Below are 72,089 nucleotides of genomic sequence, written 5' to 3' on the forward strand. Positions count from 1 at the left end.
TAGATGAAAATGGAGTCAAGAGTAGCTAATTTTCTATAAAAAGAAGCAAAGTTGTTTCTTTGAGCCCAGGAAAAAAAGACCATGAATATGATTAGGTATTGACAGTGATAAATTGAGTGTCTGAGTCATCTTCCTTTGAGGAGGCCTTTTCTCTTTTACATTTTAGAAACTAAGAATAAGAGTATGAAAATTTTGCCCTGAGAATAACGTCATCTACTTTTTAACATTTGTGTGTATATGTGGCATTCATGTGTTTTTGTGTGTATTTTGCAAGTCCCAGATACAAACTTTGAAGAAAAATGGTAATGCAAATATGTCAGTAGTGCTGTTACCCAAAAGGTTAACCTTTTTGCAAAAATCTTTGGTACCCAGTGTTCACTGAACCAAGTTTAGAAAACTCCCGTGATGATGACTACTTAGGCCTACAGTCTGCAGGGAGGGATTCTGTGCTATGCCCGAATGAAGGGCTACAGACAAAGCCATTCGTCTCCGCTGCGCTCCTAGATAAAGAGAAGAGACTAATACTCACTCTGTTATTCATCTTTACTCATGAAGGTTCTTTGAGGACACTTGCCAGCAGTGAGGAATGCCACCGTCTACATTAACGATCTTTTATAAAGCACTGCTTCAAGGCCATAGTAATCATCAGTAAATGATGATCAAAATCTTCCAACTCTATTGAGGTAAAAACCCATTAGATACATTTTATGAAAGAACTGCAGCTGGTTCTCCCTGTGTAAAATGATTAAATATGATTCTTTCATTTTTTAACTGTTTTAATTTGAAGTTCAACAAATATGCAACAATAGCTGGATATTGCGCGTACAGACCATTCCACATCTCTATTAGTTGGGAACTTTATATTATATAGAACTTATATTTTGTTGTTAAACTCCTTTCGTTACTTAATTCCATTAAGTAAATTTAACAGAGTTTGCAATTTCACTTGTCACGTTAATGTTTTATATTCTTTACAAGACACCTATAAAATATGACTAGGGCATATAAAATCTTACCATTTTTCTTACTTTTGTTTACTATTGCTGAATTTTAGCTCATATTTTATGGAATGATGAATTACCAAGTGACTAGAAAAGAATAATGGTTTGAAGAATCATAGATTTAAGCAAGTATACCATTTCTCACTTTCTCTTCAGACATCCAACTCCTTTATTCTTAATCCACCAGTCAAATAATATCTATTATATATTATGTACATTATCAGATCACACACCCAATCCATAGTCTCCTTGCCTTGAGAGTGTGTGTTAAGACCCTCTTTTCCTTTTTACCTATTCAGATCCTCCCCTTTTCTCCTGGATCACAGCTTCAATCACAACTGTCTTTCCTCTTCCACTCCCCAGACTTTGCTTTGTCCTAGATTATATACATTTGATGACCTTTATTATGCCAGGGGAAAAACAAAACAAAGTTATGTCTTCTACATAAAAATTAATTTTCACATTCATCTCCTGAATCCAGAGAACCCAGTATCTCAACGGTTATGTTTGAATCACCAGTTTCATTTCTTCTTTGACTCTGTTAAGTTTCTCTACACAGAGATACCACACAAAGAATAGAAGAACATTCCACAAGCACAAACATATCTAAGGCAATAAAGGTGTAATGCAATATGTGAGCGTAATATTAATAGATGCTTATATTTGAGTCATTGTAACTCAACTATGTTTAAATCATTGTGGTAAGATAAAGAGACATGAAATAGTTCTTTGTTTATCTTCTGGAATTTTTACATCTCATCAGAAATAATTATCTCATTTTCTTCCTGCTATCTGTCTCTTATATTCAATTTGCTTCCTTGTTTTAAATGCTCCTGTTTATTCATACCACATCATGTAAATATACATGTATGTTGCCGTCTCTGTGGTTTCACATGCTCATGCTACAATGGATGTGCATTGTCTTAATCATTGTAACCCAATCCCACCCACCCTTATTCTAATCTAGCATTTAGATATCTGATCTCTCCAATTTAGAATGAACTAATTTTTCTTATTTCCAGAAAATTTTATCACTTTTTCCCTTTTTTATAGGATTCTCACGTTGACAAGTGTGTTTTAATTTTTGAGGTGGTCACTCATACTGATTTTAGTTTTTCAAAGTTTGTGCAGGTTATTCTAAGTTAAAATGACCTGTAGCTATAGCTTTTTGTTATATTGTATATTTGCTCCTTTATATTTTAAGACTTCAGGAAGTTCTGTGTACTCTGAAATGAGTCCTTGAGGAGAAGAGCTCTGTCTATCTAGATTACCGTATACATAAGAATCTACTAGTTTTTGGTGATGATTAATTGCAAACAATTAAAAGCCAGGAAACTGTGACCAATTTAGAGAATACAGTCTTTATAAAAATTGAGTAACATTAACATATTGTTGGTTTAAAAACTCCAGAACATCTAAAATATAGTCAGAAATCCAAAGGTGAATGAACAATAAATTAGGATTCATAATTTTATATCAAAGGAATAGAAAGGAATCATTTTTATTAGAATTCCAATAAAACCTGAAGCCTTCAAGATTTCTGCATAGTGTTTTGTAGAGATAAGTGCTTAACTTCTTCCTGTTGAATGAGCAATTGCATTCCTCATAAATGCCTTGTGATCTTTTGATAATTGTCCTCATATAAAGGATGATTTCACTAATCACACATTTCATCATTTGAATTGCTCCTTCTTTGCATCTTATAGCTTATTTTTCATGACTATATATTTATATTTAATTATCTCTCATATAAGCACTATTCCATCCATGATAAGGGACTTTGCACAAATAATAAACAAATACATCAACATACAAAACATTTGCTTAATCTCAAACAGATTCTGAAAGAGAGTTCACACGTTTATAGTGTTTTCTTCCTAGCATTCACTAGGCTCATTTTCAGATTTTATCTCCTTGGCAATACACAAAGTTCCCTGTTAATATGCAATTGTTCTTATTATCTGATTTTCTAGGTGTATCAACTACTGGGAATTGTGGAGAAAGTCCAGAAACTTTTAGAACAAAATGTTGTTTCAACTGATCCTAGCATATGCGCTGACAGGGCTTAGGTCTACTGCTTTGAAACTTATGCAGATCTATGTCTAATAGCTCTGAGAAATACTTTGTCATTCCATCCAATGGGTTGTAACAGCGATGTGTCTAGAACCCTTTGCCTAGCATTTAGTCCTTCCAAGTCGTTCTGTTTCTAGTTCCTGATCTGAATAAAAAAAAAGATCGTTGCTTTATTCTGCCTTTTGTCTTGTGTAACTGTGTTAGCCTTCTATTGTTGCAATAACAAATGACCAAATTTAGCAGCTTAAAAAAACACTCATTTATAATCCTACAGTTCCATAGGTCCGAAGTTCAGCCTGAGTCTTACAAGGCTGAAATTAATTTGTTGGCAGGGCTGTTTTTCTTACTGGAGGCTCTGGGAATCTATCCCCCGCTCAGGCAGATTGTTAGCAGAATCCACTTCTTTGAGTTTAAGAGCCCAGGTCCCTGTTTCCTTACTAATTTTCAGCTGAGGACCACTCTCAGCTCCGTGAGGGTCCTCTCTGTTTTTTCCACGTGGGAGCCTGCGTCTAAGGGCCCATGATGACATTTTGAGTTCACAAGCTGGAACTTTCTCCAACTTTGTCTTCTGTGCATCTCACTGACTTCCCTCTGTTATCATATCTCTCTGGTTTTAAAGGGTCATGTAACTAGATTGGGACCTCCTGGATAATCCCATGCAATCTTCCTGTTATAAGATCTGTAACCTTAATGGCATCTGTAAAGTATCTTTTGCCGTGAAATGTTACATTTTCACAAATTCCAAGGATTAAGTTATGGACATCTTTTGGGGACTCATTCTGCCTACCACAATTATATAAGGTCTCAGCATACATTACAATTTTTCTCTTTAGTATGGGGAAATAAGAAGATACATTATTAGTAACATAGAAATTATAAAATTATATTTTATGTATTTATTTAACACGGTTTTATGAACATGTAATTATGGATAGATTTCTTACTTTACCTAAAAGTATATTTCTTTAAGTGAATATAAATCATCTGAAAGGCTTCCCTTACTGCCCAAAAGATTTTCTTCTTTTGAAATTCAAATAAAGAAATGCAAAGGGGAGAATTTCTGCCATTGTTACTGCAACTATTCTATAACATAAATTTGAAGTTTTTCAGTTTTTAAAAGCTTACTATGTGAAATATCACAAAATGTTATGCATTGATGTCATAATGTTAAATTTGATTGCCTCAGTTAAAAGTAAAATTTCACCCTGCCCTTATTTATCTGATCTAAATATTCTGTACCCCCAGTATAGAGACAAAGCAAGCCTAGAAAATACAGAAGCAATAAAATTGCAAGGAGATTTAGTGTTATGAAAAGAGAGAGGAATAGGAAAGTAAAAAGCTTACTATAGGAAGAAAAACACTACAGTAATAAGTTGGTCAAATCAAACAATGGAGGGGCCGGCATGGTGGTGCAGTGGTTAAGTTCACATGTTCCGCTTCTGTGGCCTGGGGTCCAGTGGTTCTGATCCTGACTTTGGACCTACACATCGCTTGTCAAGCCATGCTGTGGCAGGCATCCCATGTAAAATAGAGAAAGACAGACATGGACGTTAGCTCAGGATCATTCTTCCTTAGCAAAACAAGAGGATGATTGGCAGCATATGTTAGCTCAGGGCTAATCTTCCTCAAAAAAAACCCACAAAGAATTATGGCAAAGGATGATGCTTAACTCCTCTTTTGGTAATCTACTCAACAAGTATAGATTTTAAGAATTACTCTGAGTATGCTTTCTATCTTCCACTATTTATTCATTCAGTCAACCATTATATGCTGCTTTTTATATTTTACGCCTGTACTGTGCTAGATACTGTGATAGCCTTTGAGGAAAAAACTGGGGAAAAAGACAATCTTCCTCCTGTAATTATGGAGCATGCATCCAGGTGAGGGCCTGTCAATTAGGGGCTATCTAGTTAGAGATAGCGGTAGCTATTTAGGCAAAGGGATTTTGTATAATGAAAGTTATTGACATGCTGTACAGTGCAGAGTAACAAAACAACAGCACCACGGATAAATCCTTGAGGAAAACACCCTATCTAAAAGACACTCAGAAGAAAAGAAAACTGTAGAAAACAAAGAAAACATAGCTAAATAGGAAGAGAATCGGGGGAGAGAATTGCAAGAACTAAGTTTGGAAAGCAGTTTACTGAGTAGAAGTGAACATGAGATTTAATAAAAGAAAATATTTTAAAACTCAAATATCAGAGAGGTTAAATGGATAAACTCATATATTTTTGGTTGCATAGCCTGTTTGAAAGGCAATTTGCCAATATTTATCATTAAAATTTTTAAATAATCTCTTATGAATCTGTTTTACTTTTGGTGTGTGCTCTGGTGAAATGCTCACACATGTGTACAAATTTTTGTACAAAGATGATTCTTCTAGTAGTTTTTGTCATAGTTGTTGCTCAATGAAAAGACTTAATTCCCCAGCAAAAAGAGAATATTAGATCGATACTATCCAATAAAACTTTCTGTGCTAATGAATCTATTCTATATCTGCTATCCACTAGGTAAACCTATTGTGCAGCAATATTTTGAATATGAGTAGGTTAAAATATGACTTAAAAATATATACATTTAATCTATACGTACATATATTATTGATTTGAAACTCCAAGTGCAGAAAATTGCACACATTACCATATTGCGTATAGTATATTTCTATATGTGTGTACACACATGTAAAGTTTAAAAATACATTCTTAATAAATCAAATTAACTTTTTTATTAAAGCAATTAATGGATAGAAACATTTTTTAGTCAATCTTTCATGCATGACTTTAGATTTTAAAAAAATCACACAAGTAAAACTTTGTAAGTTGATATAGCTTTCCAAATATTCTCATAGCTCAGTACAAACAGGATTTAAAATTATACTATAATTATTGTGGTTTTTATGACTATTCCAACCTTTATTGCTTTTGAGAATGATAAACCCTGTTTCTATACTTATCTTGTAAACCAATTTTATTGGAATTTATACTTTTCCATTGATGAGAGAGTCGATCTTAAATAATCTCACCACAAAAAAGAAATGGTAATTATGTGACGTGATGGAGGTGTTTCTACTGCTACTGTGGTAGTCATATTGCAGTATATGTGTATCAAATCAACTCGTTGTACACTTTAAACTTACACAATGTTTTGTGTCAATTATGTCTCTATACAGCTGGAGAAAAAACGAAGTTATGCTTTTCCTCCTTCCTATGTTCTTGTCTTAATTCATTTTGAGGTAGTCACTTCATGTATTTCACATTTCATCATTCTTACATACCAAACTCAGGCCATTCAGAGCCAATGCACATTTCTTCCAGGTAGTACAGTAATTCTGTAATAAACTTCAGCATAACTTTCATTGGATGAATTTTCAGAATTTTTCTCTAAAATAACTTATGATTTCAGAATATTTTTCATTTTTCAGACTAATCAGTCACTAAATAAAAACAGTTTGTATTTTAATTATGTTCCTTAATAGTTGAGTTATATTCTCTGATTAAATAGCACTACCCATGAAAATCCTTATATTCACATTATTTGCTGGAAAGTATTTTTATATTTATTGAACATCTTCCAAGTGGTTAAATCTATAAGACAAATTTTAATTTAAACAGAAACTTAAAATCAAGACAATTTTGAGCATCATTTGTCATTTTGAAAATTCTTATCATATGTATTTTACTCAGATCTTATCCTAGGACTGAGGAGGATTGAAAAATTACAGGTTATCTTGTTGACTATTATATATTATAAGAAATATTGTTTTGTAAATATTTGAAAGTACTCTCTTATGAGTAAATTTGGTCTATTAAGTGGTACATAAATCACCCCAAATTATTATGCTCTCTGTTAATACTTGAATATATTGCTTTAATTAAAACTCAAAAGGCACAAAATTACCTAAATTCTCAATAAAGAATAGATGTTTATGCTATTAACCCAAATTTTCAAAGAAGCATATAAGACACTGTCTTAAGTATATTTTATTAGATTTTAACTGCACAGCTAAAAATTAAGGGTGAAATCACCTTTTAAAAAATATTAAAACAAAGAGGTCAATACATCAGGAAGATATGAAAATAATAAATATTTATACTCCTAACATCTAAGCACCAAAGGATATTAAGCAAATACTAACAGATCTTAAGGGAGAAATAGACAACAATACAATAAGAGTAGGGGACTTCGATACCCCACTATCAGCAATAGATAGATCATCCAGACAGAAAAACAACAAGAAAATGTTGGAATTTAGACACACTTTAAAACAAATGGACTTAACATGCAACTGTGGAACATTCCATCCAACAGCAACAACAATATACATTCTTCTCAAGTGTGTGTGGAACATTCTCCAGGATAGATCATATGATAGACCACAAAGCTAATCTTAGCAAATTTAAGAAGATGAAATCATACTATCTTCTCTGACAATGATGGCATTAAATTAAAAATGAACAACAGGAAAAAAAGATAGTAGATCATCAAATATGTTGAAACTAAACACACTTCTAAACAAGAGATGGATCGAAGAAGAAATCAAAAGGGAAATAAAAATTTATCTCAAAACAAATGAAAATGGAAATACAACATAGCAAATTTTGTGGGATGCAGAAAAAGTAAGTTCTGAGAAGGTGTACAGAAATAAATACATATATTAAGAAATTAGAAAGATCTCAAATAAACAACCTAACTTTACACCTCGAGGGACTAGAAAAAGGGGAGCAAATTAAGCCCAAAGTTAGAAGAAGGAAGGAAATAATAAAAATCACAGCAGAAATATATGAAATAGAGACCATAAAAACAATACAAGGATCAATGAAACTAAAAGCTGGTTCTTCGAAAAGATAAACAAAATTTACAAACTTTACCTAGACTAACAAAGGAAAAAGGAAGACTCAAATAAATAAAATTAGAAATGAAATAGGAGACATCACAACTGATACTGCAGAAATATGAGAATTATAAGAGATTACTACAAGCAATTATATGCCACAAAATTACATAACCTAGAAGAATTGGATACATTTCTAGAAACACACAATCTACCAAGATGGAATCAGGAAGAAATAGAAAATCTAACCAGACCAATAACGAATCAAGATATTGAGTCAGTAATCAAAAAACTCCCAACAGAAAACTCCAGGGCCAGACAGCTTCACTGCTGAGTTCTACCAAACATTTAAAGAAAAATTAACAGCAATCCTCCTCAAATTCTTCCAAAATATCAAGGAAGAGGGAACACTTCCAAACGCATTATATTAAGCCAACATTACTTTGATATCAAAACCAGATAAGAATACCACAAGAAAAGAAAACCACAGACCAAAATCCTTGATGAAAATAGTGCAAATATTCTTAACAAAATATTAGCAAACTGAATTTGAGAATACATGAAAAGGATTATGCAGCATGACCAAGTGGGATTTATCCCTGGGATGCAAAAGTGATTCAACAAACACAAATCATTAAATGTAATTCATAACAAAAAGGAAATGAAAGATAAAAATCAAATGATCATCTCAATAGATTCAGGAAAAGCATTTGGTAAAATACAATATCCTTTCATGACAAAAACCCTTAACAGATTGGGTATAGAAGGAACATATCTCAACATAGTAAAAGCCATAAATGACAAATTGACAGCTAACGTTATACTCAATGGAGAAAAATGGAAAAGATTTCCTCTGAGGTCATGAACAAGACAAGGTTGCCCACTCTCACCACTTGTATTCAATATAGCACTGGACATACTAGCTAGAGAAATTAGGCAAGACAGAGAAATGAAAAGCATCAAAATCAGGAAAGAAGAAGTAAAATTGTCACTATTTGCTGACAACATGATCTTATATACAGAAAATCCCAAAAAGTCAATTAAAAACCTGTTGAAATTAATCAATCATTCAGTAAAGTGGCAGGTTACAAAACCAACTTACAGAAATCAGTGACATTGCTTTACACTGATAATTAAGCATCAGAAAAATAAATTTAAAAAAATCTAACCCAATCATAATGGCATCAAAAAACAATAAAATACTTAGGAATAAACTTAACCAAGGAAGTCAAAGATCTGTGCAATGAAAACCACAAGACGTTGCTGAAAGAAATCGAAGAAGACACAGATGGAAAAACATCTCATGTTCATGGATCAGAAGAATAAATATTGTTAAAATGTCCCTACTACACAAAGCCGTCTACAGATTCAATGCAATCCCCATCAAAATACCAAAGGTTTTCTTCACAGAAATAGAAGAAACAATTCTAAAATTTGTGTGTAAACACGAAAGACCCCAAATAGCCAAAGTAATCCTGAGAAAAACGAACAAAGCCAGAGGTATCACACTACCTGATTTCAAACTGTACTACAAAGCCATAGTAATAAAAAACAGTATGGTGCTGGCATAAAAATTTACACATAGACCAATCGAACAGAATAGAGAGCCAGAATTAAATCCTTGACTATGTGGTCAACCAATATTTGACAAGGCAGACAGGAACATCCAATGGAGGAAGGATAGTCTCTTCAACAAATGGTGCTGAGAAAACTGGAGAAACACACACAGAACAATGAAATTGGAAATGCATCAAAGACTTAAACATCAGACCTGATACCATAAAACTCCTAGTAGAAAACATAGGGAAGAAGCTCATCAATATTGGTCTTGGCAATGATTTTTTTTGGACATGATGCCAAAAACACAAACAACAAAAGCAAATATTGACAAATGGGACTACATCAAACTCAAAATGTCTGCACAACAAAAGACACAATAGGCAAAGCGGCAGCCTACAACATGAGAGAAAATGTTTGCAAACCGTACAGCAGATAAGGGGTTAATATCCAAACTATATAAAGAACTTAAACAACAAAAAAGCCAAGTTGGATAAAAAAATGGGCAGAAGAACTAAATAGACATTTTCCCAAAAAGGATATCAAAATGGCCAACATGCACATGAAAAGATGCTCAATATCGCTGACCACTAAGGAGATGCAAATAAAAATCATATTAAATATCACCTCACACGTGTTAGAAGGGCTATCATCAAGAAGACAAGAGACAGCAAGTGCTGGTGAGGATGTGATGAAAAGGAAACCCTTATACACTGTTGGTAGGAATGTAAATTAGTCCAACCACTGGAAAATAATATAGAGGTTCCTCAAAAAATTAAAAAGATAGCTACCATATGATCCAGCAATTTCACTTCTGAGTGTATACCCAAATGAAATGAAAATAGGATTTTGATGAGATACATATGCACACCCATGTTTATCACAGCATTATCCACATTAGCCAAGGTATGGAGTCAACCGAAATTCCCATCAACATATGAATGAATAAAAAAAGATGTGGTGTGTATATATATGTATATATACAATGTAGAATTCAGCCATGAGAAAGGAAGATATATTGCCATCTGTGACAGCATGGATGCACCTTGAGGACATTATGCTAAGCTAGATAAGTCAGACAGAGAAAGATAAGTACTGTATGATATCATTTATATGTGGAATCTAAAAAAGTCAAACCTGTAAAATAACAGAGTAAAATGGTGGTTACCAGGGGAGGGGAGTGAGGGGATAAGATTGATGGTGTTTAAGGGTAGAAACTTGTAACAAGTAGTAAATAAGCAGTAGAGATCTAATACACAGTACAATAAATATAGACAATAATATTGTACTATAATGATGCGATGCGATAGATATTGCTTCCGAGGCAATTATATTATAATATATAAATGTATCAAAGTAACATATTGTACACCTTAAATTTACAAAATGTAACATCAAATTTATAAAATAAAAATACATTAAAACATTACAGATATATAGCAAAGATATAACAAAAAAGAACAAAAATTCCTTCCCAATCCTAATCTTAAAAATAATTTTAATTCTATTATTCAAAGAAAATGTAAACCTTTCAGCATAATTATATTTTCTTAATTGTCTTGGAGCTCTTATTGCAAATTTTATAATGCAAGTATAAAACGTTTAATATACTGATTTGATTCATAAGCGACAGAAATGTTTATACCAGAGTGATTAACCAATACATGTTCATTTCTTTTCGTATTGCATTCCATACATTGAATTCAAAGAATATTAGTTTATGGATTCTTTTTAATTTAGAAATTTTCTATGTATAACAAGCTTAATCAAAAGAAATAAGAAAAGCAATAAATACCATAAATGTGGTTTTTACTCCTTCATATACATACAAGTGGGCAAAACCACTCTTTTAATTCTCTATATATCTAATCTTCTGCACCAGGCCCTGTAGTCTCCCCTCAAAGAAAGACAACCAAAAAAGACACCAAATAAACAAAAACAACTTTGTAATTCCTTATCTAAAGTATTATATTTAACAGGTTATCTTTTGGTTGACTACTTCTCCAGGCCAAAGAGACAAACACAAGGACGTCAGCTCTCACCACTTATTTAAACAATGTAGACATTAATAAAAAGTGCAAAAAAAATTCAGTTCATATTAAAAGGAAGAAACAAAACTATCTTCTTTTGTAGCTGATATTGTCATGCATTTATAAAATCCCAAGGGGGAAAAAGCTACTGAGTAAGATTAGTAAGATCACACACATAGACAAAACACACACACACTCAAAAGTATCAGTTGTCAACCTACATTTAAATGCATGGAAGATTCTTGGTCTTGTTGTTTGATTTTTTATGTAGTTGAGGAGAAATAGTTTGTGTGGCATAAAAAAAACCTGTAAGGCCAAAACTACAGATAAGAAGGATGGAGAAGATAGATATATTCTATCTTCTGTTGGCCCCATGGGCTGGGTGAAAGCCCCTATTGATAGGCAATGAGACACGGTAAATGTCTTAAGATCTCTTTCCTAGAGATAGTGTGATACATGGAGCAGGAGCAGAAAATAAGTTTCTGCTGCTATCTTGTTCAGGGTCTTTATATGTCTTATATCTCAAATAGACTTTGATCAAATTATACTTAGAATTGTGTCATGATCAAAAGATGTTGAATTAACTAGAATTTGTGTATAAGAAGGGATATCATCCATTCTTCAATCCTTTCTTAATCTACATCCTTGATTATAAGCAGTACTGTTCGGAAACCTCTCTCTCTCTCTCTCTCTTTCTCTTTCTCTTCCTAGGTTCATAATTTCCATAAACCTATCGCCGAAGCTCTGAGACTACTAATCCAGTCAATATGCCTATTTTGGAAATTGGAAAATGAGAGTACAGATTGCACTTGATTACTAAGATAGATGAATCTTTAGCTCTTTTAGGTAGCCTCAATAATTTCTTTTTTCATTTTTTTTTTCACTTGACTACACTCATCACCTGGCTTAGGTGGTCTGGAAGGTCCTTGAAGACTTCATTTGAGTGTCTGGCACCTTGGTGCTCCTCCATTCAGTAGTCTAGCCTATGTGTATTTGCAACATAGCAGCAGCCTTCCCCAAAGAGAAAGTGGAAGCTGCCAGGTCTCTTGGTGTCTAGGTCCATACCAATCACAGTATCATTTCCACTGTATTTTACATTTTATGAACTATAGGACTGTACTGTGTGATTAAATTGAAAAGTCATGCTAAACATCATTCATTTAGCTCTCTGGATGTTTTCTCTATTGCTTAAATTTGAGTCAGAGAATCAGTACTTGAGAGCACACATAGTACTGTGTTTTAATTCAGTTATGTGGGTAAACATGCGTGTCTCATATATATATAAAAATTGAGACATTTCATATTGTGCTTCTGACATTCTATGCATTCACCCTTAAATGTTTCAGAGTACATTTCCCAAGAATCTTCACCAAGGTACAATTATCAAAATGATTAATGAGAACATTGACATAGTATTTTATTGAATCAGTTGTATACATTCAAATTTCACTAATTTCTCCATTAATATACTTATTAGCTACGTTTTCCCCAGTGCTGTTTCCAAATTAGGCCATCTATATTTATTTGCTATATTTCTTTAGTCTCCTTTAATCTGTAAGATCTCACTGGGTTTTCTTTAGCTTTCCTGAATTTGACAACTAAAAAAAAGTTACAGACCAGTTATTTTGCAGAATGTCCCTCAATTTGGTTTTGATTCATACTTACTAATGACGCCATTCAAATGATGAATTTTTGACAGCAATAGCATAGAAGTGATGCTGTGCCCTTCTCAATGACTGACTGATGGGGGAGCACATGCTGTCAGCTTGTCCCATTACTGGTGATGTCAACTTTGATGATTTGCCTAAGGTGATATCAGCTAGGTTAATCCACTGTAAAATTATTAGTTCCTTCTGGTGGAAAAAAAAAAAAAGGTAATTTGGGGGGAACTACTTTGAGAATATGTAAATATCCTGCACCTCATTAAACTTTTACCCATGAGATTAACTCCCACTCATGATTTTGTCCGATTTAATTATTTTGATAGTTGCTAAATTGTGTTATTTTTAACTCTATCATTCTTTCTCTATGTCATTACTTGTTTAAATGATTTTCAGCTGGACTAGGACAGCTCAGGGCTCATCTCCAGGGATGCCAAAAAGTTTGGAACTGACTGTTGGCCAAGAGAAAGTGAGAGTGCTCACTAATGATTTATAGTGTGCTATTTACAGCGTGAAACTTTCCTGCCAGTGTGCATATTGATCACTTACACCTGGTGTAACCAGTTACTCAGCTTGCCTTGGCCGTGTGACTAGAAGGGCATAAAAGATCCCCCTGGGAACGTTTGGGAAGGTCTTCTAAAGCTAAGATGCTTCACGCAGTCGTGGAGGTTCATACTCCAGGGATAAAGTACATTGTGTGTGAACAAGAATAATTCTGGGGAACTGTGCTTGGAAGTCTGTCAGGCCATTGATACTCACCTACACACTCTTTCTGTTTCCTTTGACCTTATGAAGACTTTTGTGAATATGCTCTCTGAAGTCTTGTGGGTCTTTTTAATTATCTGGTCTTGAGAAATAATTATAGCACTGTACGGTGAGGGAGATCGTTCCCTTTTCTCTCATTCATTCATTCTTATCAGTATGCATTCATAGATTCTTGCTTTTTTCACAAAAGTTCTGTTATTATTATTTATTTTGATGTTCAAATTTTCTATGATTTGACTATGGGGAATTCCTTCAAGTTGGTTCCATTGTCTTATTGACATATTATTTTTATGTACATTTCCTTGCTTCTTTTGTTTTGCATGGTAGCAAGATGCCCATGTTTATATGTGTATGTAAATATATGCAAATAGTGTATGTATACATATGTGTATATGTGTATACATAGGTTCTTAATATCCAAAGGCAACACAAAAGAGTTTCATTCTAGTCTTCCTTCTTTCTAATATTCTCTCTTTTCCACAGTGAGAAACCAGTTTCCTATTATCCTCAATACATTTATTTAATAGCTCAGTCCTTAAATACACAGAAAGTAGTTACCTGATTGCTATCCTATTCGATTGTGAAAACAGAATTTTAACTAGACTTCTATGTTTACTTATAGACATTTTTGTCTTTGGCCTGAGGATGTATGGAAAAGTACTATGTTTAAAACTTAGGCCTTTTTCCCCTTTAGTGTGCTTATTATATTTTTGTTTTTGTTTGTAGTCTATATTAGTATTTATTTCCTTATTTTTTTTTAAAGATTTTATTTTTTGTTTTTCCTTTTTCTCCCCAAAGCACCCCTGGTACATAGTTGTATATTTTTATTTGTGAGTCCTTCTAGTTGTGGCATGTGGGACACTGCCTCAGCATGGCTTGATGAGCGGTGCCATGTCCATACCCAGGATCTGAATTGGTGGAACCCTGGGCCACGGAAGCGGAGCGCACGAACTTAATCACTCAGCCATGGGCCAAGCCCCCCCTTTTTTTTAAAGTTATTTTTTAAGATTAATAATCACATTGTTCCAAAAGTCAAATATATATATATGTATATAAATGATATGTATATATAAAGATATATTGAGAGAAATGTCACTCTCGCTTCAATCTCTTCCATCCTGTTGACACCGAATCCTCTAAGTGTTGTACCATTTTGAATTCCAATCAGCCTATTTTCCCACAGCCTTGCCAATAGTTTATTGTCAGGTTTTGCAAATTTTGCCAATCTAATAGGTGAAAAATAATAGTTCTTTTAGTTTCAATTTCCATTTCTTTCATTCTTAGCAAAGTTGAACATTTTTAAATTACTAAATGATCTTAATATAATGTTTGCTTTGTCTATTATGGATTGTTGACTGTATTTTCTCAGTGTTTTTGCTCTTTTTTCCCAAAATTTTTAGCAGTTCCTCGCATATTAAAGATATGTTTTTGTTTTTTTTTTAAGATTTTATTTTTTCCTTTTTCTCCCCAAAGCCCCCCAGTACATAGTTGTATATTCTTCGTTGTGGGTTCTTCCAGTTGTGGCATGTGGGACGCTGCCTCAGCGTGGTCCTGATGAGCAGTGCCATGTCCGCGCCCAGGATTCGAACCAACGAAACACTGGGCCGCCTGCAGCCGAGCGCGCGAACTTAACAGCTCGGCCACGGGGCCAGCCCCAAAGATATGTTTTATCTGTGGTTTATGTTGCAAATATCTTCTACAATTGTCAGTTGTCTTTGGAATTATCTCATGGTGTTAAAATAGTTTTATTCTTTGTTATGTAAACGTTTTAAGTGTATGTGAATGTATTAATTTTTCCTTCCATTCCTTCTGGATTTGAAGTAGTGCAAAGTCTTCCCCTACACCTGGAATATGGGCTTTACCTACGTTTCCTTCTTCTACTTGCGTTGTTTGTATTTTTAGATCTCAATAATAATTCTCGTGCCTTGTAATGTGTACTATCTTTTCTCAACTGGCTATGTGGTCATCTGAACATCATCTGTTAAAAAGTCAACCTATGCCTTAGTAATTTCAGATGTAGTCTTTGTGATATATCAGATGATCTTTGACAACTCAGATCTATTTCTGGACGTTCCATAGTATCTCATTGGTCTGTCTGTTTATGAACCAGTACTACACTACTTTGAATAGCATGGATTCAGAGAGCACTTTACATTGTGTAAGTCTTGCCCCCATGTTGCTAGTTATACTGGCTATTTTTAGAAAATTGTAATCAGTTGGTCTATATCCATAAGAGTTTATAGGCACATTTATCCAGATTGTCTTAAATTCATAAAGTTACTTAGGGCGAAGAGTCACCTTTATGATATTGAGTCATTCTGTTAAAGCATAACGTCTTTCTTTCCATTTATTCAAGTCTAATCTGTGTCTTTCAGAAGTATTTTAAAATTTTCTTCATAAACAGTGTTCATGTTTAGGTATATTTCTAAGTTTTTTTATATTTAGTGTTGCAAATAGAGTTTTCTCTACTATTATGCCTTTGAACTGGTTGTTGTTTATGAGTAAGAAGGCACTTGAATTCTGTATGTTAATGTTATTCTGCTACTTTAGAAAGTTATTTTATGTTTGAGTTAAATTTGTTAGGATTCTTTGACCTTTCCAAGTATACTATCCTATCAAGTACAAATAGAGTTGTACTTCGAATTTTACAATTTGGGGTGCTAATTTATTTATTGTTTCTAATTGAATTGGCAGGTAATTTCAATAGTGTTAAATACTAGAGGTCTTAGGTGGCATATTTAACTTGTGTCTGGTCCAAGTGGAAATGCCACTGTTTCCCTACTAAGTAAAGTGCTGGTTTTACAACTAATTTGTTTTTTTTTACCATGTTAAAGAAGTATGTATCAATTTGTATCTTAGCTATATTTTTATGAGTATTTAATTTTGTCAAAGACTTCATCATCTTTAGAGATAATCATATGATTTCCCCCCCATTTAATGCAGTAATGGTATATTATCTTAGTAGATTTCCACATATTGAACCAAGCTTGTGTTACTGGAATAAATGCCAATTGCTCGTGGTGTATTACCTCCTTAAAGGGATTTTGAATACAGTTTGCTAAAAGTTCCTTTAGGATTTTAAATTAATATTGTACTGGTTAATTTTAAGTGTCGGTTTGACTGGGCTAAGAGATGTCCAGATAGCTGGTAAACGTTATTTCTGGGTGTATTTGTGTGGGTGTTTCTGGAAGAGGTTAACATTTCAATTAGTGAACTGAATAAAGAAGGTTCACCCTTACCAATATGGGGAGTCATCATCCAATCTGTTGAGTGCCCACATAGAACAAGAAGTTAGAGAAAAAGTAAATTCTTTCGTCTCATCTTGAGCTGAGACATCCATCTTCTCCTGCTCTCTCATATCAGGGCTCTTGTTTCCCAAGCCTGCAGACTCTGGCACTTATACCAGCGACCCCCAGTGTCTTAGGTCTTTGGCCTTGGACAGGAGTTACACCAGTAGATCCCCCGGTTCTCAGACCTTCGGACTCAGACTGAATTATAGCACCTGCTTTCCTGTGCTCTAGCTTGCAGACAGCATACCAAGTCATATGTCAGCTTTCAGAATTGTGTGAGCTAATTCTCATTATAAATCTCTTTATCTGTCTATCTACCATCCGTATTCCATTGGTTCTGTTTCTCTGGAGAACCCTAAATAATACAAATATTAAATCTTTCATTGTAATGTTCTTTTTTGTGCTTATTTTGATATTTAGAGGAGGGATTGTGTCAACTCCTAGGATTTTTTTTCTTTGCTCTCTTTTTTTCCTGCAGAACCTTGAACTTCCCACTTTTGTCTCTTATTCCCATTGTCACTGAATATGGAAACAGATGGCTCTCCTTTTCTTGTACCTTTCTTCCCCAGCCATGATGACTTTCAAAGCTTACAGCCAAGAATCATGGCCATTTTTAATTCCATCCTCTGTATTCAGTCCTCTGAAAAAACACCTTCCTTTTCCACAATTTTCACACTCAGGGGACAATTCTTTTTCTCACTGTGATTTTAGGTCAATCTTCTGCTTGCTGTCCTCTTTTCTCTTCTGAGACATTTTTCTGGATAGCACTGCTTTACATACAGGTGTTACCACGGAATGTGAGAAATGGCTGCACTAAGATTTGGCCTGTCCTTTATTTCTTTTTTTAAACTTACAGATATTTTGATTGTTTGTGGTTTTCTTGTCTTCTAGATGTTTTGAGCAAGTGCGAGGGTTTTGTGTAGTTGTCTGGATTCTAATGGAGCATCTGAGAATGTATAGAGATGAACATATCGGTAGCCACCATTCTCCATGGCCACCAACATTCTCCTGAGTATATTTCCATGAGTAACTTTTGTACTAAAGTTGAAAAACACATAAAAGAAATATATATTTAAAAAAATTTACTCAGAAAAATACTCAGCAGTAGATTTATATGTGGTATAAAATAAAGTTTGTGAAATGTTTTTTAGAAATTTCATCATCTTACTATGTAAGTTTCTTATCCATTTGTTCATTGACTTCATTGGTAGGAATAGAAGATTCAGCCCAGCCTTCATGAGAATGGTAGCAAAGAGAATTATTTACTTTTTCTAAAGCCATCCCAGCTAACATGTTCTCATGACCACTGAATTACTACCATATAACCTAAAAGCGTTCCAAAACATAGGTTCCGAGAACAATTATAACTGTACTCTTAAAGGGTGAACATTTTTACTGTGGCATTGAAATAAAGGGTGGAAAATTAAATTACTAGAACATCAGCTTGATTCTTTCTTAGAAAAAAGTTCCAAAGCATGTTTACTGAGGTTGCCTCTGGGACTTCTCTCAGATGTGCACAAAAATGGTGTTTACTGAGGAAATATGTTCCATGAAATCAGTTTCTCCTCCCTAAATTTTATGTTTTTGTTAGGATGACTACTACAATGAATGTAGACATCAAATTTTCTGAGCCTTGTACATTTGTTTATTTTTATTTCTCATTTGAACCATTCTTCTGCCTCATCTACCCACTTATTCATACATGGCACTCAAATGTTGAGAGCAATGACAACTATACTCACGAACTGCATCTATGTATAAATGTGTAAATAACCGCTTAACCTTTAAATATCATGGTAATCATTCAGCAATCCAAAGGCATAGATGTCACCAGTTTTAATGCACACACTCATTTGCTCTTGGATTTTATCACTTACAACCATTAAGAATTGAAAGGATAATTTATCTTGAAGGTTGAAGCATGTGTCTTTTAACTAAGTGTTATCTAGGGACAAAAAAAGGAACCATCAACAGATGGATTAGTTCTCTGTGCACTAAATCTAAAGGGTACTGAGCTGCATGATATGTTCTCTTTTGTTTTTGTCCCTAGCTCAAGGTCACAAATGGAAAATAGTAATTCTTCACTGAAAGCCTCATACTCTAGGAAGGTAAATTTTATTAGGACTATGCTATCTTTACATTAAGTGTTTTGCTTTTCTGCAATTATGCAGAAAATTGAATATATTATATTTATGTTAGTTTATTGCTTTTTTCATGCTTTGTGTATCTGTAAAGGGTTACTTTATTGAAATAATATTCAATAAAACTAGGCAAATGCATAGTGCGAGGTAGAATAAAAAACAAAAAGAAATAACATTTATTGAGAACATATATTAAATGTTATTTACTTTAAATAAGCTAGCTCATTTAATACCTACATCACTCCTATAATTTGGATAACTTACGGCAATTTTAGTGATGAGGAAATGGGGGTTATATCCTCTATATAACTTTTACAAAGTCATATTTTCTCTGTTAAGTAGAATAGCCCAGATGGCCAGGTTTGTGTGATGTTTTCTATAACTTGATATCTAGAAGAATATTAAGATCTACACAAAATATATCCACAATCCCAGTTTTTATATAAATACAGTTATCATGCAATATAAACTATTATGAGTGTGCTATTGGTGTAGGGATAGATAGATAGATCGATGAAACAAAATAGAGAATCTGGAAATAGACCCACATACATATGACCAATAAATTTTGATAAAGAGTTGAAGACACTTCAGTGGATAAAGGATATCTTTTCAACTATTGATGCTAGAAAGAGTGGACAGCCAAAAGCTAAAAATTAAACTCAACCTAAACCTGACATCTCATACAGTAAGTCAAAGGGATTATAATTTAAAAGTAAAATGTAAAATTATAAAACACTGGAAGAAAAAATAGGAGAAAATCTTTATTACCTGGTGTTAGACGGTGAGTTCTTTTTTTTTTATTGAGGTCATATTTAGTTATAATATTGTGTAAATTTCTGGTGTAGATTATCATATTTCAGTTTCTATATAGCCTGCATTGTGTTCACCACCAATAGTCCGGTTTTTATCTGTCATCGTACATATGTGCCCTTTTACCCCTTTTGCTCTCCCCTTACCCCCTTCCCCTCTGGTAACCACTAATCTTTTCTCCTTATCCATGTGTTTATTTATCTTCCACATGTGAGTGAAATCATATGGTGTTTGTCTTTCTCTGTCTGGCTTATTTCACTTAACTTAATGCCCTCACGGTCCATCCACATTATCACAAATGGCATGATTTTGTCCTTTTTATAGCTGAATAGCATTTCATTGTGTGTGTGTGTGTGCATATATACACATAACACACACACACATATATATATATACCACATCTTCTTTATCCATTCATTCGTTGATGGGCACTTGGGTTGCCTCCACATCTTGGCAATTGTGAATAATGCTACAATGAACACAGGTGTGCATGAGTCTCCTTTAATTGTTGATTTCATCTTCTTTGGATAAATACTCAGTAGTGGGATAGCTCAATCATATGGTATTTCTATTTTTAATTTTTTGAGAGATCTCCATACTCTTTAGCATGTTGTTGTACCAGTTTGCATTCCCACTAGCAGTGTATGAGGGTTCCCTTTTCTCCACATCTTATCCAACATTTGTTATTTCTTGTGTTAATTATAGCCATTCTGACAGGTGTGAGATGATATCTCGTTGTAGTTTTGATGTGCATTTCCCTAGTAATTAGTAATATTGAACTTCTTTTCGTGTGCTTGTTGGCCATCTGTATATTTTCTTTGGGAAAATGTCTGTTCATATCCTCTGCCTATTTTTTGATTTTGTTTTTTATTATTGCTGAGTTGTCTGAGTTCTTTATACATTTTGGAAATTAACTCCTTGTCAGATATATGATTGGCAAATATTTTCTCCCAGTTGGTGAGTTGTCATTTCCTTTTGTTCCACAATGAGTTCTTAAATGTGACAAAAAGCAACAGAGTGGGAAAGAATATTTGTAAATGACATATCTGACAAAAGAATTATATCTGGAATATATAAAGAACTCTCAATACTCAACAGAAGTAAAACAAATACCCCAATTAATAATAATGAGTATAAGACTTGAACAGAAATTTCATCAACGAGGGTATATAAAAGTTAAAAAGAACATAAAAAGTTGTTCAACGTTATCAGTGAATAGGGAAATGCAAATTAAACCATAATGAGATAGCATTATAAGAATTTACGATGGCTAACGTTAAAATTATTGACAATATCAAAAGATAACAATGAATCAGAACAACTGGAACTCTCATGGATTACCAGTGGTTATGGAAACCATTATGGAAAATGGTACAGCTACTCTGAAAATAGTTTGCCAGTTCTTCATAAAGATAAACACATAGTTACCATGTGGCTCAGTAAGCACACTCTTATGTATTTATTCTAAAGTAAGAAAAACTTATCTTCAGACAAAATCCTGTACATGAGTATTCACATAATTCATAATTCCACAAAAACTAGAAACAACCTAAATATTCTTCAGCTTGGCTGAATCTCAAAAGCATCATGCAAGTGAAAGAAGTCGATCTCAAAAGTTCACATACCATTTGATTCCATTTATATGACATTCTCAAGAGGACAAATCTGTAGTGACAGAGAAGAAATCAATAGTTTTCCGGGACTGGTGAGAGGAGGATGGTGTGACTTTAAAAGGGACATCACAAAGTAGTGTTTGGGGCAACGGATCTGTTCTGTACCCAGATTGTTGTCTGGTTACGTGTATCTATACATATTTTAAAACTCATAGAATTTTACACCAAAAAATATAAAAAATCCTCTTGCAGCCATCAGAAAAGTCACTAATAATGTCAGTTGTTTCAAATTTATTAACCATAAAATGCAATTTTGGATAATATTGCATGTTATTATATGAAAACATAATTCCAAAAAGAAAAAAATTTTATCCTCTGAAAAAGATCAACAGTAATACACTGGGGACACATGACACTAAGAAACTGATTAAGTATGTAAACCTAAACCAATAGTAATTATTCTGCAAATGTTAGTTTTTAATATCTAGACAATCAAAATAAAGATTATTTCAAGTTTCCTCTAATGTATTCAATTTTCCCATATATTGTTGATATTCAATCTTTTTAAACTTACCAATGCCGGCTATTCATATGTTTCACTTGAATACACTGATACGTGTTTTTTTAATTGTTGTTTTTTCAAGGAAATTAATTTTTGAAAATAATTTTAAATATATCCTAAGTTTTTTAATAAGTCCAATATCAGAATAAAATCAATTTGTTGGACAATTACAAAAACCTTAAAATTAATATATTAATTTAACTTCTTAGCACCTTCTTTTACTTTCAAATGAATCTTGGTTTGAACAGCATATTGTTTGTTTAATCTGTGTTTGAAGAAGTTAGTAGTGACCTCATTGTCTTACTATGACACAGAACATTAATTCATTTTTTCCCACTTTATGCAAGATTTCCTTTCTTTCCTCCAACTAAAACTCTCTCTTCATTTGGTTAAAATCCAGCTTTATTTTCTCCTTTACTTTCTTTTTTCTTTGCTCTGATGCCCTAGCGATCTTGTTACTTCCCCAGGATCTCTCCCTTCCCCTCTTCATACTCTGAGAGAACAAGGGCCCATGCATGCAAAGGAGATCCCTCTGAGCTTTCTGATCCCTCAGTAGTCCCCGGGTCAGTCCCCTCTACCTGATGATGTCCAGAGGGAGGGCAGAGGTGGAACTGTGGGGCCCAGGGAGCGGTGGAGGTCACAGCTATGAACCCTGAGTAGAGGGAACCAGGCAATTCTAGGCAGCTGGACCAAGCTCTGATCATCCCCAGACCCCTGAGAAATGGACCCTGAGTGCCCCCTGGTGCCCAAGCTCAGACACACTATTGTGTGACAGTGGCCAGAGCCCATCAGAAACAGCTCCTGCCTCCCAACTGGTCTATACACTGCCCTTTGCTTAGGGCCAGGACAGGTGTCCCCTTATGTGTCTTCCTCATTACCTCGCGGTAGTCTTTTTTCTTTTTTTCCCAGCATTTATTTATTTATTTTTATTTAAACTAAAACAAAAAGAAGTTTATCCATTTCTCCCAGCTCCCACACCCAAGCTTGGGCAACCACCAGTCTGTTCTCTGTATCTATGAGATTGTTTTTCTTTAGAATCCACATATAAGAGATCATACAGTATTTGTCTTTTTCTGTCTATCTTATTTAATTTAACATAATGCCCTCAAGTTTCATCCATGCTGGGACAAATGGCAAGATTTCATTCTTCTTTTGTGGCTCAATAATATACAATTGTCTATTTATATACCACAATTTCTTTACCCATTCATCCATAGATGGACACTTAGGTTGTTTTCATATCTTGGCTATTGTAAATAATGCTGTAGTGAATATGAGGGGTGCATAGATCTTTTTGGGTTAGTGTTTTCATTTTCTTCAGATAAATACCCAGAAGTGGAATTGCTGGATCATATAGTAGTTTTATTTTTAATTTTTGGAGGACCCTCCATACCATTTTCTATAGCGGCTGCACCAATTAAATTCCCACCAACAATGCACAGAGTTTTCCTTTTCTCCACGTCCTTGCCAACGCTTATCTCCTGTCTTTTTGATAACACCCATTCTAAGAAGTATGAAGTGATATCTCATTGTGGTTTTGATATACCTTTCTCAGATGATTAATGATGTTGAGCACCTTTTCATGCACCTGTTGGCCATCTGTATGTCTTCTCTGGAAAAATGTCTATTCAGATCTTCTGCCTATTTTTTTTTCTTTTGGTGAGGATATTGGCCCTGAGCTAACATCCACACCAATCTTCCTCTATTTCGTATGTGGGACACTGCTACAGCATAACTTGATGAGCGGTGTGTAGATCCGTGCCCAGGATCTGAATCCGCAAACCCCAGGCCAGCAAAGTGTAGCTTGCAAACTTAACCACTACACCACCAGGCAGGCCCCTTCTGCACATTTTTCAGTTGAATTGTTTGATATTTTTTTGATATTGAATTGTACGAGTTCTTTATATAGATATTAGCCCTTTATCAGATAATTGATTTGTAAATATTCTTTCCCATTCAGTATGCTGACTTTTCATTTTGTTGATGGTTTCCTTTGCTGTACAGAAGCTTTTTAGCCTGATGTAGTCCCACTTACTAATTTTTACTTTTGTTGCTTTTGCTTTTTGTGTCAGATTAAAAAAGTCATAGCTAAGATGTATGTCAAGGAGCTCACTACCTGTTTTATTCTGGGAGTTTCATGGTTTCAGGTCACATGTTCAAGTCTTTGATTCATTTTGAGTTAATTTTTGTGTAGGTGTAAGATAGTAGATGAGTTTCACCCTTTTGCATATGGCTGTCCAGGGTTCCCAGCACCATTGATTGAAGAGACAGTCCTTTCCCTATTTCATATTGTCCACTTCTTTGTAGTAAATTAATTAATTGTTTCCCATTAAATTCAGAAGTTTCTTCAGATCAAGAAAACTTCTTTTGTACAGAGGTACAGCATGTTTTCTAGCATATTACCGTGGTCTACACAATGTTTGATGAACTTATGATGATTCACTAATTACTGGTAGAATAATTAGATGAACTTTTCTTCCCTTGGGATGCTACTTAGTAAATTAGAAAAAAATACAGGAAGTTGTATAGAAAATACTGCTGTACTGATCTTCAAAATGTGGGTATCTCTCCTAAAATAGTTTGAGATTTTTAAAAGAAACAGATTAGCTTAGAAGCTTGAGAGCTGACAGCTGCCCTGTCCTATTGTGGAGAGATTTTCTTGCTAGAAAATCTGAGAGTCATTGGACTGACTTGTTCTTGTCACACAGTGATTGAGCAAGCTCTAGTTAGAAGACATCTGTCAAATTACAAGAGAATGCACATAGCACCCACGTGCCAAGTTTCCCATTGTAGGATGACAAAATACCAAGGGAACTGATGAGGAGTGGGCCATTTCTATACACATATATGAGTTTTAGTTTGATATGAACAAAGAAGAGAATCTTGGAGTGGGCCATTTCTATACACATATATGAGTTTTAGTTTGATATGAACGAAGAAGAGAATCTTGGGTGTCAGGGGGAAGACTTGAGTTTTCACATACAGTTAAGAAATCCCATAAATCCATAAAGTTTAAACACTTTCTGAAGATAAACTAATAACTGTCTTGCCTAAGATATTCAACTCCATCCATGGTTGTAAATCTGCACCTTCCATTAGTAAGGAACTGACTTAGCGGTAATTAGAGTTTACTGAGGAGAGCTAGGACAGGCCTCCAGATGGTTGAGATTGCCCTTTAGTATATACATATAAATTGAAATGCAATGTTAGTTCTTTTAAAAGTTCTAAGTTCCTTGAAAGTGGTATTTATCTTCGAGTCTTCCAATATCTTACAACATTATATGCATAGTAGATACTAGAGTTGTGTTGAATGGATGTTAAATATATTAGTTTAATCTCCAGGAGTTGAATATTAAGATAAAAAGCATCTTAAATATATAAATAAGTTTTAAATATTGCTTTTCACATCAAAGTGTAAGCATACTCTGAGTTATTTACTAATCTAAAGTAGGTCTTGAAAGGTGGCAAATTAGCTGGGATTATGCAGAGTTTATGATGTAATAGTTTGCATTGGTGGACACAGTAGGATAAGAGTTTTGAAAGGAGACTTGAATAGGAAGCTGTTAGGCTTGATTCAAGCCTATATTTTAGTTGGTTTGTGGTCATATTTTCCAGGTACAGCTATTTCCTGGAGCAAGTAGTTACGTTGCCTGTAATAAGATTATTCAGTACAGACATGTTTTCCGAAGCATGCCCTGTCACAGTATTGTTTAACCCAAAGACAGGAAAATATGTTTGGTCCCAGTATTGGTTTGGATAGGGACAGAGAATTATGTTTGAGAATTATGTTGGTTTCAGTTTTCATTCTTGTTTTTACGATGTTTCTTCTTATTCCTCTGCTCAGCACTCATATTTTGAGTCTCCATTATGCTTGTATTGAATTTCTTCTACCCATTCCCCTGTGCCTAACCTTTCACTTATCTGTGACTCATTCTTGTGTTCAGAAAGGATTTATTGGGCTAATGCTCTCAATTAGTAAACCCATTTTCTACAGAATTCAATCTGGTATCTACTATCTCTGGTATTTTTAAACCCTATAATTATGTTTTTATTTTGTATTTTTATTTTTCAAGAATAAAGCAATATTTCCTGATCTTAGACATTCTAACATTTTATATAACAGGATCATTTACTTAATGAGCCAAATGGTATACTTTGTGTAATGTTAAGACTATCTTCTTAAGATAATAATGTTGATATAAAATCATACCTGAATTTGTAAGGAAAAAAAAATTTGTTTTATAAAAATATTCCATTTTCACATGTATTAATATTTACATTGCCATTTTTGAAATATCGGAGTTGTAAAATTAAGAGCTATTGTTTCCAAATTGTGTTTATATTATCCCTGTCCAAATGAAGACTTGAAGGTTAACTTTTTCTTTTTTCAGTAAAAATGTTTATTTTTCCCCAGGTAGAAAACTGAAAAAGAGGATGAACATCATGCTAGAGAATAAACTACTTCTCCAAAATGTTCTAGAGGAAAAGAAAACAATAGTAATTTGAGTTCATTTTAATATTTCACAAATAAATATTATATTTAACAAAATATTATGCTAATTTTTTAAATATTTTATGAAACAAGCTAATAGTGTTCTACAGAACTAATAATTAAATTTCAAATAAGTTTCAAATATATCTTCCCAACATCACTGTTTTGAATTTTTTAATGAACTCTTTCTCTTTAAGTTTTGTGGGGAAAATAATATTGCTTAATCTGGCATCATTACATTTCTGTTGCACTGCATGGTACTGCTTTCCAGCTTTGTTTAGTCCCAACAGAGCATTTCGTTTAATGGTAGGTGAAACTTGTGTCACTGTTTCTTTCTGCCCCTGAAGCTGACTAGCTTTGTAATGCAGCATGTTCGTTCTCATGGGAAAGAGGACACTTCTTAATTGCTTTGCTTCTAGGGAAAGCAAACAAGATCTGCTTATTGAACTTACTCAATTGTTTATAAAATCAGAACAAAAGCAACGATATCTTGAATTATAATATCATATTCTCAAAATTATCAGATCACTTGTGCAACTTTGCTCAGCTAGAAAGTTTCTGACATAAAAGAATTAGAGTGTTTCTTTATTGTAAAATCTACAATATCTGAATCTAATTTAAAAAATCACCAGCCATGTGAAAAAGCAGGAAAATATGACTTAAAATGAGCAGAAAAAGTCATTTGCAGTTGACCCAGAACTGAATACTTACTGAGTGTGTTACTGAAAGTTCGATCTCTGATCTCAATGCCAATGCAAATAATGAGAACAGAGTCTTGGGAGAAAAAGGAAAGCTTTACTTTGCCAGGCAGAGGAAGCAAAACAAGGGCCAGTGCCCCAAAATTTGCTTGCTCCACATACAGAAACGGGTAGGGGTTTTTATTTGGGGTTTTAGATAGAGGAGGGTGGCCATGGATTTCTTGATCAGGATTTTCCCATTGACCTGTGTCTGGCACTGCTTCCAGCAGAGGAGACAAAGGATTCCTCAGATGAGTGTCCTTGGCTGTTTATATCCACAGTGAAAGGTAGACTCTGATATCAGGAAGATGAGGAGTTGGGCCTGGGAAGCTTCAGTTGTTGATATTTTCTGGACATTAGTTTCTCTGTAAAAAAACTTGAAGATCCTGGGATTAGCTGCAACTTTAGTGGGAGCCCAGCAGGAAGTCATCTGGACTTTAACAATTTGTAAATTCTATTTGGTTGTAAAGCTGAGGGAGTCAGAGGTTAAAGAAATAAGCATTGCATATGAGTGTAAAAAACGACCCAGGGAACTGGGAATGCAGGCTTTTAGTTTTAACCCCATACATGCTAGGTTCACTGTAGGGGGACCAATATCAAGGCTGATCTTAACTAAGAGACGGTAATGAGTGGTTATTCAAAAACAGAGAGGGCTAGAATTGCTGGGGCATGAGAAACGAAAAATAATTCTTTCATCTGAGGCATATTTCGAATGTAGGGTCAGGAATATCCACTGAGACATATTGAGTATCAATTTATAAAAGAAAAGTATACCAGAGTTTCCCAAAGGTGTGTAAAACCTGAAGTCATGCATCTGGGATCCAGGTGCTGAATATTAGAATTACTCTTACAGAAAAACTCGGGATGAGTGGAGTCCATATCTGGAATCCAAAAAGAGACAACTATACCCTTTCACACCTTCAGCAATACAAAGAGTGGCCTGAGCAATAGTGTGAGGTCAAAGATGTGGTGCAAACAGAGTTAGATATAAGCCCAAAGATATGTTTTTCCAAGGTATGAGTTAGAACAGAAGAGACCTACAAGGGAAGTCGTGTCAACATCAAGGCACAAAACAATTATCTGACTTGAGTGGAGTGTGTTATACAATGCCAAAGATACAAAGTTCAACAAATAAAATCATTTACTTCATCATTATCAGGAATATATTAAACATGCTGACTACAATGATGCTTCTTAAGCTTAGTAGATAATACTAACAAATTTTTTTAACCAAAGGAGCAAATATAATTTTGATCTTATAAAAATTGCAAATTTTCATCTAATACAGAATTAATGTTAAATTCCTATTTAATGAAAATCATCAAGAGAAAGGTATTGTATTCAATAGAAAGAAAAATAAAATAAACCAAGCACATGGTTTGAAGAAGTAATATATAAAATAGGAAACCAAAGTGCCATTAAATATTTGAAGAGACCCTCAACCTCACTAGAAATCAGAGAAATAAAAATTAAAATTCTATACTTAATCAGATGGTAAAAATCAGAACTTTCTAGGATTTGGGGAAAAGACGACTTTCATACAGTGCAGAAGGTAGTCTAAATTGATAGAGCCATTCTGGAGAGCAATTTGGAAGGATTATTGAAATTTGATAAGCATGTAACCTCTGGATCAGCTATACCACTCTATGGCACACTTAATTTATGGCAGAAGTAATCTATCACATGGGTCCATCAACAGATATCTAGCCATCACTCCAATCTTTTCTGTAATGAAATATAATTTGAAATTAAATACATTTAGCACAATATTGTATGATGCTAAAAAGTAATAAACTGAAAAGAATTTGGAAGTAAAACATATGAATAAATAGTCAGATATAACAAAATATGATTTTGTATTTTCCAAGAATATGCATATGTTTAAGCAAAATCTGATAGAACTGATTAGACACATATAAATTAAATACACTAAAACTGGGTATCTAATATGTTAAGATGGGAAGAAATGAAGCATGGAGGATGAAGTGAAGAAAACTGAAAGAAAATGAATTTTAAAAAATAAATGGTCTTGTAAACACAAATGATGACAGGGTTCTGTGGATTGAAAAGTCAGATCAGTTTAACTTGGGGCATATCAGAGTATTGGTGAAGCGTCTAAGAAGAGGATAATATAAACTTTTAGTACTTTTATATAGACAGCATATATATTGAAAGTGGATATAGTCTGTGCAGCTGAGACACGAGATTTTGAAGCAGCCAACAAAAATATTTGTGGATTTCTTAGAAACTTATTCTGTAATTTGAAAACTCAGAAGAGACTATAAGTATTTCTAATCTAATGAAATGATCTAATTTTCTGTATTGAGTGATCACTCTGACAAGGAGAACAGATTAAAATTGGGCAAGAATAGACTTAAGGACACCGGTATAGAGTCTGTTTCAGTAACTCATACAGAATACAATCAAGTCATTCACTAAGGTATGCATTAGAAAGAGAGGGACTTGATTATATTTAAGATAGATAAAAACTTTAAAATCACTAGAATTTCATGAAATTTTTGTTTGCTATGTAGAGATAAGTAAGAGAAAGTGGTAAAAGATGACTTGGTATTATAAATCGAAGAATTGGTGTTATTCTTGAAGATGGTGAGCAGATGAGCAAATGGGAGATAATATATTGAGTGTGCAGTCTGTGTGTCCTATACAAAGTGAAGATATCCAGTAGACAATTGGATATATGGTTCTTGAGAAAGCTGAAATTTAATTAGATGTATTTTACTTTCCTAAACTAGGAAGACCTTTCCCGGACTCCATTGAACAGATAACATTTGTGCATGAAATTAATTTACTGATTTGGCAGAAGTTGATGCTTCTGTTGTTTATAATTATACAGAGATAGCAAAACATTATGGTTAAGAAGATGGGATTTGGACCTAGATTATTAGGGCCCTACTTTTCCCTTGAGCAAGTTAAATAATGCCTTTGACTCTCATTTCCTCCGTTAAAAAATGCAGCTAATGTGTTACTTTTTGGTAGCTTATCTCCAAGATGGTCACCACTGATGCCTTCCGTCTCAATATCTGCTTTCCATTCTCTCAAAAGAGAGTGGAGCATATTATTCCATCCCTTTGAACTTGAAATGGCCTATGACGGCTTTCAACATAAAATTCTGAAGAAGTGAGATAATACCACTTCTAAGCTTAGTCTTTAAGGGGACTGGTAGCTTCCACCTATCTTTCTTGGCACTTGCCTGAAGAAAGGCAGTTTCAATGAAGAAATTTGTTTTGAGACTGCTCCTGGGAGGAAGTCTAATGTAGCCACTTAGGGCACATAAAGGAAGAAATACTGGAAAAGCCCCAGCTGTTCATTCATTTCAGGCTAGACTACAGACAGGTGAGTGAAGATGTGTTCAGATAATTGCAGTTTCATCTGTCATCAGACTGTAATATAAGACTGTAATATAAGACTGTAACATAATATATATATAATATAAGAAATATAATATAAGACTGTAATATAAGAAAGATCCTGATAAACATTGTCAACCTCCAAACTCCATATAAGTTATAATAAAATGGTTTGAATAGCAGTGGTGAAAGTGGACATCTTTGTCTTGTTCCTGATCTTAGAGGAAAAGCATTCAGGTTTTCAGCATTGAGTATATTGTTAATTGTGGGCTTCTTGTATATCACTTTTATTATGTTGAGGTACATTTCTTCTACACCTTCTTTGTTGAACTTTTATATTAAAAAAACTGTGGTGAATTTTGTCAAATTCCTTTTCTGCATCTATTGAGATGATCACATGATTTTTATCCTTCCTTCTCTTAATGTGTTTTATCACATTTATTGATTTGTGTATGTTGAACCATCCTTGTATCCCACAGATAAATCCCACTTGATCCTAGTCTATGATCCTCTTAATGTTAAATTTAGTTTGGTAGAATTTTGTTGAGAGTTTTTGCATCTATGTTCATCAGGAATATTGGACTGTAATTTTATTTTTTTGCAGTATCTTTGGCTTTCACATCAAGGTAATGGTGACATTATAAAATAATTTGAAATTGGTCTGGCTTCAATTTTTTGGAAGAGTTTGAGAAACATTGGTGTTAATTCTATAAATGTTTGGTAGAATTTACCAGTGATGCTATCTGGACTGGGCTTTTCCTTTTTGGGATGTTTTCGATTACTGATTCAATCTCCTTATTCATTATTGGTGTGGCCAGATTTTCTATTTCTATTTAATAATTCAGACTTGGTAGTTTATAAGTTTCTGGGAATTTATTTCTTCCAGATTATCCAGCATGTTGGTGCGTGATTGTTCATAGTTGTCTCTCATGATCCTTTTTGTGTCTGTAGCATCAACTGTAATGTCTACTCTTTCATTGCTTTACTCTTTCATCTTATTTTAGTCTTCTTTCATTTTTCATACGTTAACGTAATGTTTGTCAGTTTTGTTTATCTTTTCAAATGCCAGCTCTTAGTTTTATTAAACTTTCATATTGTTTCTCTAGTCTCTATTTCACTTATTTCTGCTCTAATGTTATTATTTCCTTCCTTCTGCTCTCTCTAGGCTTAGTTTGTTCTTTTTACCTAGTTCATTGAAGTGTATAATTAAGTTGTTTGAGATCTTTCTTCTTTCTTAGTGTAGATGTGTATTGCTATACGTGTTCCTCACAACACTGCTTTTGCTGCATCCCATAAGTTTTGGTGTGTTGTGTTTGCATTTTCATTCATCTCAATATATGTTTTTAATCCCCCTTTTGATTTTTTTCTTAGAACTATTGATTGCTCAGAAGTGTATTGCTTCATTCCACACACTTGTGAATTTTTCAATTTTTTTCCTGTTATTCAATTCCATCTTCAGACTATTGTGTTCAGAAAAGATACTTGATATGATTTCAATCTTCTTGAATTTGTTTAGACTTGTTTTTTGGTCTAGCATTTGATCTATCCTGGACAATGTTTGGTGTGTGCTTGAGAAGCATGAGTATTCTGCTGCCTTTGGAAGGAACATTCTGTACATGTCATCTGTTAAGTCCATTTGGTGTAAATGTTGTTTAAGTCTGCTGTTCCTTTATTGATTTCCTATCTGGATGATCTTTCCATTTTTGAGAGTGGAGAACTGAAGTTTTCTACTATTATTGTATTGCTGTCTCTTTTTCCTTTGAGTCTGTTAATATTTTCTTTATATATTTAGGTGTTCTGATCTTGGGTGAATATATATTTATATTTTTATATATTTTTGAAAAAATTGAGACATATCTTTATATAATGCCTTTTGTCTCTTGTAACAGTTTTTTTTTTTTTTTTAAATAGCAGAAAGGATTATGTGGACCAGTATGTTTATATCACTATGGAAAGAGTATATGGCCCTTTTAAGGGCTGTACTTTATACTTATTTATGCTTTATGCTTATTTTCTTATTTTATACTTGTTACTTACTTTATTCTTATTTTCTTATTTTACTTTCTTTATATTTCTTTTTTTTTGTCCCAGTTATTTTATTGAGGTCATAATGGTTTATAACATTGTGTAATTTCAGGTGTACATTATTATTAATCAGTTTCTATATAGACTGCATGGTGCTCATGACCAATAGTCTAATTTTTATCCATCCCCATATATATATACCCCATACCCCTTTTTCTTAGCCCCCAACCCACTTCCCCTCTCATAACCATAAATCTGTTCTCTTTATCCACGTTTCTTTATCTTCCATATATGAGTGAAATCATATGGTGTTTGTCTTTCTCTGTCTGGCTTATTTTGCTTAATATAACCCTCAAGGTGGAAACCATGTTGTTGCAAATGGGACAATTCTGATTTTTTTTAATGACTGAGTAGTATTCCATTGTATATATATACCACATCTTCTTTATCCACTCATCAATTGATGGGCACTTGGGTCGCTTCCACATCTTATCTATTGTGAATAATGCTGCAATGAACATAAGGGTACATAAGTCCCTTTGAATTGTTGATTTCATGTTTTTTGGATAAATACCCAGTAGTGGGATAGCTGGATAGAATAGTCTTTCTATTTTTAATTTTTTTAGAAATCCCCATACTATTTTCCATGATGGCTGCACCAATTTGCATTCCCACAAGCAGTATACAAGAGTCCCCTTTTCTCCACATCCTCTCCAATGTTTATTTTTCATCTTGGCAATTACAGCCATTCTGACAGGTGTAGGGTGATATCTCATTGTAGTTTTGATTTGCATTTCCCTGATGATTAGTGATATTTAACATCTCTTCATGTGCCTCTTGGCTATCTGTATATCTTCTTTGGAAAAAAATGTCTCTTCATATCTTCTGTCCATTTTTTGATCAAGTTGTTTTTTTGTTGTTGAGTTGTGTGAGTTCTTCACATATTTGGGAAATTAACCCCTTCTCAGATAAAAGATTTGCAAATATTTTTTCCCAGTTGGTGAGTTGTCTTTTTGTTTTGTTCATGATTTCTTTTGCCTTGCAGAAGCTCTGTAATCTGATGTAGTCTCATTTGTTTATTTTTTCTTTTGTTTCCCTTTCCTGAGTAGACTTACTATTCAAAAAGATGCTGCCAAGACTGCTATCAAAGAGTGTACCCCAATATGTTCTTCTGGGAGATTTATGGTTTCAGGTCTTATAGTCAAGTCTTTAATCCATTTTTAATCAATGACATTCTTCACAGAAGTAGAACAAAGAATCCTAAAATTTATATGGAACAACAAAAGACCCTGAATAGCTAAAGCAATCCTGAGAAAAAAGAACAAACATGGAGGCATCACAATCCCTGACTTCAAAATATATTACAAAGCTATAGTAATCAAAACAGCATGCTACTGGCACAAAAACAGACACACAGATCAATGAACCAGAATTGAAAGCCCAGAAATAAAACCACACATCTATGGACAGCTAACCTTGACAAAGGTGCCAAGAACATACAACGGAGAAAGAAAAGTCTCTTCAATAAATGGTGTTTGGAATCTGGACATCCACATGCAAAAGAATGAAAGTAGACAATTATCTTATACCACACACAAAAGTTAACTCCTGTAACAGTTTTTTACTTAAAATCTGTTTTTTCTGATATAGTGTAGCCATCTCTGTTCTCTTTTGCTTACAATTTGCATGGAATATCTTTTTCCATACCTTCGCTTTCAGCCTATGTGTCTCCTAAAGTAAGTCTCTTCTAGACAGCATATTTTTTGGTCTTGTTTTTTAATCAATTCAGTCACTCTATGTCTCTTGATTGGGGAATTTAATCCATTTACATTTAAAGTAATTATTTATAGGTAAGGAATTACTATCGCCATTTTTTTAATTGTTTTCTGTCTGTTTTGTAGTTCTTTTGATCTTAATTTCTTCCTTTGTCATTGGACTATTTTTTTGTAGTGTTATACTCTGACTTATTTTTCTCTGTTTTTTGTGTACCTATAATAAAGCTTTCTTTATGATTGCCATGAAGCTTACATAAATCATCATATAGCTATAAGAGTCTATTTTAAGCTGATAGCAATTTAACTTTACTTGCATACAAAAGCTCTACACATTTACCTCCTAAACACACTTTATGTTATTGATATCACAATTTACATCTTCTTATGTAGTGTATCCATTAACTAATTATTGTAGTTATAGTTATTTTTAATACTTTTGTCTTTTAATATTTATACTTGGCTTAAAAGTTATTTATGTACCACTATTAGAATATAAAAACATTCTGTGTTTGCCTATATAGTTACCTTAACCAATCATTTTTATACTTTCCTGTGCTTACATGTTGCTATTTATTGTTCTTTTATTTCAACTTGAAGAACTGTCTTTAGCATTTTCTGTAAGGCAGTTCTAGTGGTGATGAATTCCTTAGAATTTGTTTATCTGAGAAAGTCGTTACTTCTTCATTTCTGAAGGACAGCTTTAGCCAGGCAATTAGGCAACAACAACAAAAAAATGAAAAGTATCAATTAAAAAAGAAGATGTAAAATTGCTTGTTTGCAGATGACACAATCTCATATATAGAAAACCTAAAAATGCTGCAATAAAACTGTTAGATCTATAAACTAATTCAGCAAAGTTGCAAGATGCAAAATCAACATAGAAAAATTGGTTGTGTTTCTATATGCTAGCTATGAACCCTCCAAAAAGGAAATTAAGAAAACAATACCATTTAAAATAGCATCAAAAATAATAAAATACCTAGGAATAAACCTAACTAAGGATATGAGAACCTTGTGCACTGAAAACTATAAAACACTTATGAAAAACATTAAAGCAGATACAAATAAATATATCCCATATTCAAGGACTGGAAGAATTAATATTATTAAAATGCACCTACTACTCAAAGATATCTATAGGTTCAATGCAATTCTGATGAAAATCCCAATGCCATTTTTACAGAAATAGGAAAAACAATCTTAAAATCGATATGGCAACTTAAAAGACCCAGAATAGTTAAAACAATGTTGAAAAAGAAGAACATAACTGGAGATCTCACACTTCCTGATTTCAAACAATATTACAAAGCTATAGTAATTAAAACAGTACAGTATAGTACTGATATAAAGACAGACATATACACCAATGGACAAAAAACGAGAGACCAGAAATGAATTCACATATATGGACAATGGATTTTCAACAAGGATGCCAAGAAGACACAATGGGGAAGGTTGGCTTTTTCAACAAGTGGTGCTGGGAAAACTGGATATCCACATGCAAAGAACGAAGTTGGAGCCCTTACACCATAAACAAAAGTCAACTGAAAATGTATTAAAGAATTAAACATAACATACGAAACTGTAAAACTCCCAGGAGAAAATATAGGAGAATACCTTCTTGACATCTGTCTTGCTACTGATTTCTTAGATTTGACAGCAAAAGAATAAGTAACAAAACCAAAAATAGACAAGTGGGACTACATCAAACTAAAAAGCTTCTGCACAGCAAAGGAAAAAAATCAGCAGAGTAAAAAGTCATCCTAAGGAATGAGAGATATTTGCAAACCAGGTATCTGATAAAGGGTTAATATCCAAAATATATAAGAATCTTCTACAATACAATAGCTGAAAAACAAAAACAAAAATCCTAAACAATCTGTTAAAAATGGGCAAAGTACTTGAAAAGACATTTATCCAAAGAAGACATGCAAATGGCCATTACGTATATGAAAAGATGCTCAGCCTCCCTAATTGTCAGAGAAATGCAAATCAAAACCACGATGAGACATCACCTCACACCAGTTAGGATAACTCTTTTTTTTTTTTTTTTGGTGAGGAAGATTGGCCCTAAGCTAACATCCATTGCCAATCTTCCTCTTTTTGCTTGAGGAAGATTGTCCCTGAGCTAACCTCTGCCTGAGTCTTCCTCTATTTTGTATATGGGACACTGCCACAGCATGGCTTCATGAGTGGTATGTATGCCTGCTCCTGGGGTCTGAACCTGTGAACCCCGGGCCACTGAAGCAGAGTGCACGAACTTAAGTACTACGTCACTGGGCCAGCCCTAAGACAGCTTTTCTCAAAAAAGGAAGAGACTACAAGTGTTGGCAAAGATGTGGAGAAATTGGAAATTTTATACACTGTTGGTGAGAATGTTGAATGGTGCAGCCATGATGGAAAACAATATGGAAATTTCCACCAAAATTGAAAATAGAACTACCATATGATCCAACAATCCTAGTTATGGGTATATATTCACAAAAATTGAAATCAGTTTCTCAAAGAAATATCTGCACCCCTCTGTTTATTGCAGTATTATTAACAATAGCCAAGATATGGAAGCAACCCAAATCTCCACTGACAGATGATTAGGTAATGAAAATGTGGTATATACATACAATGGAATATTACTCAGCCTTTAAAACAGAAGGAAATAAGGAAATCCTGCCATCACAACAATATGGATGAACCTGGAGGATATTATGCTAAGTGCAATAAGCCTGTCATAGAAGGACATGTGCTGCACGATTCCACTTCGATGAGCATTTGAAATAGTCAAACTTATAGAAACAGACAATAGAGAGGTGATTGTCAGGGTCTTGGGGGCGGAGAAATGGAGAAGTGTAGCTCAAAGGGTATAAAGTTCCTGTTATACACAATGTATAAGTTCTAGAGATCTGCTGTACAACGTAGTACCTATAGTTAGCAATACGGTATTGTGCACTTTAAAATATGTTAAGAGAGTAGACCTCTTGTTAAGTGTGCTTATCAAAACAAACAAAAAAACCCAAAAGAACGTGATGAAACTTTTAGAGGTGATCGATAGGTTTAATACCTCAATTTTGGTGATAGTATCATAGGTGTATGCATATGTCCAAACTCATCAAAACATGCACATTAAGTGTGCATAGTTTTTTATATCATTTATACCTTAATAAAGCTAAGAAAACAAGGGAAACAGAAAAAATAAAAATAAATAAAAGGATTTCTGTTTGATGGCACTATTTTGTGGGACTGTTTGTCAATAATGCATAATTAAACAAGACTAAACTTTATCAATAGATGAGGTGATGATTGAGTTAAAAATAAGAGCTTTAATTGTTGAGCACTTACCCTGTGCCAAGCTCTATTATTACTTTGCCTGTGTTAAATATTTCAAATAATTTAATTAATTTAATATATATAGAATGTCTAAAATAGTGGTCAATATCATAGCAAGTTCTTTTTAAGTGTTTGCTATTTTTATTGTATTATTAAGGAATTATAAACTTTTAAATGGCTCAAAATAATGGGCTATAGAAGTTTCTTCAACAGTGCTTAAAATTTATTCTTACAAATGTTGAAGTGAAAACATTCTGCTTCAGGAATCCTTGAAAATTAGTATTTTTAATTGTGTGCTAAGAAGTTATCACTAGCAAGTGGGTAACTGATCTAACATTTTTAGGAGGAGAGGATTTAGTAGCCAACCCAATAATAATTCTACAAAATCTACAAAAATACGAGGGAGCTAAGAATTCTAAACTGGCTCCTAATGCTTCCATACATATGAGAGCAATAGTGAGAAAAGTCACAAATTTGGAAGTGACATATTTGACTGAACAGTAGTGACATTTTGAGTGCTCAAAGATACTACAGTGATGATTCAATAGAAGTGATAGAACGGGAAAAATAAAAGCACAAGGGAGGTGTGATTATAGAGTTTATTTTTAGAGCTTATTTCGTAGGAGTAAGTCAGTTGACTGATGAAATTAGGCATACGGTATGGACTGAATTGCGTTTCCTCCCAAATTCATATATGGAAGCCCTGACCAATGTTACGGTATTTGGAGATGGGGGAGGTAATTAGGGTTAGACAAGGTTTATAAGGGTGGCCCTCGTGATGGGATTTAGCTACTTTGTACGAAGAAACACAGAGAGCTTGCTCTTTCTCTTCACCACGTTAGAACACAGCAAGAAGGCAGCCGTCTATAAGCCAGAAAGAGATTTCTCATCAGGCACTGGATTGGCTGGCACCTTGATCTTGGACTTACCAGATTCTGGAGCTGTGAGAAATAGATTTCTGTCATTCAAGCCACCAAGTCTATGACATTTCATTATGACAGTCCAAGTAGACTAAGATAACTTGGCATAGTAATGCTTTTTTTTTAGTGTCTCAATTGAAGCAAGTGAAGAATAGGTATAGATCAGCTATACTATTTAAGCAATTAATAAAAATGTTCATTATAATGACATATATATATATATATATATATACACACACACAAATACATACTCAAATATAAGGTGTTTATATCTGAAACACATCCATCACCTGAAATTAAAATATGCTTAAATAGATGTGGAAATATATTTGAAAGGAATATGAATTTCAAGAAAACAGGAACGCTTAATATTTATTGATTTCCCTATTTCTGTATTCTCCATTTTTAAGTAATCATATCTTCAAAAGCCACAGAGCGTTCTATGTTTGGTCTCATTTCTCCTAACCAACTTGAATCTTTTCCAGTCAGACCATCACTCATCATTCTATCTCTTTTATAAACTTTCAGAAATTTGCTACAGAAGTGGGTCCCATGCTAGACTCCAGTTCTCACACGTAGGCCATTAAGTTCAGTAAGAATGGAGGTTGACGGGAATGAATGTTCACAGGCAAGAGTCAGCTCCTCTGTTCTGCTGGCTTTAAATCTCATACTGCAGGGAAATATTTCAGTATTTCCAGTCTTTGAATTTCTCTTTACTTTTCTTTCATCAAAACTTTTCTCAAAACTTTCTCATCGCATGAGGGCCATCCCTGTAGCCAAGTGGTTAGGTTCCAATGCTCCACTTGGCTGCCCAGGGTTCCCAGGATCCCCTGTGGGCATGGCACCACTCATCAGGCCATGCTGAGCTGGCATCCCACATAGCACAGCCAGAAGGACCTACAACTAGAATATACAACTATGTGCTGGGGACCTTTGGGGAGAAGAAGAAAATAAAGAAGAAGAAGAAGAAGAAGATTAGCAACAGATGTTAGCTCAGGTGCCAGTCTTTAAAAAAAAAGTTTCTCGTTGCGGAAGCTGAAACTAAGAGTACATTCTTCCCTATAATTGTCAGACAGTGAGTGTCATATAAAAGCTAAAATTCAAGGAATTATTTCACTTACAAGAGATCAATTAACAGCTTTGATTATGTTTTTACTGAATCCGAAAAATTGTGAGAGTTCAGATGATTCAAATACAACATAAGGGCTTTAGTCCTTCCATTGGTAATTTTTTTTTAACTAATTAAAATGAAACACTCTCTATTTTTTTTAGCAGGTCTTCTTGTTAAAACGTTAATGAGATCTATTTGTTGGTGTAACTTACAAAATTTCTGGTAAAAAGTGGCCTCTTCAGTTGAGTCAAATGCCAGCCACATGATGTTTGTTATTCTTTCTCTTCTTCTTTTCTTCAGTCTCGTCCAGTTTTTCCTCTTCTCCTTCTCCTCACTCCTTGTTATATTAATTACAAACTGAGAAACATCTATTAATAATTTATTTTATTATAAATAGACCTAAGAAAATAAGAAATGTTTTTGATAGCATAAAATATTGTTGTGATAATTTACCTTTGTCCTATTTCAATATGACGTTGAGCTCCAAAAATAGAAAGTTTATAGCTACTCTGAACTCTAGGCACACACATGAAAGAAGACACCCAGAAATATAGGCATTCTTGTTAGAAAGTCTAGTTAACGGTCTCCTGTTCTAAAAATTCAATTCCTTTGACTATGAAAAATGCTTAGAGGGAAGGGAATATTGCTGAGTAAACAAACAAAAAAACAGATGATAATTTTGAAAGTTCTTTTGAGTATGCTGAAAGCACTAGTCATCAGATTGATTCCAAATAAATCACAGCTAAATTTAGGCATCTCGTCTAACTTTGAAAAAGTTTACAAGTTATGTTTTAGATTTGCAAAGGCATTTCATACCCATTGTTACAAGTCTGACAGTATATGGAAGTATGTTATAAAAAAGTAACCAGGTCACCCAACCTCTTCAAGTCCATTTTCAAGATGTATGAAGAGCTAATAGTTTAGTGGATATTTTTGTTCATGATTTTCTTTCTGTGCACATACATGTACAGTGTAGTGTCCCTGTATTTCATTTAAAAACCACCAAGATTGTATATAGGCTAATTTTCAATAGGCTTTATCATGTGGAAAATATAACATGGACATCTTTCGAGATCAAATCTCAGAGCCCTAACTCATTTTATTTTTTAAGCACATACATTCCACAATATGGATAGGCCATAATCTAGTCCCTCTATGGTTGTATATTTCCATATTTTCTTTCCAAGATATTTGTTGAAAACATGCTGTATAAAATATTCTTATACATATATTACACACTGCTTATTCTTTTGATGTCAATTGGATTCCTAAAACTGAAGTTATTTCTAAGGATAGGCATAATTTTTACTTTACTAGATACTACTAGATTACATTAAAAATGTTGCAGCTTTAAAAACTACCATCAGGAATATATGTTTACCTACTTTTCTATAAATTCACAATCAAGTGACATTATCAATATAATTCATCAATTGGCTTTGCCTATGTTGCCTTTTTCATACTAGAATTATAAAATTTGAATCCAGAGATAATACTAATACTGACATGCATTTGATGAAATTTCCTAAGGAAATGTTGCCAGAAAAAAGAAATACACCAGTCATTCTTTTGATCTATCAAATGTGTACAAGCTGAAAATATTGATCCATTGTTGATTAGAAAATATATTCCAAAGCATGTGATAAAGTTAATGCTATTCGAAGCATGCTTATAATTTTCCAAGAAAGAGAATGCAATCAAATACCAAACTGGGCAACATGAGAATACACTCTTCAAAAAAAACAAATTGAAATGACTAACATGCGAAAAGATGCTCAAATTTATTAAGCCAGAGAAACGCATATTGAGTTACACCTACTAGCTTAACAACAAAAAGATATGTTACATAACTTACTCCTTGCGTAATGGAGAGAAAGAAACATTCTCATTTATAGAGACACTTTAATATAATAATTTCTTTAAACTAATATGTAAATAATTGCTAATATATAATTACACATATACTTCAAATACGCAATCCAACTCTTGAGGATCCATTCCACTGTAACAAATGCATAAGAGTATCAGTATATTTATATGAGGATGTTATCTTTAGAACAACTCAGAGAAGTTAAAAAACCTTGGAATACATAAAATTCTCATCATAGGGGAATGATTATATGTGGTCTTTCGACTCCATATGACAGTATGCAGCTACAGAAATGAATAATTAATGTATAACAATTGACTTATAAGACTTTCCCAGCATAATATTCAATGATGAAAGCAAGATATAGAAACATGTTTATAATATAATCTAATCTTGTAAAGTAAATGACAGAATCAATTTGTGTATGTGTTTATTTTTGCATAAATCTGAAGAAATTGAGTAAAGTTGCACATCAGATAGTGTTAGTTTATTGATAGATAAAAAGGAAAAGAGGTAAAAAACATACATATGAAGGAACCAATGTACCCATGATTTTGAAATAGTGTTACAATAGAATCATGTTTATGCAAAATTATCATATATGTATGTATTAAAATGTATAAAAAATAAGATCACTAAAAACATTATGTTGGTTATCTTAGGGTGGGTAAATTCAAGAGTATTTGGATTTTTTTAAAAATCAGTTTATATCCTATTTACTTTAAATATGAAATCAAGAGAACATACTTATGTCATTTCTATAATTAGACTTCTAATTTTTTTAGTCCTCTCCCACTCCTCACTCCTCCTACTATTTTATTAATCTTTAATATATTTAATTCAAATGTACTCAAGGTCTCTAATCTAAATCTAGTTAGCCTGCTGATGATAGTACTTCCATTAAGATGGAGAGAGAATTTAACAATGAAAGTTTTTGAAATAGAATTTACATACAATAAAATAAACACCTTTGAAGTAAATAGTTCAATGGGTTTTGACAGTTCTTTGACAACCGTGTTGTTTCCAGTTTGGAGTCCTCATGCAAAGTAAAAATGACTCTATATAATTGGGTCGCTGACAAATAATTTTAGATCACTGATAATCCTGAAAGAATAAAGCTTTTAAAAGTAAAAGAAAAAGGGAAAGATCTAGTCAACATTCTGAAAAAAAATTTTGTAAGTCCGACAATTGTTTTAGCATCTTTTGTAAAAAGATTTTTTTTTTTTAAAGATTTTATTTTTTCCTTTTTCTCCCCAAAGCCCCCCGGTACATAGCTGTGTATTCTTCGTTGTGGGTTCTTCTAGTTGTGGCATGTGCGACGCAGCCTCAGCGTGGTCTGATGAGCAGTGCCATGTCCGCACCCAGGATTCGAACTAACGAAGCACTGGGCCGCCTGCAGCGGAGCGCGCGAACTTAACCACTCGGCCACGGGGCCAGCCCCTAAAAAGAATTTTTTAATCAGGTTATTTGGTTTTGTTTTGTTTTGTTTTGTTTTTTGCTGTTGAGTTACAGGAGATTCTTACGTATTTTGGATATTAACCCTTTAGCAGAAAGATGGTTTGATATAAGAAAATTTTTAGAGATGATGAATATGTTTATTACCATGGTTGTGATGATAACATGGGTGTATGTATATATCCAAAATCATCAAGATGAATGCATTAAATATGGGCAATTACTTGTATATCACTTTTACCTAAATAAAGCTTAAAACATAGGAAGTGACTAAATGATATTAGAGTAAAAGGTAAAAAGAAATGTGTACAATGTACTTTGAAATAAATACTGGGAAATATATAATACTGGCTAAAATAGTAAAGAAACAAGGTTGATTTGTATAATAATAATTCTTTTTAATCAGTATATGAGTTTTGTGATAATAAGAAGAGTAACTCTATGTTGACATTTTTTCCCCTGAGAAATATTCACAAACCTCTTCCTAAAATAAGTTAGCATCCCCTTCTCAATATACTAATTTGGAACAAAATTTATAAGTGAGATAAACTATATAGCACTTTATCCCTTCCCTCCGTAGAAATATTATCAAGTGATTTGTGATAACAACTTTGAAAATATTTGCACAGGCTTTCTCATGTTCATCAAGGTAAAAAACATTGACTCACATCTGGTATTTATTATAAAAGCCTGGTCAGTGCTTGGGAACTTGTCTGGAACATGTACTATGTTTCTTACATTTTTTTTTCAGTCGTGGAGTCATCACTGAAATTTTCAGTATTATACTTTGATAGGTGAAAAATTGATAAATTTCTGGTGTTTCATTTTGACTTTAATAAAATTCAAATTTAATATTTATCAAATATGACCAATTTTATCTTCCAAAAAAGGGCTGTAGCAATATCTCCCTTCCACATGTTCTTCAAGAAACTTCCACTGCCCCATCAAAACCTGGAGTTTAATTTCCTTTCCTTGAATCTGGGCAGGCATGGACTTGCTTATAACCTAAAGAATATGGCAGACATGAAGCTACAAGACTCCTAAGGCTATGCCATAATATGTAAGGCAACTTTTGCCTTATTGGATGGGTTACTTGCTTTGGGGGACATTCAGTTGGCATGCCAGAAATTCTACTTCTCTGAGACTCTCATGCTGGGGAGGTTATATTTAGGTACTCAGGTTAACAGCCCTGCCAAACTTGCAGCCATGTGAGTGAGTATCTTTGACGGCCAACCAAGTTGAGCCTTCAAGTCACATCTGACTTAGCCTCATGAGACCCAAGTTAGAATTGCCCAACCAAGCCCTTCCTGAATCTTTGACCCACAAAATTATGGGTAAAATAAAAATTGTTTAAAGTAAGCTTTGGGCTAATTTGCTCCATAGCAACAGTAGATGAAACATCATTTATTAACTAGAAAGTGTGGAATACTTAGGCAATTTGAATCAAACTCTCACTTGTCTTTAAAGAGAACCCAAATTAGACTCATAAATATTAGTGAGGAAAGGAACAGAAGAGACATCAATGTAATCTCTCGTTTCAATATTGAGGCAAATGGCCTAGGGAAGATAGCTACTAATTGGTAGATCAGGGACCAGAACACATTTGTCATGATTGCTGGTCTGGTATTTTTGAATACTTTTAAATATCTCTATATTTGGAGAGATTAAGTAACCACAGAATATTAATTGGTATTTGCACATTTTTATGAATTATTCCTGTTTTCTTTCTTTTAGATAATCAATCTCTGCCTAACTTTCTTTGATTCTCAAACTCATTCACAACAGCTATGTTTATAATCTACTTTGCACAAAGTACTGTATTACACACCAGGGGGACTACATATGAAGATTTCATTTCATTGAGGTGTGAAGAGTTTACTGTTTAATATAGAGGACATTTAAATCATATATTGTGAATAAAATATGATTAGTTACATAGGAGTCCCATTTCAGAAATTTTTGTAAAGTAAACAAGAAAGTTTAATTCAATAAAACATCCGATTTATTAAGGCTACCAATGTTGTTTGAGGTGACCTGTGAAGGGTAAATTGTGTTTTACCAAGTAGAAGAGGATAGTTAGAGCTTTTCAAAAAGAGCATGTGCTGAACAAAGGCGTGAAAACAACACATATACTCAGGGGATGGTCAGTGTTTCCACATGCCAGGATAGACGGTATGTTTGTGTATACTGAGAGTGAGATGGAGAAGAGCGATGGGTACCGGAAGATGATAATGGACGTGTAGATTGGGGCCACATAACAAACTATCTTTGACACTTTGATACTGCCATACTGAAAGGGGCAAAAGGGCTGTATCAGAGATTAATCCTGATCATAGTACTTCTCAGGAATACGAAAAAACTTTTCTTACTGACTCATCAGCAGTAACACATTAACTTAAAGTTTTGATTGTGCTTTCTCAAAAACTATCACTGACCACTTACGATTATCTTAGATTTTTCAAAATAGATCGATTTTAATTGTGAATATAGCATTCTGATACAACATTCAACTAGGTGATAATGCTGTTTATCACTTTGTGCAACTAGGAACTTTTGATTCACAAGCAAAGGCTCAATAACAAAGCTAGTTGGCCCAAACAAATTACTCAAATAGGCGTCTCAAAGGGAGACATTACATGGTTGAAAGATATCCACTCTGTTCTAGGAAACAATTGAGTATTTCATGTATATGAGGCAATATTTGTCTTTAAAAGATAGTCATTCCATGCCAGGGAGTACTATCCTAGAAACTTTACCTTTTCTGGAGCACAATTTCCTTTCCCAACAAATAACTTTCTTATAGTGACTGGAAGACCAACCCATTCATTGATTTACCCAGTCATTCTGTTTTTCAAGGCAGAAACTTGCTATGCGCTTGACTCTATACTATGAGCTGGGAAAAAGGGGCACATCACTTATCCCTATGTTTTTCTGTAAAAGGTATGAAAATGTAGCTCAGTAGGAAGTCAAAGATCACCTTTCCAACAATATGGATATTAGCCAAAAGTTACCGTCACACAACTGGAAAGCTCTGAGCAGTAGAACTAAAATTATAATCTTTTCATTTTGTAGAGAAAGTATTTCTCTGACCACCAGTACATAAATTCACAAAAAATGTTTCGGGCAAACTTAATTAATTTCAAACTCTTACTCACAGAAGCACAGATTTATATAGTACATGCCTTATTTTTCAGGTCTAGTGTTCTGGAAAATTAGTGTACTTAAGACATAGCTAATTCTGAATATAGTAAACCTCTCAACTGAAAGTACTTTTGAATAAGTTAAAATACTAACCAAAGAGATTTCCTGGTATCAAGAAATAGAGAAAATAAAGAAGGAAATAACCCATTTCACAGGATAAAAACGTAATTATTTGACTGTGGGCATTTAACAAAGAAATATTTGATTGGCTTCCTTACCCTGGGAAATAAATTTGAGACGGTAAATCAGCTTATGTTCTATCTATAAAAGAGGATAATAGACTCAGGAATTTAGACCCATAGCAGCAGGTAAAGGATGTCTTGGAAGCGTGCACAGTCCATGGATCTATTCTTTTCCTATTGAACCCGGATTTTCCAAGTGAACCCAAAGGAAGATACATTTTAAAAATATTATCTGAGGAGGCCAGCCTGGTGGCGCAGAGCTTAAATTCGCACGTTCCGCTTTGGCGGCCCAGGGTTGCTGGTTCGGATCCCAGGTTCAGATCTATGCACTGCTTGTCAAGCCATGCTGTGGTAGGCGTCCTACATAAACTAGAGGAAGATGGGCACGGATGTAAGCTCAGGGCCAGTCCTCCTTAGCAAAAAGAGGAGGATTGGCAGCAGATGTTAGCTCAGGGCTAATCTTCCTCAAAAAAAAAAAAATATATATATATATATATAATCTCATGTTGCAAATGTCATTTAGAAACAGAGATATAGATGATCCCCTGACTCTCCTCCTTGTACAAACAACAATGTGCTACAGAATGGCTTAGCTCCAACATAGGGAGAAATTCTACAGCTGAAAAAACAAGCTTTGTTGCATACTTTTCCATCATTTTCTAACAGTGAGATAGACACAATATATCTAGCTGAGGCACCCTTCTTATACTTTGGATGCCTGTAAATATTTGTAAGAAGTCTCGCAAACCTTTAAGAGAGATTTTTAATGAGCAAAATTACTGGAGTTTGGGAGTGAACAAGTCGACATGCCAGAGATGCTCGTAATCAGAGCCAGCCCTACTGCACGTCAGGGAGAGAAAGAAGCTCAACACAACATGGTTCACTCAGAGTTCCTGGACATGCATATTAAATATGTACTACTACTTGGGAGATAATCACAGTTTCCATGTTTGTAGTTTAGAAACGATGTAAACATTGCTTGCTGTGTATGGCACCAGGGCACAAACTGCTTATTAGGTGGAGTATTCTCAAATTAGTTTTATTTCACTGACTACCTACAGGAGAACTGGAATACACATGATGGAATGGAGGTATCTATATTATGTAACACATCTAACGTTGAGACACTGGAAAACAAGAAATAAGCAGGGATAACAGAATGATAGTTCTGTGACTTGCATCTTTGTTGTAGCATAAGCTTATCATCCATACCCATGAAATGAAGACCATTTAACACTTATGGTAAAAGAATCATCATTTTAGTTTGCCTCCAAATTCCAAACACTGAAGGTAGTGACTTTATAGTAAACGAACCTGTCATGTAGCAGTTAAAATCGCGGGCTCTGGAGCTCAATCCTTTGCATTCTAATATTACCTCCACCACTTACTAGATGGGGGCAAGTTACTTCCTCCTCAATCCTTCAGTGACTTCATCTGTAGAATGTAGGTATCTACAGTGTCTACTTCATATACTTGTTCTGCGAGTAAATGAGCCAAGTCCTATAAGGGATTTATAAGTGAACCTAGCAGGTAGTAAGTACACAATGAATGTGATCTACTTGTGTTATGTTCTAAAATGCATTTTATTTTATTTGTCTCATCCTAATCTTATTTTATTTATTTTTAATTTTTTAATTAATGGTTTTAATTAACGGTTTAATTAATTTTAATTAATGGTTCCCTGAAACTATGGTGGTATAGTAAATAACGAAACAAAGAATAGTTATCACATGCTCTTTTACTAACAGGAAACAGGGAGACATTTCTTTTATTAACATCGTCATGCTACTCTAAGTTTTACATATTTTTTAGAACAGGCTTTTTCTGTACAGTCATGTTGTAATTATCATAGACAATAAATACAAACACCACACAAGACATCCAGCCGTATTAAAGAGAATTCCATTTGATTTTAGACAAGAATACTGCATTACCCACTTTGAGCAGACATATAATTATACATTATTAATGGTTGTGTAAAATTGGAGGAATGGATTTTAGTCCAGAACTCAGTAAGAAATTGACTCTTTCTGCAAAAATCACTTAAAACAACTTTATTCAGATTTAGGAGTAAAAGTGGATTTCGTTAGACATCTCAGAAGACCAACAGCACTTTTATTAAAGAGAATCATAGAGCTGCAAAGAAATGCACAGGCAATTTCACCTATGTAGGTAAGGTGAGCAGTAAAGGTTTTTATACAGATGCTTCCATGGCAATGCTATAATAAACACTTGATGGTTGATCTCCAGGAAAGATGAGAGTGTAAGCACACAGCTCATTAGAGTAGAGTATTTCATTTACTCTGAAGACAGGAGACAGCCCTAACCTTGTACCACAAACCCTGAACAAAGACTGATAAATAACAATGAAACTTATATAATTCACAGTGGGCCCAGGAATTTAGTACATAACAGTATACAGTACGGAGCGTGGTATACAGTAAAAGGTATAGGAAATAAGTGGAAGAAGTTTTGAAGGATCCTACTGAACAGATCCAGTTGGAAGGCTGAAGGGTGGACTAGTGATGGAAGAAATAGAGCAGACCTCCTCACAGAATGGAAAGAGTGCTTAGGAACTGGGTTACTATCTGCCATTTTCTTATAATGCAATTGCTGTCTTAAGGATGATGTTTAGAAATGAGGCTTAGCAATAAAATAATATATATATATCAGTAATCATATAATGCACAGCACTGTGGATCAGTGTTCACAACATTGAGCAACCTGCTAAAAATAAAAAAACCCAAGCCAATACCATGCAGAGGTATGGATTTTAAGTGGATATTATCCACAGGTTATGAGAAATTTAATGTGAGCACTTAATATCCAAATAATTCTGGAATCAATAAAACTAGCCTAAAGCTCCTGGCAAACAAGCTCTAAACCAGTCTCTGGCAACATGTTCACAAGACCCTAGCATTGTGGTGTATGTGTGCATGTGAAATCTGGGAAGCCATAAAACAAGTAAATAAATCAATGACTACGATACCATAGAGGAAAATAGGCACAGGTTATTTGCTAAGAATAGTATCAATAATTTTTGCCAGTAAATTAGAATTCTTAAATCAAATAAATTCTACAATATAACACAATTTTATATCAAATCATACAATCATATATTAATTTTGATATGAGAAGAATAGAAAATATGAAAAAGAATGCATAACTATGTCCCAACTTGAACAAGTTTTTAAAAATAAACCTTAGTAAAATAACCAGAGCCAGAACTTACAAGATTATTTTAAAATTTATTTGGAATAATAAAGATCCATAAAAAGCTAAATCAGGGGCTGGCCCCGTGGCCGAGTGGTTAAGTTTGCGAGCTCTGCTGCAGGCGGCCCAGTGTTTCATTGGTTCGAATCCTGGGCGCGGACATGACACTGCTCGTCAAGCCACGCTGAGGCAGCGTCCCACATGCCACAACTGGCATGTCCTACATGCCACAACTAGGAGCCACAACAAAGAATATACAACTATGTACCGGGAGGCTTTGGGGAGAAAAAGGAAAAAAAAATAAAATCTTTAAAAAAAAAAAAAAGCTAAATCAATTTTTTCAAAGAGAAACCATGATGGGAGGAGTATGTCCTATAATCTTTAAGAAGTGATGATAAAGCCATACTAATAGAAGAAAGCGAACAAGGAATGGAAAAAATGACCAAGAAAATAGAACAGATAACTCAGAGACCAAATAATGTGTTTTTGAAGATTTGGTTTTAAATAGATAAGCAAAGTATGATTTTGTAGCTGGTTTAGAGAAAAGTCTCATATAGAGAAAATAAACTTGGATTTCAGTTTAAAATTTTGTAACATATATAGATGTAGAAAACAGATATATTAAAGATCAAACATGAAAGGTAAAATTATGTACCTGTTAGTATTTACTATATAACTGTCTAGAATCTATTTGGCCTATGGGTTTGGAAAATTTCAAAAAAGGTCCTTGTAGGCTAAATCAATAAACTAATTAATTAACAAGGAAATAAATGTAATTCATTTGACTTCATCAAAATTATAGATTTCTGTACAAAGAGTGCTACATCAGGTCAACAGGCCAATAATAGCTTGTAAAATGGATGGATATGTATAAATGGATGGATATATATAAATGGATGGATATATATATCCTACTGGCTCTGTTTCTCTTACTGATACATCAAGATTCTCATCCATAATAGCATTAGCTCAAAGATCAAAACCTCATCTAAGTCACATCCAGGGACGGATAAGTTTTCTGCGTTTAATCCATTAAATATGGCTTCCGGGTCACACATTATCCTCCATCTTTGATCCGTGTCAAACTAAAGAGATGTTTTTTGTTCCCGACATTCCCACCAGTATAACAGTGCAACAGACATAGGACACAAGCTGTAGACATTTTGATTGAAAAAGGAACTGAATGGAAGGAGATATCCTCCTTTATTCTCTTTACTCATTAACTGAAAGTCTCTCTCTTCTCTGAGATGCACTCTTACTGTGGAGAACTATTCATTGTAGTTAGATTTCTCCTTACATCTTCTCATATCCTGTGTTAATCTTTTTGCTTAGCAGTCTTATTTTTTTTTTTTTTTTTGAGGAAGATTAGCCCTGGGGTAACATCTGCTGCCAATCCTCCTCTTCTCCTCTTTTGCTGTGGAACACTGGCCCTGAGCTAACATCCATGCCCATCTTCCTCTACTTTATATGTGAAATGCCTACCACAGCGTGGCTTGGCAAGCGGCGCATAGGTCCATACCCGGGATCCGAACCTCAAACCCTGGGCCACCTAAGAGGAACATGCAAACTTTCTGTGCCACCAAGCTGGCCCCCTTAGTAGCCTTTTTTTAAAAATATATTATGGTTTGAGTTTACAGATATAAACTAAATTTGTGTAGAATTAAATTGCCCTCCTATTTCTCATTCACTGTGGCAATTGGGTTAATTTCGTAGAGAGAGAAAAAAGGATAAAGATATTTACACTCTACTGTGTTAAAACTATAACTCTCAGTCATTAATTTTGAGGAAAACAGCAAAAGGAGGTCAGGCAATAGTGGATCCTTTTTGGATGACTGCAGTCTTAGCAGTGCTTCAAGCACAATTACTAAACTAAAACAAACAAATAATATGGTACTAGACAAAAAGTCTACATGAATATTGTTTTTATGATTAAACAATATATAATAGAATTAAATGTTCCTGAAATAAAAACTTTGGTCTGCACATTCAAAGGACACAACATGCTTCAGTTTAATCAATAGAGAATAAATAGAGCTGAGATTTGTTGTTGACATTTTGGATAAGGAGTTTACGGAAACCCATTTTAGTGAGGATGCTCTATAGAATTTTAACTTGTCATCTTTTCTTTTTCCTTCAACTGATGCTTGTAAAAAATTCCAGAGAGCGACTTTGGGTAACTTTAGAAGGATAAATGCTCTAGATGCAGGGAGCTTATTCTGACGTGTGTGGGTGAGTAATCAACGAGGATGAGGAAACAAGACATTTATCTTTGTAGTCTTTGCATTATATGGAGACAAGCTCTAGAAACGGAAGTAGAAAGAACACTTAGTATATGAACTGTTATACGAAAAACACTGCTAGTTCTGGTTTTTTTTTTTTTTAAACTTCATCTTGTTTAAAAACTGTGTTTCCATCTTACAATAATTTTATGGGGGAAAAAAGAGATGAGATAGATCTTTTTCATTTCAAAGATTGAAAAGGAAAGCAAATGAATGTCTGAAAGATTCCATGGATTTGAGTGGCATGAGATGCAAACGAAAGTGTGTCAGTGCTTGGGAGGCAGCTGGAATAGCCGTGAAGATCAAAAAGACTAGGCTGTCGCCCTGAGATCTAAAGCTGGCCAACAGGAATTCAAATTTGGCTTGAGGGTGAGTGTGAGAGGAAGGGATTAATTTTGTTAATTTTCTCACGTTTCGTGTGATAAAAACAGCTTACTTATGAAGCTGATGAATTTAAAAATATGGGTTTCTGTAGTATGCTTAAGGTAGTCACTAGAAGAGGAAAAAGAAATACACATATCTTAAATCATTAGATGGGGAAAGAATTCACTAAGGGGACACAGAAAGCACACAAAATCTGGAAGCACCATGTAATGAGCACTTCCAAGCCAAATTACAAGGTCCAATCAGTCAAAAGGAAAAACACGAGAGGGCATCACGTCTGTTACTGCATTCCACTTTGGACTGCTACATTCAGCTGCTGTTTCAGTAGCACAAAACAGTAAGCTACCAGGGAAACATATGAACTAATACAACATTATATCATTCCCCTTTTAAATTGCACATTAGCCAAATCGTGTTATTGACTATATTTGCTCTTTTAATATCACATTGTAATGTTTTCTATTTCTATTCTGATTTAGTTTGCTCTTTATTATGCAAATAATAAAGTGACAGCCTCCTCTGCTAACATGTTTCTCAGCATCACTCCAGCTCCATAGAGAACAATAATTAACAGTTTGGAATATACTTCCAGGCAATTTTCTATTTCTAGGTATTTGAGTGTTCCATTGCTGCTATAACAAATTGCCACAATCTTAGGGGCTTCAGCAGCAAGAATGTATTGTTTTACAGTTCTCTGTGTCAGAAGTCCAACGTGGGTGGCAGTAGGTGAGAATCAAAGTGTCAGCAGGCTGCTTATCTTGATGGAGGCTCCAGGGGTGAATCTGTGCCTTGCCTTTTCCTGCTTCTAGAGGCTGCCTGCATTCCTTGGTTTATGACCTTCGTCCTCCATCCTCAAAGCTAGCATGGGAGGATCCAGTTTTTTTCGCTCTACCATTTGGTATTCAGAGAACCACATGAAGACCCTTCTTCTTTTAAGAACACAGATGATTAGATTGGCCCCACCTGGATAATCTCTCCATTTCAAACTCAGTTGATGAGCAACCTTAGCTGCATCTGCATCCTCAATTCTCTTTTGCTCTGTAAGGTGACAAAGTCACAGGTTCTAGAGTTTAAGGTGTGAACGTCATTCAGAGGCCATATTTCTGCATACCACATCAGATATACACGAACATTATTTATTTAAGTCTTATAAAAAATTCAGATCAGACTGCTTGGCTTTTTATTAGTTTTATTTCCCTTTAATAATAAGTGTTGTAGGATTTTCTATTTTCACTAGGCGTAGGTTTAATTCACTATATTTGAAAACATATTATTCCAGAGTATGGCTATAGGCTAATCTATTTAACCATCCCCCTTTTGATGGTTGGACATTTTACAAATTTTGCTGTTAATAGCAATGATGCAAACATCAACCTCATGCCTATATATTTATGTAGACATAACTATATCTATAGGACAGATTCATAGACATAGAATTTCTGGGACACTACCACATTTCCATCTAAAATTGGTTAAAATAAAACTCACACTAATGATTCAGAGAATGCTCATATCCCTAGCCATTTCTAAAAGTAAATATTATGAATCACTTAATTGTGTTCAACTGATGGTTTAAAATAACTTTTACTTGAGTGTTTAACTTGTCTTTCGCCTGATTACTAATGCAAGGAGACTTCTGCTATATGGTCTTATAGGACAAACACCTTGTTATATGTTTATTGGCCATTTACATTCATTTTAGGAGTAAAATGGTTATTTTAAATTTTGTTCAATTTAAATTGGATTATTTTAAAATTATACTAATTATTATTACAATTAATTTCTTTCACCCTATCACTTATATTTTAATTTTGATTATGGAGCCTTTTATTTTATTTTGTCAGTAATTACTTTTATGTCTCCTGGATTTTGTATCTTCGTTGGGAAGTAGCGTGTGTATATGTGCATTTTATTTGTTTCATTTTCCCACCTCAGGTCTAAAAATTATTTTCTAATATCATGTGATTATTTTTGTTTTGATTCAACTACCTTCGTTTACTTTGCATCTTTGGTTTCTTTATTTGTATTTATTTATTTTTGACAAATACAAGTCATATATATTTAAGGTATACAATCTTATGTTATGATGTATATATACATTTTGAAATAACTACCACCAGCAAACTAATTAACACATCCATCACATCCCATAGTTATTCTTTTCATTTGCCAGAACATGGTGGATGAACCTAGAGGACGTTATGCTAAGTGAAATAAGGCAGATACAGAAAGACAAATATTGCATGATCTCATTTATATGTGGTATCTAAAAAAAATAGGTGTTGAACTCATAGTAGCAGAGAGTAGAATGGTGGTTCCCAGAGGCTGGGAAGTTAGGGGGGAAAGGGAGATATTGATCAAAGGTACAAGCTTTCAGTCATAAGATTAATAAGCTCTGGAGACCTGAAGTATGGCATAGTGACAGTAGTTAACCATAATCTATTGTGTGTGTTCCTATGGAGTGTTCCTATGAGGCTCCATTTTGCTGGGTGCAGGCTGCATTCATTTAGTGCTTCTCTAGGATAAAATTACATGAGCAAATAGGAAATTTACATTGTTTAAATTTTTCTGTAATATTTCAATAATATTGCAACAAAGTCATGTTATGAAAACAAGCATTATAGTAGAACTGACTGTAATTAGAAATGTGACCTGAATCATAGCTTATATCTTTATATATGCATGAGTTTCTTTCTATATTTTCTATTTACTTCTTCTGATCTATTTGTTTTCTGGACAATGTCATATAGTCAGTTTTTATAATTAATTGTATCAATTTCTTATTTTTCTTTTTAAGCACATTATTGGCCATTATTGCATGCTTTATTTTCCACGAACAGTTTAAAATATTTTTTAAAGTTCCACAAAATCCTTCTGTGCTTATGATAGTATTGTACATATAATGTGAAATAATATGTATTTTTAAAACATAATGGTGGAGATTCCCTGACCCTTAAATTTCCCATAGAGGGGGCCCCTGGTTTCATTCAGGCTGCTAACCCTGAGACAGCAGTGTGCGCTATTGATTTACTCCATCAGAGCATATTTCCATGTTGCCTTGGAAAAACTGCCTTCGCCATGCTATCAGACCGAGAGCTAGAACTAGGTTGTTGTAGTATATCCCTAGGAAAATGTTGTGGATTGGGTTGAACTGGAGGCCAGTTCATTCTCATAGTCTTCTTCCCACAAGCCCAAGGCAGAGAGTGCTCCTAAAAAGAGCCTGAGTGAGGGCACAAGTCAGAGTCTGACATTTTCATCGTTGGGTGTGTTAAATTTGCTCCATGGCTACAAAGTTAATACTCCAAGGACATTTGATTCCCATGGATTTAGAGATTTAAAGATTGAATTATGATAAAAGAAGAATTAAATAAGTGCAATAATAAGGATATAGGGAAGATGATAGGCTAGGTTAGGAAAAGGAACAACTACATCTGACACAGGTATTGAGACTAAAACTTCAGGGGAATGACATTTGTGCTAAGTAGTAAGTTATGTTTTGGTAAACAAAAGAAACAGACTTGAGAGATTGAAAGAGTATTATGAACACATATTTTGAGTGGTGAGTAGTCACATTTGTCCACCTTTTGGAATACAGAATAATCCAGAATGACTAGAATGTTATATGAAAGTATTGAGATACAAGTCTGAAGTGGCAGAATGGACATAGATCATAGAGAGCTTGTGGCAAGCTTGCATTGGAAGGCACTAGAACAAAATATCTTGGAAGCCATTATAGATCTATATGGCTATGTAACTTTCATGAAAAGAGGAAGAGAAAGGAATATTTATTCATAAAGGAAAACATGAAGACAGAAAAGTGACCTAATAAAAAAGCAAGCACATCTTATAAAGGAATTGTGGAGCTAAGGAATGGGAATTGATGTGTCATGGTGGTAAGAGCACCAAACTTCTTGGGCTCAAAGTCTTTCTCCACTATATCCTAGCTGTTGTTAAGATCTTCAGCAAGTGAGTTAACACCTCCACACCTGCGTTTCTTCATCTTTAACATGGGGGTGAAGATACCACTACTTTTCATATTTTTGTAAGGATTAAAAAGAAAGAGTTGTACCCTTCAAAGCCGCCAACAATATAGAGTGGGGAAAGGATAGTCTCTTCAATAGAGTGTTAGGAAAAGTGGACAGCTACTTTCAAAAGAATGAAACTGGACTCCTTTTTTAAACCATACATGACAATCAACTCAAAAAGAATTAAAGATTTCAACGTAAGACAGGAAACCATAAAACTCCTAGAAGAAAACAAAGACAACAAGCTTCTTGACATTGGTCTCTGCAATGAACTTTTTGGGTTTGACGCCAAAAGCAAAAATAAACAAGGGGAACTACATCAAACAAAAAAGCTTTGCACAGCAAAGGAAATCATCAACAAAATGAAAAGGCAACCTACAGAAGGAAAGAAAACATTTGCAAGTCACATAGCTGATAAGCCTTAACATGCAAAATATATAAACAACTCATACAACTCAATAGTAAAAAACCGACAATTTGATGAAAAAAATAGGCAGAGGAACTGAATAGACTTTTTTTCCCAAGAAGACATACAGGTGGCCAAGAGGTACATGAAAAGATGTTCAATGTCACTAATCATCAGGGAAATGCAAATCAAAGCTATAATGAGATATCACCTCACAGCTGTTAGCAAGGCTATTATCAAAAAGACAAGAAATAACAAGTGTTGGAGAGGATGTATTTAAAAGGGAAGGCTTGTGTACTTTTGGTGGAAACATAAATTGATGCAGCCACTATGGAAAACAGTATGGTGGTTCCTCAAGAAATTAAAAATAGAAATACCATATGATCCAGCTATTCCACTTCTGGGTATATTTCCAAAGGAAACAAAATCCCCATGTTGAAGAAATATCTGCTCTGACCCCCTTGTTTGTTACAATAAACAAGACATGGAAACAACCTAAGTGTCCACTGATGGATGAATGGATAAAGAAAACGTGGTGTATATGTTCAAAGGAATATTGTATAAAAAAAGACTGAGAAGGAAATCCTGCCATTTGTGACAAGATGGATGTGCTTGAGGGCATTATGCTAAGTGAAATAAGTCAGACAGAGAAAAACAAATACCATATTATTTCACTTACATATATATTCTAAAAAAAACAAACTCATAGAAACAGAGACAGATTGGTGGTTGCCAGGGCTGGGAATGGGGAGTGGGACAAATGGGTGAAAGTGATTGAAAGGTACTACAAACTTTCAGTTATAAGATAAATAAGTTCTGGGTATGTTATGTACAACATGGTCACTATAGGTAACAACATTGTATTGTGTATTTGAAAGTTTCTAAGAAAGTAGGTCTTAATAGTTCTCATCACACACACACAAAATGTGTACCTATGTGAGGTAGTGGATGTTAACTAAGTTTACTGTGATAATCATTTCACAGTACATACATATATGAAATCATGATGTTGTATACCTTGAAATGATACAATAATATGTCAATGATATCTCAAGAAACCTGGGAAAAAAAGAGAGTTAATGCATATGAAACAGGAAAATTTCCAGCACATTGTTAGAGATTCATAAATATTAATTAGTATTTTATGACTATTATTACTGTCTCTGCAGTTATCTTAACCTCATTCTAAAGAAGAGGGCAACCACATCACTTCTCTGTATTAATGACCCACACTTATTAACCTCTTTGTAGATCCCTTCTATCATATTCATAGCCTACTACAACATGTTTTTCAATTTCATCTCACGTTAGGTAACCTATTGTGAAGGCAGGGCATACTCATACATAAGAATAAAGTCATTTACACATAAAGCTTTAGATGTATTAATACAAAAAATATTTTCATCTAATTGGTGTAGTTCAGAGTTCCCTGTTGCTTGACACCATAAAACCTAGAGAAACCCACTAAAATCCTTCCCATATTAAAAATAAGACCCTTATTTATTTAATTCACACTCAGTTCATTTTCGAATATGGCTTCCTAATAGTTGTATGTAATTTTGTTCTTAAGTTTAATTCTTTTGCATTTCCCTAATATATTTAAATGAAACAAAAGTTTTAGACACTGTCTTTGACAAACAAACTTCTTCAAAGCTGTTTATAATAAATGTGTTGAACAAATAAAAATATTTGCTGTGGTTTAAATACACTGTAGTAATCAGGGTGACTTTAAATATGACTGTCACGGTCACATTTAGATGTCCTATCTTTGTTTCCTCTCCCATACTCCCACTCTCTCAGATTATCCACATGAAAGCGTTCTCTGTATTCCAGTTAATCTTTTCCCCACCTGAATCCAAAATGCTATGTCTCCTATCACAATTGGCTTCAGAAAATAATCATAAAATTACAAAGAAAGGATTAGGATAATATGCTGAGAATAAGAAACAGACAGAACCATCAAGAACTAAACTCCTATTTATTTTTATGTGTTGGCAATAACAATAGGGAGACCAGCAAAGAAGATAGGTGAAAAAGAGTTTAAGCCGGGACACAAATACATAAGCAGAGTGTTTTTTATATTATATCTACACTGAACGCGTTTGAAAACTTTCTATAGAGCATCAGCTTCTGCTTAAAATATATATATTTTTAAGTTTTGCCCATTAGAATTTAATCATATTAAATTTTTCCATCCTTCAGGGAATACCTAATACATTAGAGTTTGTTATTGGAGTTATAGATAAAAGACATATGTTAGAATTTCTGCTATATCTTTTTAAATACAGTCATTAGTTTTTTTATTTACTATTTGTGACACACAAATGGAGAAAAATTGCTCCAAGAAGGTTGTTTCAGTCACATACCAATTAGTCAAATTCTGTGATTATTTTTCCCTTTTTTATTATGACATGGAGGGGTTTTTTTGCATCTAATCGATGACTTAATATAAAGAAATGGCCAGAGTATAACAACATACACCTATCATTTTTTGAAGGAAGTTTTGTGAAATATTTTACTTTTGAATAAAGAACTGTTAAATCTTTTCCTCATTGGATTTCGGGGGGGGGGGGGTGGACAATTTCCTTCTGAAACTCAAACATTAAAACTTTCCAAAATGGACAGAAGAATTGCCAGCATTATCAGGAAGCAGATGAAAAATAAAGTAAAATAAATTAATATAGATCACAAACCCATGCAATATTATTAGATGAAAAGATTTTTAAAACTTTCTAAGGAAGAAATTATGTTTGACCAAACTTCTGAAGTATGGTACACATGTATGTGACATTTAGCCTTACTCCCTTCTAATCTTTACACACACACACACACACACACACACACAAATTTGTCACGGATAAGAAATGACTTTAAGGCAGATAATTAAGAGTAGGAGTCAATGTAGACTGCCTGAATGTAAAATGCTTAACAATGCTCTCCAATGACAGCATTGAGATGGGTGTCCATTAACATTTTTATAAATTTTCAAATAAAACCTTACATAAGCTAGAATGTGGGAGTAGTTTCATGAAGTATGCATGCATAAATGTTTATCAAATTGTATGCTTTAAATATCCACAGTTTATTATAGTCAAGCATTTCTCAATAAGTTTATTTTTTTAACAAAAGACTGCACAAGATCACCTCTGACATGAACCTTATTTCAAGTTTTCCTAGTTATTAATTTACCAAGCCAGTGGGGGTAAATTTGTGGGGAGTCTTTTTCATGATATATGCAATAGCACAAAAGTGGCAGATGACTGTGATTTCAAACAAATATTTTTTTTTTTAAAGATCGGCATCTGCACTACTGCACTAGCATATGTTGCCAATCTTTTTTTTTTCCTCTTCTTCTTCTCCCCAAAGACGCATGGTACACAGTTCTATATGCTAGTTGTGAGTGCCTCTGGTTGTGCTATGTGGGACACTGCCTCAAAATGACATGATGAGCAATGCCACGTCCACCCCAGGATCTGAACTGGCAAAGCCCTGGGCTGCCAAAGCTGAGCACTTGAACTTTACTTCTCGACCACGGGGCTGGCTTCACAAACAAATATTTTTTAAGGAAGTATACTGTTTTTAAAGATGACCAATGATCAGCTAATTGATATAAGCTAATCACTGTGATTAAAACATTGACGCTAAAATGAGTAAACCATTTAATTAATTAATTCATACATTTATTTTATTTATAGATTCATTTTATTTTATTTTTTTTATGTTTTTGTGTGTGAGGAAGATTCACTTTGAGCTAAAACCTGTTGCCAATCTTTCTCTTCTCTTTTTGTTTTTTGCTTGAGGAAGATTAGCCCTGAGCTAACATCTGTGCCAATCTTCATCTACTTTACATGCAGGATGCCACCACAGCATGGCTGATGAGTGGAGTAGGTCCACGTTGGGGATGGAACCGGCAAACCTGGGTGGCTAAGTGGAGTGTGCTGAACTTTAGCAGGTCAGCCACAGGGCTGGTCCCTAGATTCATTTTACATCATTTGTTGAGGGCCTTTTACATACTAGTCACCATACCAGGTACTGGAGAAAGTGTTCTAAACCAGATGAGAACACCTTTCCTTTGGGTGCTTATAAACTGGTGGACTGTTTAGTGAAGGCAGTTCTCCAAATCTTAGACTTAAAAAAATATGAACACTAATACTAAAAAACTAAAAAAACTAAAAATTTTCTTAATCGCGTTCTACCACAAGGGACCCCAAATAGCAGTATTGGACAGCATGAAGCCAGGGAAAATGAGCTCAATAACGGGGTGTCCAGAGAAATAGTAAAACATGAGAGAGTGGCCAAAACAAAAGGGGATATGTTTTACAACTTTACCTAACTCAGTAATGACTCCTGTTCTGGATCAAGCCTACCTGATTATATTTTTAAAAGCTATGAGATTAAATGTATATAACAATAAGAGCAGAGGTGAGTAAAAAAATATTCTATTACTCCATAGCTCTGTCAAGTTGATGCCAAATCAAATTTACTTTTTGTATTCACTGCTTTCCTTCTACCCCACAATAGAGAAAGTATAGTGTAGAGACTAAGAGTGGGAAGCCTGGAGCCTGCCATCCTGGGTTGGAAGCCTGGATCCATCTGTTATTAATCTAGTGACCATGGGAAGGTCACTCAGCATCTCGGATAATAATAATAGCTTACACTTAGGAATCTTCAAAGAATAAATTAGTTAATATTTATAAAAGGCTTAGTACCAAACACAAACTGAGTACCATATAAGTATTATTATTAATCATCACCATGAAAGCCCAAGGCTTGCTGATATTGTATGGCTAACTTGCTCTTCTCACAGAAGGAGGCTGGTAAACAGAAGGAGATTTGGCCAATGACCATGGCCAAGCTTTATGACTTTGGAGATGAGTTGTGACTGTGTTTGATATCTCCCATGGAAAAGAAAAACAGTGATAAGTGGTAAAATCCAATCAAATTTTCATTATTTCATTGAGGCATTTTGATAGACATTTCCCTTATTTTTAAGAGAAACAGAAACTGAAAGTAATCTCAATGTTTTAAATCAAAAGAGACTTCTCAGAAGAATATTGCAAAATGATGTTCATTTTCTCACTGAAGTATGTAAGTTTCTGTACTATAAAACAATCTTATTTTATAAAACCATTTATAAAATGATTCACATAAGAACAGAAGGCAACAGACAATTTGCTAATTCCATTTATTTTCCATATTAAAAGAGATAATCATGAATTCTATAAGTATTATATTTGACCAAGAGTTAGTCAAGGATCACCTAGGTAGACTTTTTTCTACATCTTAATCCCCTAGTTGGAAAGCATAGCTTCCCTTTTGGTAATCTCTTATGACTCTATACCATAACAGTTAATATTATTCTTATTTTGGATTTACTTTATGCATAATAAATGGTACACTAGTATCTCAAACCTAGAGGATTGATTTCTTCTTTAACCAAAGTCATCTTTCCTTGAGAAGTCAACTGAATTAATTGGGTAGTAATGGCTGTCCACATTTCTATTTGTATTTGTTTGATTTATTCATTTTTATTCAAATATTGTTCATATTATATCAGAGTTGACATTTTCGGAAGTAGTCACATTTTCAATAAATGAAATATACTTCATGACAAATCATTTTTTCTCTTAGCCTGAAATACTAAATGTATTTTGCAAAAGAGGAAAATTATAGAGCAAAGTTATAATTTTGCTACCATACAGATAAAATCTAACACACAAGTGAAAAATTAAAATCAGAGCCCTGTATTTCAATATTTTCCTTTTAATTTTACACAGGAGTTTCTTAGTCTTGCTTAAAGCAGATATCTTAATTGAAAAGTCATCTTTAAACTTCACATTTTTGCATTTTTGGAGAAGAATCACTCTACAAGAAATTTTCAGAGGTATGTTTAATCTCAAAAATATTTCAATGTATAGAAATGAACATTTTATACTTTGTGTGAAATCTGATTTGAAAGTCCTGTTAAGAAGCTTTTCATTGCAAGTTTTAGTTGAGGTATAATTTGTATAACATAAAATGCACAGGACTTTTGTTTACTTTCATGAGATCTGATAACTGTATATGCCATGTAACCATCAAACAAGATATAGATTATTTCCATCACCCAGAATGTTTCCTCATGCCTCTTACAGTCAATCTGAGCCTCTTGCTCCTACCTTGATCCAGTGGCAGCTCCTTTTTCTCAATATAATGATTTTGAAATCCATTCGTCCCTTTGCATCTATCGATAGTTTCTTCACAATGCTGAATAGTGTTCCATTGTACGGATATATCACAATTTGTTTTTTCACTCGCCTGTTGATGGCTATTTGAGTTGTTTACAGTTGGGACTTTCATGAATTAGGATGTTAGGAATGTTCCTGTACAAGACTTTGTGGGGACGTATATTCTAATTTCTCTTTTTAAAATACCTAGTAGTGGAATTGCTAAATTATATCATAGACATACAATTAATATTATAAGAAATAGCTAAACAATTCCTCAAAGTGGTGCTATTTTACATTCCCACCGACAATGTATGAGAGTTTCTGTTCCACATCCTTGTAAATACATGTTGTTGTCAATTTTTGAATTTTATTAACATAATTTTATTACCAAAGAATAAAATAACTTAAAATCAATCAATATTACATATAATTAATTCTTACGTTATTCAGATTTAAAGTATATTTGTTAATAAAGTTATTATTATTAACCTTATTATATCTTGCTTAATACTCATTGATCACCTCCCTGCCCTCCTCCTCAAAAGCTTTATTCACTAGAGACTACTATGTTGAGTTGAATTTTGGCAATTTTCACGTCTTCTTCTATCAAAAATATTTTTAGCATTTGATTATCTATTAAGTCTATTAAGAATAAAAAAATAAGAATAAAAAAAGTCTATCAATGAATAATAAATGTAATAATTAACTTTAAAATAGCTACAGGGTATTCATGATAGCATTGAATAAAGATTTAATAAGAAATTAAAATGAAGTCTGCATCTTAATTACATTGCATAATGCTATTATTTCAGAAATATTAAAAGTAAATTTTTAGTGGTCAAATTTTGTAGCTGGATGTTTAGGGTTCTTCACACATTTGCATTGCTAAGTATGCTTCCATATTATTAAAGGGTCAAATTTGATTAACTAATAATGAAAATACATTGTATGTAGTAGCTATTTGAACTCATCTCAATTATTTTCCTACTGTAATATATGCAGTAGGAGAAAGAAATGTCATGTGTGGCTCTCTGTAAGTGTCAGAAAAGGGAAAACTATGAAACGTGATGGGATAGGAATAAGAATTTTCATAATTATTTAAGAACTAACCTTTTGTGTTTAGGATACAGTAATTAGCCAATTTAAAGCTGATCAAAAACTTGAATAAAGCATACAAAAGTCATCTTTGTGATTTCCAGAATAGCATATCTCCAAAATAATACCCCTTCTCTTTCAGTATTCTTTAGTTTTAAGCTTGAACTATCCCTTATAGTACTCCCCACTAACAAATTATCTGTCTCTCATGCATACAGTTTAGTCTTACCTTTTTTCCTCCATCAAAATCCTGCTCCACCATCAAGATTCACCGCCTAAAGCTGCATCTTTTGTATAAATCTCCTCTTGCTTCCTTAATGCAAGGTGATAGCTCTCTCCTCTAAATATATATAACACAGATTTCTCCTCTAAATATATATAACACAGATTTCTGTAATATATTTGACCCATCTTACTGCTTTGTATTATTGCCAATTTACTTATACCCACCTTGTTTCTCCAAAGTCTTTGTTATTCCCTTTGCATGTCTTTTAGTGGTTAGCGCAGACACTTATGTGTGTGGGTAGAAGCACACCCGCACTCTTAAGAACATATAGAGCAATTTAGCCTGATTCTTCTGTGAAACGATGAGATAGACAGAAAGTTCCTAGAGGGGAATATGTGTTAACCAAAGTTTCAGGCATGTCTACATGTAGAAAATAAAGAACAGGCAGAAAGAGAAAGATTTAAAATGCAGATGAAAGGTTGAATGATACTTACAAGAAGATTGCCGGAGGAAACCTGAAGAATTGACCGATTCTAACAGGTAGAATTGCACTTAGGTAAGAACTTCTGCCAATCAGAAGTATTCAGAATGTGGAAGAGACTGCCTCACTTCACCACAAAATTGGATCCATCAGCGGGGGCCAGGGACTATTTTTTTTATTAGTAGTATTGAAGAAAAAATTCACAAATGGAACTGTAGTTTCTAATATAAGATTTTTAGTTAGCATTATTATTGTATTAGCTTTATCATGTATTATATATTAGCATTATTGTGCTAATGAGACTTCATAATTCTCAAGGCAGAAATAAAGTCATAAACCACTTTGCATCTCTTACAATTCAGAGTATATCAATTTACAGGTAGAATAGTTATGTGGATTTGGACCAGATGATGACCTCTAAATACGATTTAGCTATCTCAGGAATTCAGTAGATAATTCTTTTATCAACACTGTCCATGTCCTGGGTATATATAGATGAATAAATCCCCATGACACTAAATGATGATTTTGTTTTTCCTGCCTAATGCTACTTAATAGAGAGGGAAATTTGGCACAAACGTGTTTTACATATACTCTAGCTATGAGAATTCAGAAAATAAAGGATCTCATTTTAGGACAATTTTATGTAATGGATCCTGCTGGCAATGCTCTAGGGAGGCTGTGGCCTTTAAATTGAAAGAACAAAATTTCCTTTCCTCAGAAATGAATGTCCTTTCAGAGAGAAGCTCAACTCTTCGTATCATGGATATACAGGAAAAAAATATTTCTGTCTCCAAAGGGTTGCTAACCATGATTTGATGTACAGGTAAAGTTCTCTTGTACTCCTTAGGCTATAGGATCTGGGTACTTTGTTTCTCTAATCAACATTTCTCTTGATATGCCTTATTAACTCAGCCAAATTGGTCCACAAGGCAGTTATGTGGATTTCATAATAACAGGACTGTATTTAGCTAGTTATACCCAATCAAGGCATTAACTATTTAACTGTTCATCCCTTCCCACTCCCACTCCATACAAATAGATAGTGGAATGCGTCCCACCCATATATGACAAAAACCTATGGAACAGTTCAATGAACATAAGTTCAATGTGTTTCATCCAAATCAATGCACTTTATTTTCACCAGTTCCTTGTTAATTATTGCTGATGTGATGTTTGACATTAAAAGGTTTTTGTAAGGATACCTCAGTCATTATATGAATGAACTTTTGTATGCAAAATTACCTGTGCCTCTCAGTTCTCAGTTACGCACACACACACATGCCAATTTATTAAACGTAAACTATACAAATGTAAACTTGCTTTTGACCATCACTACCCTTGGAAACTGCTGGACTTTCAATTCTATAGTCTTAATTAATTGCCCACTGTTTTCATCCATTTGATCTTTCTCTCTGCTTTTGTCTTAATATTTAGGTACTTCAGAAATTTTAAAGCTTTCCTCTGCAACAATGCCTTAATAAATACCAAATCTACTGGATCATTCCTGCCTGCCCTCTCTGTAAATTCTTACAATCACTCACTCTTCTGCACTCTCTTCTGTGAGGCGTTATATCGTAGAAGCTAAGAGTTCAGACCCTGGAATGAGAGTGCACGTGATCAAACCTCAGATCCATTCATTTACTACCTCTGTGATTCTGCCATTAAAATGTAGGAGGACAACAGAAGATAGATACATATAATAGGTAGATGAACGGATGGATGGATGGGTGGATGGATGAATGGATGATAGATAGATAGATAGATAGATAGATAGATGAATAAATGAAGGGGTGAATAAATGTATGCATAAGAATAAGAGAAGGTCACATGATCTTTGGGGACAATATGTTAATATGTTAGTTCTCCATCAGAATATTTCACTGGAGAATTCAGATGAGCTTATTTCATATTCTGTTGTGTAGAAAATGAAATTATTGAGAGAAACCAGTGGCATTTCTACCTCAATCTGAAATTTCATCAGAAATGTTTTTTCTTATAGAAATAAATGCTATGACTTAATCCAAATTAAATTTCTCAGCCTAAACTTTTAAAATTTAAAAACGCTTCCACACCAATCCTAAAATATAATAATTTTGGGCTTTCATTTTTCTGAACCACAGATTGAACCTTTTACATTATATTCTGAACATGAAGTTGGGCTGCTATTAATTTAGACTGGTTACCTTGGAAACAGGAGCTCTTTCTTTTTAACCCATCACTAGTGTCATCCATTTCTATATAACAAAGAACAAAATTAAGATGGAATTTTAAAAAGGTAAACTACATTTTTTTCCTATTCATCATTTGGCAGAATAGTTAAAACATAAAATATTTAATAGCAGAATAATATTAATAATGAATATAGCTAAGTCCATTTATCATTCACCTTGGGGCACCGATGATACAAACAGTCTTCTCAGTGCTTACTCTTCAGATTTCTGAAAGACAATAGCTGTTTTTGATAAAAGGTGTATGCCTTCCATGCTATCTCCATTCATTATAAAATCAAAAGGGCACATTAATATGTACTACCAAGATTGAAAAGAGTATGTACTGTGTGTAGTTTGCTAAGTGGAAATGAACTTCAGTAGATACAGAATTCTTATGATGCAATTATCAAATAATAATAATAATTAATAGGTTGAAGAAAAATATATTCTCATTACCTACTTCTATATTTAAGGTAGTAATTTTGTCGAAGTAAAAAAGCAAAATCTCTGGGGATTACTAAATTTTAGGCTTGTTTTAAATACTGTTTACTTTACCTGTGCAGTACATTTCTAGGAATAATATTATATACAAATTATTTAATAAATGACAAGCCTTTACAGTTAGCAAATGGAGACCAAACAAATAGGTTTGGTTTCAGAAACTATGAGTTCAGCGCCTAGATCTTCCACTCAGCAGCTATGAGTCCTTGGGAAATGACTTTTAAGCTTAAAAATTTAAAGATAAATTTGGTTTTATGTTTTATGGAAATAAATCCTACCACACAAAATCATTGTTTCATGTGGAATTTAGTAATATACGTAAAAAAGATACTGCATAATATGATAAATATGCAAATATGAGTCAACAAAATAAAATTAGACATACAGCTGCCATCAGGGGTCACTAGTTTATAGAAACAAGATTTCAGTTATATGACACACAGAAGCATATTGATTAAAATTAATCATTTAAGAGCTGAAATTCTACAGTACATGTATTTTTGAATATCCCTGATTACTTTTAAATATCAAAAGATAATTTTTTAATATAAAATTTCAGTGGGAAAAACATTTTAGTTTAGCTTATGTAAATTTCAGTTGCTGTAGGGCTTGATGCATTATTATGGTTTATTAAAAATTACTGTTTATTACAGTATCATGGATATAAAGGGTAAATATATATTGATTGATGTACAATATATTTACTAGCAAAATACAAAATGTTTATACCTTTTGTTTCTTATATAACCAAAACTTACTACAATTAAGTAGAACTAAAACTATTAACATTGTTTTATATTTTCATATTAAAGTAGAGATTATAAATAGAGCTATATATAATAATAAATAAATCTATTGCATTCATAAGTGCTCAACAAATTCTGTTAACAAATGTATTTACTCTGTTTCCAAAAATGCAATTTATAGTTTGGAAAATATTTAGGCTGTAAAATGATTTTATACATTGCGGCTAAGTGCCCATGGTTGTCCATAAAATTACTATAAATATGACATAATTCATTTAGTTATTCTATGGAGGTAACAATCATTCATAAAGTTATTTCTACTGAAAAGTAAATTCTGATTTGCAGCTCAGAATGCAGGAAATCATTTCACTTTACCTTGACAAAGATGCAGGAGATGAAAAGACAGTTATTTTACAGCTATGATACCTAGAGATTATAAAAGAGTAGAAGTGACTGAGAAACATAAGTCTCAGGATATGTTTTTATCTCTCTTTTGCTTTCTTCTTTGACCCATTAGTTTATTCAGTAGTATGTTGTTTAATCTCCACATATTTGTGAATTTTCCAGAATTCTTCTTGCAATTGATTTCAGGTTTCACACCATTGAGGTCAGAAAAGAAGTTTGATATGATATAAATCTTCTCAAATTTATTAAGACAGTTTTGTGGTCCAACATGATCTATCCTGGAGAATGTTTCACGTATGCTTGAGAAGAATGCGTATTCTGCTGCTGCTAGATGGAATAGTCAGTATATGTCTGCTGGTCCATCTGGTCTAATGTGTAGTTTAAATCCAATGTTTTCTTATGAGAAGAAGCAAAAGTACTTCTAAGAGAGAAGTTTCTAGTGATAAATGCCAAGATTAAGAAAAAGAAGGATCTCAAACAACCTAACTTAACACCTCAAGGAACTATATAAAGAAGAATAAACTAAGCCCAAAGTTAGCAGAAGGAAAGAAATGACAAAGATCAGAGTGGATATAAATAAAATAGAGACTAGAAAGACAACAGAAAAGATCAATGAAACTAAAAGCTGTTTTTTTAAGAAAAATAAACAAAATAGACAAACCATTAGCTAGACTTACCAAGGGCGAAAAAAAGAGGACTCATATAAATAAATTTATGAATGGAGCAGGAGATATTACAACTGATACCACAGAAATACAAGGATCCGAAGAAACTAACACGGACAATTATATGCAACAAATTGGACAACCTAGAAGAAATGGAAAAATTCTTAGAAATACATAGCCTAACAAAACTCAATCATACAGAAATAGAAAATCTGAACAGACTAATTACTGGTAAGGAGATTGAATCAGTAATCAAAAACCTCCCAACAAATAAAAATCCAGGACCAGATGGCTTCACTGATGAATTCTACCAAACATTCAAAGGAGAATTAATACCAATCCTTCTCAAATGCTTCTAAAAAATAGAAGAGGAGGGAACTCTTCCAATTTCATTTTATGAGGCCAGCATTACTCTGATACCAAAGCCAGACAAGGACAGTATATAAGAAAAGAAAATTACAGGCCAATATTCCTGATGAACATAGCTGCAACAATCCTCAAGAACATGTTAGGAAACAAAATTCTAAAAACATACACACAAAAAAACACACACGGATACCATGATCAAGTGGGATTTATTCTAGAGATGCAAATATAGTTCAATTTCTGCAAATCAATCCATGTGACACACTACATTAGAAGAAATGAAGGATAAAAACCATATGATGCAGAAAAGCATTTGACAAAATTCAACATCTTTCATAATAAGACCGTCAACAAGTGCATATAAAGGGAACATACCTCAACTTAATAAAGGCCATGTATGACAAACACACAGCTAATGTCAGACTCCATGGTGAAATGAGGAAAGCTTTTCCTTTAAGATTAGGGATAAGAAAAGAATGCCTACTCTCACCACTTTTAATCAACATAGTACTGGAAGTCCTGGCAGAGCAATTAGGCAAGAAAAAGAAATAAAAATCATCCAAATGGAAAAGAAAAAAGCAGAATCGTCTTATTTGCAGATGACATATTATATATAGAAACCCTGAAGACTTCACCAAAAGAAAATATTAGAAGTCATAAGTTATTTCAGTCAAGTTATAAGATACAGAATCAATATACAAAAATCAATTGTGTTTCTATACACCAACAATAAACTATCAGAAAGAAAGATTAAGTAAACAATCCCATTTATAATAGTATCAAAAACAAGAAAACACTTAAGAATAAACTTACAAGGAGGTGAGAGAGCCTTACAATAAAAACTAGAAGACAGATAAAAGAAATTAAAGAGGACACAAATAAACAAAAAGATATTCCACGTTCATGGATTGGAAGAATTAATCTTAAAATAGCCATACTATTCAAAGCACTCTAGAGATTCAATGCAATCTTTATCAAAACTCCAATGACATTTTTCACAGAAGTAGAAACAAAACCTATCCTAAATTTTGTGTGGAACCACAAAAGATGAATAGCCAAAGCAATTTTAATAAAGAAGAACAAAGCTGGATGCATCACACTTTCTGATTTCAAACTATCTTAGAAGTCTATGGAAATCAAAACAGTATGGTATTGGCATAAAAACAAACACATAGATCAATGCAACAGAATAAAGAGTACAGAAATAGGCCTAAGCATATATAATTTATTAATTTTTGACCAAGGATACAAAATTTACAATGGGGAAAGGATAGTCTCTTCAATAAATGGTATTGGAAAAACTAGACAGCCACATGCAAAAGAATGAAAGTGGACACCTATCTTACACCATACACAAAAATCAACTCAAAATCGATTAAAAATTGAACCTTAGACTGAAACTGTCAAATTACTTCAAGAAAGCTTAGAGGGGTAAGCTCTTTGACATTGTTCTTCACAATGATATTTTGGAATTGGCACCAAAGGAAAGGCATCAAAGTAAAAATCAATAAGTGGAACTACATCAAACTAAAAAGGTTCTTCACAGCAAAAGAAACCATTAGCAAAATGAAAAGGCAGCATATGGAATGGGAGAAAATATTTGCAGACCCCATATTTGATAAGGGTTTGATATCCAAAATATGCAAGGAACTCATGCAACTCAATAGAAAGGTAACAAATAACCCAATTTAAAAATGGGCAAAGTACCTAAATAGACGTTTTCCAAAGAAGACATACAAATGGTCAGCAGGTGGACAAAAAGGAGCTCAATATCATTAATCACTAGGGAAATTCAAAACCACAATGAGGTATCACCTCACAACTGTTAGGATACGTATTATCAAAAATACAAGAAATAACAAGTGTTGACAAGGACTGGGAGAAAAGGAAATCCTTGTGCACTGTTGGTGGGAATGTCAACTGATGCAACCACTATGAAAAAGAGTATAGAGGTTGATCTAGCCTATCCCACTCTGGGTATATACCCAAAGGAAACAAAATCATTATCTCAAAGAGATATCTGTACTGCCACGTTTATAGCAGCATTATTCCCAATAGCCAACGTATTGAAACCATCA

Source organism: Equus przewalskii, chromosome 9 (genome assembly GCF_037783145.1).
Source record: "Equus przewalskii isolate Varuska chromosome 9, EquPr2, whole genome shotgun sequence".
In the NCBI taxonomy this organism is placed as follows: domain Eukaryota; kingdom Metazoa; phylum Chordata; class Mammalia; order Perissodactyla; family Equidae; genus Equus; species Equus przewalskii.